The sequence below is a fragment of the Malus domestica genome, chromosome 15, assembly GCF_042453785.1.
Source record: "Malus domestica chromosome 15, GDT2T_hap1".
NCBI classification, from domain to species: Eukaryota; Viridiplantae; Streptophyta; class Magnoliopsida; order Rosales; family Rosaceae; genus Malus; species Malus domestica.
The window spans coordinates 4,461,269-4,522,216 of record NC_091675.1 but is presented as its reverse complement, the minus strand read 5'-3'; the positions used below and the strand labels follow the sequence as shown (position 1 = coordinate 4,522,216).

The 60,948-nt window shown below is 38.2% G+C and overlaps 8 protein-coding genes and 3 non-coding genes across 18 annotated transcripts; 8 read left to right on the top strand and 3 right to left on the bottom strand.

Moving 5' to 3' along the window:
* Nucleotides 1-454: 454 nt before the first annotated feature.
* TRNAD-GUC (transfer RNA aspartic acid (anticodon GUC)) lies at nt 455-526 on the bottom strand. The gene has a single exon. It is a non-coding gene; the product is annotated as a tRNA-Asp (tRNA).
* Nucleotides 527-583: 57 nt separating this feature from the next.
* Nucleotides 584-4,753, top strand: LOC114821634 (uncharacterized). Of its 3 annotated transcripts, none has more exons than XM_029094583.2 (12): nt 584-809; nt 914-1,109; nt 1,206-1,280; nt 1,389-1,495; nt 1,859-1,919; nt 2,082-2,141; nt 2,233-2,307; nt 2,584-2,736; nt 2,869-2,923; nt 3,413-3,529; nt 4,013-4,242; nt 4,399-4,753. In XM_029094583.2, exons 1-12 carry the CDS (start codon nt 778-780, stop codon nt 4,420-4,422), a joined length of 1,185 nt encoding a protein of 394 aa, XP_028950416.1. In that variant the 5' UTR covers nt 584-777; the 3' UTR covers nt 4,423-4,753. The 3 variants fall into 3 exon arrangements, with proteins under 3 accessions (XP_028950416.1, XP_070670508.1, XP_028950417.1); XM_070814407.1 differs by having other exon boundaries at nt 2,082-2,145; nt 2,237-2,307; XM_029094584.2 differs by lacking the exon at nt 2,233-2,307.
* A 4,794-nt stretch (nt 4,754-9,547) lies between these two features.
* Nucleotides 9,548-9,958, top strand: LOC103455868 (basic leucine zipper 4). The gene has a single exon (XM_008395480.4). The coding sequence runs from the start codon at nt 9,548-9,550 to the stop codon at nt 9,956-9,958; it is 411 nt and encodes a 136-aa protein (XP_008393702.3).
* An 8,513-nt stretch (nt 9,959-18,471) lies between these two features.
* Nucleotides 18,472-23,486, top strand: LOC103455866 (kinesin-like protein KIN-7N). The gene is made up of 18 exons (XM_008395477.4): nt 18,472-18,726; nt 18,830-18,919; nt 19,002-19,120; nt 19,211-19,324; nt 19,402-19,483; nt 19,591-19,658; nt 19,750-19,812; nt 19,954-20,096; nt 20,170-20,272; nt 20,369-20,449; nt 20,565-20,633; nt 20,721-20,780; nt 20,886-21,038; nt 21,167-21,463; nt 21,628-21,711; nt 21,828-21,986; nt 22,066-22,338; nt 22,911-23,486. The coding sequence occupies exons 1-18, from the start codon at nt 18,582-18,584 to the stop codon at nt 23,346-23,348; spliced, it is 2,541 nt and encodes an 846-aa protein (XP_008393699.2). The 5' UTR covers nt 18,472-18,581; the 3' UTR covers nt 23,349-23,486.
* Nucleotides 23,487-23,910: 424 nt separating this feature from the next.
* LOC103455867 (CST complex subunit STN1-like) lies at nt 23,911-24,300 on the top strand. Its single transcript, XM_008395479.4, has one exon. It carries the CDS (start codon nt 23,911-23,913, stop codon nt 24,298-24,300), a length of 390 nt encoding a protein of 129 aa, XP_008393701.1.
* A 387-nt stretch (nt 24,301-24,687) lies between these two features.
* LOC103400121 (pre-mRNA-processing protein 40A-like) lies at nt 24,688-45,002 on the bottom strand. Of its 5 annotated transcripts, none has more exons than XM_070814404.1 (30): nt 44,766-45,002; nt 44,352-44,410; nt 43,983-44,045; nt 43,568-43,885; nt 43,284-43,475; nt 42,884-42,957; nt 42,595-42,664; nt 40,991-41,043; nt 40,813-40,870; nt 40,366-40,733; nt 40,188-40,260; nt 39,922-40,020; nt 39,720-39,788; nt 39,563-39,640; nt 39,288-39,374; nt 39,156-39,190; nt 38,937-39,042; nt 38,200-38,280; nt 38,005-38,097; nt 37,851-37,904; nt 37,666-37,782; nt 37,441-37,539; nt 36,619-36,666; nt 36,444-36,536; nt 35,709-35,816; nt 35,566-35,630; nt 35,358-35,460; nt 34,886-35,188; nt 34,634-34,791; nt 24,688-24,723 (listed from the first exon to the last, which is right to left on the bottom strand). In XM_070814404.1, exons 2-29 carry the CDS (start codon nt 44,382-44,384, stop codon nt 34,660-34,662), a joined length of 3,072 nt encoding a protein of 1,023 aa, XP_070670505.1. In that variant the 5' UTR covers nt 44,385-44,410; nt 44,766-45,002; the 3' UTR covers nt 24,688-24,723; nt 34,634-34,659. The 5 variants fall into 5 exon arrangements, with proteins under 5 accessions (XP_070670505.1, XP_070670506.1, XP_070670507.1 ...); XM_070814405.1 differs by lacking the exon at nt 24,688-24,723 and adding an exon at nt 34,052-34,426; XM_070814406.1 differs by lacking the exon at nt 24,688-24,723 and having other exon boundaries at nt 34,052-34,791; nt 43,568-43,721; nt 43,807-43,885; nt 44,766-44,954.
* On the top strand, nt 25,657-27,524 carry LOC139192490 (probable polygalacturonase At3g15720). Its single transcript, XM_070814653.1, has 2 exons — nt 25,657-26,441; nt 26,549-27,524. The coding sequence occupies exons 1-2, from the start codon at nt 25,657-25,659 to the stop codon at nt 27,522-27,524; spliced, it is 1,761 nt and encodes a 586-aa protein (XP_070670754.1).
* Nucleotides 31,377-33,624, top strand: LOC103400122 (uncharacterized). 2 transcript variants are annotated; one of them, XM_008338804.4, is made up of 3 exons: nt 31,377-32,087; nt 32,236-32,353; nt 32,607-33,624. In XM_008338804.4, exons 1-3 carry the CDS (start codon nt 31,587-31,589, stop codon nt 33,119-33,121), a joined length of 1,134 nt encoding a protein of 377 aa, XP_008337026.2. In that variant the 5' UTR covers nt 31,377-31,586; the 3' UTR covers nt 33,122-33,624. The 2 variants fall into 2 exon arrangements, with proteins under 2 accessions (XP_008337026.2, XP_017178189.2); XM_017322700.3 differs by having other exon boundaries at nt 31,397-32,087; nt 32,242-32,353.
* Nucleotides 45,003-54,562: 9,560 nt separating the features above from the next.
* LOC114821901 (small nucleolar RNA snoR8a) lies at nt 54,563-54,653 on the top strand. Its single transcript, XR_003769738.1, has one exon. It is a non-coding gene; the product is annotated as a small nucleolar RNA snoR8a (small nucleolar RNA).
* Nucleotides 54,654-55,267: 614 nt separating this feature from the next.
* LOC114821878 (small nucleolar RNA R24) lies at nt 55,268-55,362 on the top strand. The gene has a single exon (XR_003769715.1). It is a non-coding gene; the product is annotated as a small nucleolar RNA R24 (small nucleolar RNA).
* Nucleotides 55,363-56,227: 865 nt separating this feature from the next.
* Nucleotides 56,228-59,539, bottom strand: LOC103400120 (growth-regulating factor 1-like). Its single transcript, XM_029094732.2, has 4 exons — nt 58,945-59,539; nt 58,196-58,429; nt 57,590-57,947; nt 56,228-57,172 (listed from the first exon to the last, which is right to left on the bottom strand). The coding sequence occupies exons 1-4, from the start codon at nt 59,282-59,284 to the stop codon at nt 56,365-56,367; spliced, it is 1,740 nt and encodes a 579-aa protein (XP_028950565.1). The 5' UTR covers nt 59,285-59,539; the 3' UTR covers nt 56,228-56,364.
* Nucleotides 59,540-60,948: the final 1,409 nt, after the last annotated feature.

The window sequence follows — 60,948 nt, the reverse complement described above, 5'->3', positions numbered from 1 at the left end:
CCAATTCTTGAACATTTAAGTAAACAACTTCAACAGGAATCTGATTTTGACTCATTTTCATTCCAATTCCTCATCAACTCAATTCCTCCTCAATCAAATTCCTCTTATTTTGATTACGATTACGTAAACAAGCCATTAAAGGATCGGTGTGTCCAGTAACTGTATTGTTTAAAAAAAAAAAAATCGAAACTGAATTGAAAAATATTCAAACCGACCAAATAAAAAAATTTGAACTGAACAAAATATTCGATTTAGTTTTGATTTTGGCAAAAAATCGAATCAATTGAAACTGAACCCGTCCCTAATGGCAAACATATTATCGGTGTTGGGTCACTAAACCCTTAAAAAAAAGTCTCTACTGGATTGGAACTTTCTGGCCCAAAGTTAATCAGTCGAATTCAAAACAAGCAGGCCCAAAATAAATGTATGGAGAAATTGAAAAATAAAAACTAAACGCCGTTGCCGGGGATCGAACCCGGGTCACCCGCGTGACAGGCGGGAATACTTACCACTATACTACAACGACTTGTTGGTAGTAGACCACGTCAAGTGATATAAACCAAGTTTAAACTACGGGAAACTTGAAATTACTCCAAAGTCCAAAGTGACGCGAGTCATCCCTGTCAGACCGTTTGGTGGAAAAATTACAGAGAGCGGCAGCAGGTCACCGAGTGAACTCACCATAACTCGTGACCTTCATAACCACTACCTCCTACCTTCCTTCTACCAATTTCTTCAATCATCCCTCAGAAAACCAAAGCAATACTACCAATCGAAATGCTCGGTCATGGAGAAGAAACCCCCTCCAGGTAAACCCACGTCTTCAATTTTGCTATTTTCTGTTTGTTTCTCGGGAAAATTGGTTGCGTAAAATTTCCCCGAGCTAAATTTTTGTTCTTTTTCTTCTGGGTAGATTTGAATTGCTGAGTATGGTGAAGAAGCACTCGAACTTGTTGGGGAAAACAGTGATAGTCGCGGACGAGGACGACACTTCCGATGTCGAATTGGACCACAGATTCTGGCACGATATGTTGGATTTGTACTTCGTACGCGGTAAAGATTCCAGAGGACGTCAGGACGATGATCTCGTCTTCTTCGTCAGAAAATTGGTACCCTTTTATTTATATGTTTCTATTTTTTTGCTTAAATTATAAAAAAAAATTATAGCTTCATTTGTTTGAATTAATGCATTTTTTTGGGGGCAGAGCTATTATGGGTATGGATTTAATGACGGCAAGGAAGGTGTTTCTCCGTACTTTGTACGCAGGTGGGCACATAAGGTAAAAAAATGGGCTTCGAAATCGCCTTTTCGGGTTTTTGTTTTGTCGAAATTTTAAGAGATTCTAGATGTACTGTAGCTCATAAGTGTGTTTACTTTTATCAAACAGTTGGATGACTTGATTGGGGAAAGTAATGTGGATGTGGATTGGAGGCGTTCGTTTTACTTGAACTTGATTGCTCACACTTCATTCACTGTAACAGTGGCTATTTGCAGGTAACTAGCTCTTGTCTTTCATGGGCATAATGCTTCGGTTCTATAAGTTTCGCACATCTCTTTTTCTTATCAAACACGTTTCTGTGTTGTTAGTTAAGTATTGGAGATAGAGTTCAGATGTGTAGTGAATCTAGTGATCAGGATTGTTTATATGTTGCTGCATTGTCTTGTTATGTTTTCTCTGATTGGAGTTTCACTGGATCAACTTTTCATTACCCCGGTTCAGTTATCCCAAAAGCTTAGAAAAAAGGACCAATGATTTTACTTATGTTTTGTAGATTTGTAGTCAAATATCCTTATATGCTTTTAATTTTTCACCAGAGCTTTGCGATGGTAAAAGTTAAATTAAGTGTTGATTTTCAGTCATCAGGACCTTCGGAATCATCAAGCTGAGCAAGGTATACCATTATCTCCAATATATAAGGTATGCACAACCTAAAATTATTGTGTTGAAGTATGTCTTACAATCTTCTTCTTTCTGTATTTTATTATGGAAAAATTGCAATACAGTCTGCATACTGTGGATATCTCTGGGTGCAGTCTATGTTTTCCATACAACATCATACGACTTGTGGCACCTCTGCAGGTTGTAAAGACTGTTTATGCATCTCCAAGCCGTGTCGATTTTCAGTTGGACTCGAAAAAGGCAAGTTTAGGTACTTTCTGATAAACGTGATATCACTGAATCATGTTATTGCTTCCACTTAATTCTAACACTATCGATGACATTTATCTAGGAAGTGGAGACAACACCTGCTTATCCAGATATTTGTTTTGCAATCGATGACTTTGACTCCACTTTTGATGCTGTGGTAAAAGATGTGATGAGATCATTTACAAACGACCTTCCATTGTTATTTTGAAAATGTTCTTGCCCCACAACAGTTAAATGTGTAATCATGCTTTTTATCGTCACTTTTCTGTTATTAGTTTGAAGAACCTGCTTGTTTTGAGACTGATGATTTTCGTATTTTTTTCAATTTCACATCTTTCAGACTTTAACCAACTTTTTATGCTAGTCTTTCAGTTTGCTTTCTGGCATATGTACAATTTACAATGCTGTGAGAAATGATTTTATGTTTTTCCAGGTCTTGACTGAAACAGACCATTGCTACTGTGTAATTCTCAATGCACACGATGGGGCAGCATTTCCTAGGGTAAGGGAGGTGGATGAATGCAGTTCTAGTGATAGTTCCTCTTTGAGGATTGAGACAAATTCTGCAAAGACGAAAAATACTAAGGTTTCTTTCTAAATCTCTGTTTCACATGCCATAACTACTATTAGAGATGAGGTATAAATGAATGTCTCACGCATGTCGTTGCTTCAAGGAATACTCTGTAAACACACTGATTTTCTGGTGTTGTGACTGCAGCTGACTCTTTTTTCAGGATTCGTTAGCTATCAAATGGTCCGAGATGCATATGATGGTAAGATTTACTAGAGATATTAACTTTATGTTGCTGTTTGCTTTTATTTCTCGGTGAAAATCTTTTGAAATGAATTTATATTTGTCTGTTGTACCATTAGATACGGTTTCCATTTTCCCTTCAACAGTTGGATGGCTTTGTATGTTTTCTGGTTTAAGTTGGATGGAGTATAAAGTGTCTTTCACTGGTTATACATGAAGAATTTTTGAAATGTGTTGACTTTAGATGTGATGTGCAAAAGTATTGTTCATTTGGATAAACTCGCTAAATTCATGCTGTTTCATTTAGACCTTTTTTTTTATCGACTTTTATCTTATAAATCAGTTTGATTCAAAGCTAGTCCATTAGGACCGGGTTCCACCCAAACAATCACTATATAGTTTGAACAATGCATTGGGAATGACATTTATTTATCTCTCAGCGGCCTACTAGGGGATTTGATTGCATCATATTGGTTTAGTCACTCATCTCTTTGTCTCTGTTCCACAGCTGGCAAGTCTCGATTTGGGAATCTGCTTGGTCATTCCCCTGGCAAAACAGACAAACTTTACATGAAAGGTCCCGGAGGACGTGGGGAAGTTGAAGTAGCTGTTTCTGGTGTTGCAGGTGAGGAGTTCTTACTCTATAATTTAGTGACGGTATAAAGTTTGCACTTGATTTCTTGTTTGATGTTCCAGAGGAAATGTTGCTCTGAAGCATAAAATTATTATGACCTTTATGGGATAAAAGAAATTAAACTTCATTGACACGATCGGGTGGATGTGTACTTTTTCTCTAAATTATGTCCAGTCACAATAGTTTAGATGCAGATTGATTATCATGTGGCCCGCATGTAATTACAAATTTGAAGGGTCTAAAGAAAATTATTCCTGACAAATTAGGATGAGTTGCTGAGCTAATTTTCTTCACTGTGCTATTAGGAAATTCATATGAATATGATTTACCATTATCTTTCCTGCAAAGTTCATCTAGCTTCATGTGAGGTTGTTGCTCCTGCGTGCTTTTGTGATGAAGGTGCTATTTTCAAATAATTGATCCTATGATGTAAGGGTTTGTGTCAAATACTGAAAGTAGATGTTATGTTATCAGATCAAAGCCAACAAGATCTGGGTCCTTTTTCACCTGTTATATCCAAGACAGGATTCGGGATTGGCTCCATTGTTCGCAAAGCAGCTTCTGTTGCATCTGTGGCTGCGAAGAATGCCTATGCAGCTGCTTCTTCTACCCATAGTTTTGATGATGAGATGGTACCTCTCAAATGTTGCTTAATGTCCATTTCATTACCCTGGGAACAGATTGCACATGATCTTCTCTTTAAGGTGAGTTTGTTGTGCCCGGTTCCTATAGAATACTTTTGGTTAATTGTAACTTGTGGAAATAAGTTTTAAAACAAAACTTCAAAAAACCCGCAGTTGATCACTCCTTCCACACTTCAAAGAGTACTAAAATTTAGTTCTCTCGTTTGTGAAACGCAGGGTACTCCTCCAGTGACATTGTAAGCATCATTTATACTTCTCACTGGCTTCGAATATCATATACGAGTCTATAAACTGGCAACAGGAAAACATGAGACAAGCAGAGATGTTCGATCGACTGCTATAAACGTAAAGATTGTAAGTCATTTGTACATGGAGCCTCATCTTGCTGTTCGTGTACACATCTAGTGGTGCCGGCCAAGGGCCGTTTGTAAATTGTATTGTAAAACATTTCTTTTCTTCTTTACAAAACAAAGCAGCATCTTCACTATCAATGTACTTTTCCAGGTTCAGTGAACAATAAGCTCTAGCTATATAATATTTATTGGAGAGTGGAAGCACTTTTTATACACAATTTCGTTAATGGCTAGAGTGATTTGTGATCATGAGCTAGTCTAGTCCTAGCACCCTAGGGGATTTCGACTTTGTAGCTTTTAAGGTTCTATTCTTTTAGGCCGGTTTAGATGAGGGATTTTAATGTAGCCGCCAGCCGGTTCTAAATACTGCAATATTCTTCGGCTATAGCATACGCGTTTTGAACAATGGCGGATCCATAAATCTGTCTTCCTGGTGAGATCAAACTCATGCGCCACTATGTCCAGTTGCCCTTAGCTCCCGACACTTTTAGACAATGGTGGATGCATGCATTTATCTTCCAAGGAAAAATGAAGCTCACACGCCACTTTGTCTAATCAAGGCACTTCCTCAGCCTCTTGAGATATTTTGTTAAACATTTTGCTCTCATGACAATATACTTGCAAACAACATCAAAGGAACATTCGACAGTTTATGCATTGGCCCTATTGTTGATCCGTTAGTGTTCTTGCGTATCATATCAAAACGTATTAGGATAGCCAAATTGGGGATTTATAATGTATTGTTTTCATCGGGCAATATATACACTGGTCCTATAAAATGTTATCCAAAGAGACTTGTAAGATAAGCCTTTGAAGCTAGCCAAAATGGTGAGTGGATAGAGAAATGAAATTAGCTAGCCTAACTAGGTCAGGTTCGATTCCTTCCAATGTAACCGAAAAAGGGATAATTAAATAGAGTGATTTCATCTCTTTAGCTTTCAAATCAATCTGGTTAACTTTAGACCATATTATGTACGAAATATATAACAATCAAGAGAAAGACAAACCAGGCCAAAATTTTATATTAAACACTGTTAAAAAAAAAAATGAGGGAATCGATTAGGAAAACTGTGCAGCAGCACAGCACATGAACCCTACTTTGGATTTACCAAATTTGATGCGGCACACTAAAGGGGAGACAAAAACCTGATCAGTAATTAAGCTTTAATAATCAATAGGGTAAATTACATTTTATCCTCTCAGGTTTGGGGTCAATTTCAATTCCTTACAACATCTTTAAAACATTTCAATTTCATACGTTTACTTATCATTTTATTTCAATTTTATACATCCCTTAGAAAATCCGTTAAGTGATTACGTGGTAAATATGAGATCCACATTTGTGCTGACGTGGCTGCCAAAAATGTGCTACGTGACAAAAATATTAATTTTTTATGCATTTAAAATATAATAATATTTACCCTATTAAAAAAAAAAAACCCCATCCCACCCCACCCTCACCTCCCTCCTCCGGAGACCGCTGCCACGCCCAAAAATCCCACCTCCGCCACACCCAAAAAATCCCACCCGAGCCACCCCCTCTGTCCAAGCTCCTACGTTTTCTGTGGGAGCGGAGACCGTCGACGAGCGTCTCTACGAATCGATCGGCGATAGGAAGAGGAAGAAGAAGAGAGATGAGTGCATGAGATTAGGGTTAGGGTTTGAGGACTCATCTCCTAGAGAGAGTGAGAAGCAATTAGAAATGGCGAGTGAGGAGAGGACTGAGAAGGGGATTTTTGGGAAGGGAGGTGGGTCTCGGGTGGGTGGGGTGAAGATTTCTGGGTTTGTTTGCTGGGGTGGGGGTTGCGGGCAGGTGGGTTTGAGTTTTTTTTTTGGGTAAATATCAGTTTACTACCCTCAAGTTTCATGGTTTTCAACATTTGGTACATGAAGTTTTTTTCGTCCCAGAGTCATACCTAAAGTGTTAATTTTGGGACAGTCTCATACATCCGTTAGTCAAACTGTTAACTCTTCCGTTAACTGATGACGTAGCGCCCATGTGGATGATGACTGAGCGTCACGTGTCATTAAAAAATTTTAAAATATTAAATTAATTATTTAATTAATTATTATAAAAAAATTTTAAAAAAAACCCAGAACGTCTTCGTCTTCCTCACCCAACACCCTTCCATCCCTTCCACCCCTTACCCGCCAACACCCATCCCCTTCCCTGATACCCACCCTTACCACCAAGCCTTTTCTCCTTCCCCAAAAACCCAGCCCATTCCCTTCCCCTAAAAACCCGGGTGCCGCGATGGGGTTTGATGACTGTCCAGATTGGCATCGGAGACTGTGGAGGTTCCGACGATACTTGGGATCTTCCCCAATTCCTCGATCCTGGAGCTCTGAGTTTGCCTCGTACTCACTTGCCGTGCCAAATTTTCCTCCACAGGCTTCTCCTCCGCAACTTCAATCTTCAAAACCCTAGCTCTGAGCGGTCGGCCCCTCCCTCGTTTCCCTACGACCTCAATTTCCACAACATTCGCTCTCTCCACCTCCGTTATCCCCTCGCTCTCATTCACAACCCTACCTCTTCTTCCCCGACTCTCCGAAACCAGCACAACAGTAGCTTCCGTTGCGGTCACCGCACACCTAGGGTTCTGTCTCAGCCGGCTCTCTTCGTAGCCGGCGATCCTCACCTCGACGAAAGTGTACTCATCAATTTTGATTTCGTCGCCGTCGGTGAGATCCACGAGCGTATTTAGGGGGTCGAGGTACCCATTTGCCTGATTCAGATTCGATGGAGAGGTGCTTGGAGGAAATGCCGGAGTCTTTAATTGGGAGGTTGTTGCCTTGAACAACGCAGCAAATTCGGACCTTGGATCAGGGTACGAATTTTAGGGTTTCACCCTTCCGCGGACCTTGAACCATAACCAGTTTGAGAGCTGAAGGCTCCATTTTTGGCAAAGAAGAAATGAGGGAAAAAGTTTTTGAGTTTTGAAATGCTTTTTAGAGTGAAGGAAGAGATCGTGAGCTCGAGGTCCCAACCATAGGCATTGAGGATCTCCACGGATAACGACCATCTCTGCACGCAGATTAGGGCTTTCCCTAGGACTGGAGGGGGTGGAGTGGTGGAGGGTAGGGAAGACGAAGGCGTTCTGGTTCTTTTATTTTATTTTATTTTATTTTAATATTTAATTAATTTTTTAATGACACGTGGCACCCAGTCATTGTCCACATGGGCACCACGTCATCAGTTAATGGAAGAGTTAACAGTTTGATTAACGGATGTATGAGACTGTCCCAAAATTAACACTTTAGGTATGACTCTGGGATGAAAAAAACTTTATGTACCAAATGTTGAAAACCATAAAACTTGAGGGTAGTAAACTGATATTTACCCTTTTTTTTCTATTTATTTTTATTTTTTTAATAAGGTAAATTATTATAATATTTTAAATAAATAAATAAAATTTGCCACGTGGCACAAATGTGGTTGCCATGTCAACTCTTAACAGATTAATGGATAAAAAATGTAACGGATGTATTATATTGAAATAAAATAGTACGTGAGGTATGAAAGTGAAATGTTTTGAAAATATTGTATAAGGTTGTAATACACCTCAAACTTGAGATGGTAAAATGTAATTTACCCTAATTAATATTTCATTAGATTGTATTTTTACTGGTTAATTAAAGCTTCAAACGCAGAAGAGAACGTGTGCATGTTAGCATCCACTTATATTTTGGTCTGGATTTACTAATGAGAGCCGAACCCCTTTCCAAAACGTCCACTGAGAAAAAGTCCAGGAATGCTAACTAAGAAAACTGCCTTGATTCCTTTCCACGAAATCTTAATTTGTATGCGAGTATTTTATTCGAAACGCCATGTTCTAGGAACAAAGAATAATATGACAAACGAGGTATACTTTTTCTGGTACAGGGGGTAATATTAATGGAGAATGAGGAATTTGAACACAGAACTTGCTTTTAACTACTGGAGCTCAACTCTTTTCAAATGAAATATTCTCAAAAGGCTTACTAATGCATCTCACGGTGAGCTGGGAATTATATATATGCACTGGTTATTATCTGGTTATGACGCTAAATAACAATCAATCTTGTTAATAAAACCTATCTTTATACTCAATTTAATTTTCTTTCTTTGATCACATTTATTGACTCGATTTTAGATGTAGAATCGCCATTTGAAGCATAAACTTTAGGATTCGTCTTAGGTTGATTAATCACTTCAGGCGCAAAATCTGACACTAACCATGTAAAAGCGAAGCTCACAAAAGCAGCTTATACACCCTAGATGGTCAATTTTGTGACTGTTAAAAAATGAGATCAAATTAAATTAAAGAAAAAAATATATCATAATTGTGAACGTTCATCCTTTTAAATACATAAGACCCTGTCTATACATATGCATTTATCATGAGTTCGACCGAAGATCTTGATTTTTACAATATAATATCAATCTTGGATAATTTGACTGTATATTTTTCAGAATTTTTCCAAACACAGGTATGTATATTGATTATTGAGAGAATCAGATCATCACCTTCTCAACTGCGTATTCCATACGCCTTGTGCGAAATTTGTCGGCTAAACTTTCAGATAATCTGTTGTTTGTTTATACATTTTTGTTTGATTCTTCGTGATTAAGCTAAAGCTAATCTTCTGTTGGAGCCCACCATCCCTCTCTCCTTAACAAAGCAGAAACCCTACCACCACACATCACCATTTCCATTCCCATTCCCCCTTTACACAAAAGTTGTGCACGTAATGGCACTACACCAACCCAAAAATACATTTAAAAATTTTTATAAACCAAAAATAAAAAGAAACCCTAGTCCTTTGTTCAACACATACTTTTCTTGGACAAAATTACCCTCACTGCTCCAAAACTTTTGCATAGGGTGGACCCCATTTGTCTCTTTTCATTCGACTATAAAAACTCAGCCCCTCTTCTTCGTTCCTTCCCTTTTCTCCTCCTTCCCTCCCTTCCCTTCACTCAAATGATGATGAGTTCTTCAGCCATGTTCATCAACCATGAACCGGCCCACATGGGCCACTTCGAGTGCCCGGTTCAAGAAACCGAGCTCACAACAGCCGAGATTCAAGAGCTACTGTCTTTGCTTCAAGCAGGGAACTCGGCCTCCCCAAGCTCAGAGGGGTCGAACCGGGAGGTCTATACAGTTGACGAGAGAAAGCGTAGACGGACGATGTCAAATCGCGAGTCAGCCCGGCGGTCCAGGTGGAGAAAGAAGAGGCATTTAGAGGACATGACGAACGAGGTGGAACGGTTGAAAATAGAGAACCTGGAGATGAAGAACCGGTTGGGGGTGGTTGCTCAAAAGTGTCACGTAACATGGAGAGAAAATGACCGCTTGACATCCGAGTCCTTAGCTCTATGTGCGAGACTTTCGGATTTATACCGGATTTTGATTGCCATGCAGATGCAGTACTCACAATAATTATTAAAGTAACAAAATGATGATCAATAAGCTCTAATGAAGATTAATTAGAGCAAGGTTAAAGAGTGGTATGGTTTTGTGGGGTACATTAGGCTGCATGCATGCTCAGCGTGTCACTGAAAATGATAGTTAAATAATCTTTTAGGTTTTGCTTTTACTTTTGGGTTCCCGTTGTCGATCGGGGAAAACTTTCTTTTTAGTAGCTTTGTACGTATTGAGGACTAGCACGTAACCATGCATGTCTACATGTGAAAGAGATGCATGAAATGAGTGCATGTAAGTTTTTTTCTGTCAATATTTATAGGCATTTTAGCTTCATTACCATGCATGCTCGATCACGCTTGTCGCTTCGTGAACTTGAGGCTCTTGTTTTGCACCTTTTTTTTTTTTTTTTAAGGATTGGTAGCAGGTAGCTCTGCATGTTTGTTTCAAGTTGTTGGTCTATGTAAAGATTCGCTTTTTGTTCTTGCATGTTGAAGACCTCTTTTTTTCTTTCTTCATTTTCGTAATTTAATTCATCTAATGACGTTCTCTGCTACTTTAAATTTGATGCTAGCTAGCTAAGATATAGTTTGGTTATTCATCTCCACGTCATATGAGGGGCATGTTGAGAGTATGAATTTCACATCGAAGGAATAAGGAACTTCAACTTTTGAGTAAATTTTAGCAATGGTTCCTTAACTTTAACTCAATTGGAGAAATGATCCCTCAACTAAATATTCATTACCATTGGTCCCTCAATTCATCAAAACGTGCAGCTATGGTCTCTCAACTAAAAATCCATTACCATTGGTTCCTCAACTTTAATCCAACTGGAGAAATGATCCCTGAACTTTAACCCGATTGAATCAATGACCCCTCAACTTTAACCCAATTGTAGCAATGGTCATTCCATCATAACTTATTTTGACAAAATTCTAACGAAGTTGACGAAAAAGACCATAGCTACACGTTTTGATGAGTTGGGGGACCCAATTGTAGCAATAGTTCTCCCAACATAACTTATTTTGACAAAATTCTAGCGAAGTTGACGAAAAAGACCATAGCTACACATTTTGATGAATTGAGGGACCAATGGTAATGTATTTTTAGTTGAAGGACCATTGCTCCAATTGATTAAAATTGAGGGATCATTGCTACAATTTACTCTCAACTTTTAATTATGTATCAGAACATGTTGGTTCACGCATGAAGCCCAATAACCATACGTGCAGGGCCGTCTTTGAGATTTTAGGAGCCGTGTGCACAATTAATAAAAGGGCCCCTATTTAAGATAGCTTTTTAAAAAGGTAGGACAATGTATTGACGCTAGAAAGTAAAAAGAGCTACAAACATAACATTTACTAAATAATAAAAAACAGTTCAATCTTAAATAACCAAACAAGAAAAAAAAAACTTCAAAAACTCTAAATTTAAAGTTTCACTTGAATATATAACATTATTATATAATAAATTGAAAAAAAAAAACCTTTTTTAAGGTATTATTATTGCCATTAAAAGTATCTCATTATACTCCAAATTTTTATATTTAGAAATGAACAAAAATTAAAGCTTATAAGAAATGTACGATGAGATTTTAAAGTGCTTACAAAAATAATTTTTAAATATAAAACATTATTACATATAAATATTAGGTGATAAAATTTTTAGGGGTCCCTTCAAATTTGAGACCTTGTAGGACTGCATCTTTCGCTCTCCCTCAACCCCCTCTGCATCCGTGCTTCATGTTACTAAATTCTTATTGTCCACCTGTTTGAAACGCCGACTTTTTTCACAAATCTGCTGGAAATGCGATTAACAATTATTCATGGTACATCTTGTCGTGATTCGTGAACAACCCTAAAAAAACCACCACCTAAAGAGAATTGGACCCATAACAAATGATGATTAACTACTTACTGTAGCTGTCTTCCAATCTAATGAGCAATTTGTCTATGGATTAAATTGTTACTGCTTCAAGTGGTATTTGTTGATGCACAAAACCGGAGGTCTTGGAACAACATAAATCCGACTGTGAATCTGCATGAAATGTAAATAACACAAGATGTATCGTGATTCACCCTAAGGTTTGGGCTACGTCCATACTGATTATGTATTTATTTGAGGGAGAGAGAACTCTGAGAGTGAGAGCTTTGAGAGGGGGGTGAGAGGGCCTAGGAATTCACCTCTCTTAATTGTGTGGGTGATGAATCCTTTTATAGAATAAGGGCTCTTCACTTATTACATATTTGCCCATTCCTTTATCACATAATTACATTTAAGTTCCCTGAGTATTTGTACGAGGTCTAAATAGGGATGCCCTAAGTATGGTATAAACAATGTTATTAATATACGTACTCATCTACGTCTTTTAACTGAAAACTGTACGAGAAAAATTAAAGTTGGTATCTAGATTATGCAACATAGGACACATGGACTTACCAAATGGAATGCTACAAATAAAGGAGGAAAAAAGAAGAAGCACCAACTCATGAATAAACGTTCAACAATATATGGGTCTCTTCTGCCTAGCTTAGGGGAGAATATTATAGTTCAAATCCATCAATCTCACACGTACGTATACCGCAAAATAACCCTAACATATGAGGGATACACTTGTAATTAAGAGACTATTTGGTTCCTTATCAACTGTTATACTTAGGAGTGCAAGTTAGATAGAAAATACCGATTTTGAGCCAAATATTTGTAACTTTGATGCATCAAAATCAAAATTTCAAAGTTTAGAAAAAAGAAATTGGATTCGATGTGGTATGTATCTTGAATTCGGTAATATATATAATTATATATTGTATTATACTATAATATACCTTATAATTCCGACCCATCATAACCATAACCAACTATCATGCACACACATGTAAGGTCCAAGCCCTAATACATTAAATTATGTTATTAGTACTATGTTTGGGTTCAATATTTTTCTATTAGGGTGATTAAGAATGAATAATTAAACTCTGATCTTATTCTTTACAGCTAAGCTAGGTCGAGCATTTTAGATGTAATACTAGGTTTGGACTAGAACCAACCACCACATCTAATTAAGATTCAGTCTTCTCCAAATAATTATAATTATGATGTTCTCTTGGTACATATATATTGTGTGTGGTATATATCATGTATATATGTGTGCTATATATATTAGGCTCGCCAACTTTAGAGAGATGTCCATTCGAAGGAAAAGCAGTGCAACGCTGTACTTTATTTGGAAAAATCGGAGGAGGAATAGTATGGAAGATTCTCAAATCTCCATACACATGCATTTCTTTCCATATATTATAATCTCACATTTTGCTTTGCTTTAGTTAGCGCATGATGACTTACTACTTTAACTTTTTCCCATTACTTGTTGGCAAAGCGGCAACTACGTACCTCAGCTGCCTAATTGATGCGATCGACATGCTGATGTTTCTGTGGTTAGTTTTGTTTTGCAAACAAGAGGCTCTGACTTTTCTAGCCTGCCAGTGGATATCCGTTAAACGTTAGTGCTCATCCGTTAACTAGTTAGTAATTTAAGATAGTGCTATTTAGTTGTCTAGATTTGTTCCAAAGTAAATTTTATAATCTGAATTGTTCATTTTTTAGATTTCATACATAAATTACCAATGCAAGAATTCATTGAAAATAGAATCATTTAGCCCTTTGATTATCATCCAATGCATTTAAGTATTCATCGACAATATTACGTTTGTCTATTTATCAAGTCAAAGTTAGATAACTAAACACGGGTTTTGATTTGAGTGAACTTTCCATTGTTGATCTTCAAATGTTAATTGGTTCAAATTATGATAAATATTGTGAAGTGAACCTGTACAAAGTGGTAATCACCGCATTGAGTTATTAGCTGATTATTATCACATGCATGAGCACGATCATGTGCAATTCATCACATATTCCATAAAAAACATAAATATCATTCAGACAAAGAAAATACATTAATAGTTCTAACCTAATATGGAATTCCGAAGCCATTCGAAATGGGAAATGTAGTCAAGAGAGTTAGGTAGCTACCATGGAAATAGCCATATGTATTTATAGTTGATGGATAAAGAAAAGGTGCATGGACAAAATATTTGTCTACCTTACAAGGCAAGCAATTAATCTTGAAGTGGATGGGCCTCTTTCAATCCAGATGCAGGCAGTGGGTTTGAAATTTTGGATTTGTAGCCCCCATCAGATCACCAAAGCACGTATCATTCCGGAGATAAAATAAAAAAGCAAAATAAAGAAAAGGAAAAAGAAACCCCCTAGCTAGGTCGACCATTATTCAACTACAGAAAAGCAAAGGAGATAATTAACGCTCTCCAATGCACATACGTTAGTCCTTCAAACTTCGGAAAATGGTGGAAGAGCACAGTAGAATCCTTCAAACTCAGGGAAATGGTGGAAGAGCACTGTATCTACTGTCTCTGTTGTGTCTCTTCCTGGATACTTTTTCTTGACAATGTTCTTAGTTGTTAACAACTTAATTAACACATGCATAAGTAGCTGGTAATAATTAAAACAAAAGTACCGAGAAAAGTTGGTGAAAGTAAATTTCTTTTTGACTTGTTATGCAAAGTACGCGTCGTGCATGCATACATTTTTGGATTTGTAGGTCATGGTTTGGATAATCATGTAAATCTCACACCTGAAAAAGGAAACTAGATTATATCCCATATATGTTCAATCTCTTCTTCCTTCTTTCTTCCTTCTTTCTTCCTTCTTCTCTTTTGCAGTCAGCCTTACAATTTCTTATGGCAAAGAAATGTTTATGACGGTGGGCACAAAAAAAAAGAGTTTTTATTAATAATAGCCAAAATTTAACACTCAATTTCATAAATGTCACATTTTATAAAATCTTTCAAATATAACAGAAAACTTACTTAAATAGACCTAAATACCCTCAAAATTAAAACCAAATAAAAATTAGTGGCAAAACTCTCACCCCACAACTTTATATACGAGCAGCAACATTGCTGAACTTCCCAATCATTTTCATGTTTAAAAATTTAAAACTTTCTGCACATGGATTAATATTTTTAGCCCCATTGTTGAGAGCAGCATTTTCGCACACCCTCACTCCATTACTTAGTTTTGATTGGTTTGTGAGATCCGGTACAATTTTGAACTTGCTAATAGGGGTTATAGATTAATTAGAATTGCGGGGAAGAGAAGCATGAATTTAATTGGAATGCTCCTCTTGTGAAAACTGTTAGGGCCCGTTTGTTTGACCTTCTTAAGTTTCACTGGACTAGACTCACTTACTAGTCCAGTGTTTGGTGAAAGCGGGACAACGTTTAATGGTACTAAGTCGGACTCGTGCCGACTAAGTCCTTCACTGCGTGGTCTTAGCGAGGCCCCTCAAAACGTTTGGGATTGCTAATCCCGTCTCCGAACTTGCGTTGTGTGCAAGAGTGTTGTCTACAAGCATGCCTCTCTGCAACTCCATTTGCCTCCATGCCCAAATCTTAAACCCAGATTTGAAACCCAGCCCACCCATGCCCATATCCGAAACAAAAAAGCAAAACGAAAACAACAATCTCAGTAAAAATTCTTCCCTCTTCCCAGAAAATTCCGAGGAGTGAGAAATAGAGGCAGCAAAGTCCATGGCGATGGGTATCGAGAGGACGAAGCCTCTGCATAATTTCAGCTTTCCGTGGGATGTGAAGTGGGTGATGTTGCTTGCCAGGGAGAGATGAAGTGCAGAGGCAAGAGGCAAAGAAGATGAAGTGAAGAGGTAGATGATTTGCAATAAAAAACGAAGTGACAAAATGGGAGAAAAGGTGAATGGGGAGGGAGAGGCGGAGAAAACAATGAATGAAGACATAGGGGAGGATTCTAGAAAAACAGGGAAAAAGAAAGTAATAATAAAATATTAATTGATATATTAAATTAAAAATAAAATATTAATAAATATATATTAAATAATATAATATTATAGTCCTGCTTCTTAGTCTGACACTGCACCAAACGCTTCACTAAGTCAGTCCAGCTTAGTCTAGTCTAAGCCAATCCAGCTTAGTCCCTGAAGCTAGTCCAGTCCGAGACAGTCCGGTGCAACAAACGCACCCTTATGGTTTTAAATCCTTGTCATCCAACAAATTTAAGGAAAATTCGTAAGCACAGTTGGATTGGAATTTGGTTTCAATGAGTTAGAATCCTCAACTAACATCACGTCTGCTAAACTGATTGTACAAATTAGGGGTGGGCACGGGCCGGACCGGGGATAGCACATTCCTATATAGGAACCAGACCTAACCCGGCCTGGTTGAAACGGGCCGATTCGGGCGGGGTCCACGGGTTCTTGGTTTTTTTTTTTTTTTTTTTTTTTGCGAAACTGCCACCGTTGCCTTCAAATCCGTTAGGGACTTACAGTCCGCCATGCAGCACTTCCTCATCTCCCAAACCACCAACGCCGAGAAGCTCAAGATTCCGAGTCGGAGGATGAGTCGCAACTTGCAACCGATTCGGAGGATGAGTCGCAAGTAACAACCGAGTCGGTGCACCACATCTCTTGGGTCGCAATGTCTGATTTGAAATCCCACCCACATCTTCAACGTCGATGGTGTCTCCGGCCGCCCCAACGTCGATTGGTGTGAATCCCATAAGGTCGAGACCATCCGGACCAACATGGAATGGGAGGATTTGACGGTGAGGTCATCAAGCAGAACGAGAACGTGGCGGTCGGTGGGGTGGTCTGGCGAGAATGAGTGGGCCAGAAATGGGAGGGGTAGGGTTAAGAAGGCGAGGACGCCGACGAGCTTCGACATGGTTGGTTGGGTTTGGGGAAGGACTCCAGTGACAAAGTCGAGCTCGATGGACGACGAATGAGAGACGACTGAGAGTTAGAGTCGAGGGACAGACGGTGTGGAGTGGGCTTTGAGAGAGACTCGATCAGATTCAGAGATACTAGGGTAAAAACCAACAATCATGATTGGAAGGTATGTTTATTTTCAATCTGGGCTGTCCATTTCAATTACAAATGGGTTGGTCCGGGGCCCCGTTTTTATATACATATGGAACCGCCCCGACCCTAAAATGTCATTGCCCCGGCCCGCCCTGCCCCGTTTCCCCTATTAAAAAACAGGACCCGCCCCGTACCCGCCCCGAACTGCTAATACCCGCCCCTACCCGCGGGCCCAGGGCCCGTTTGCCCACCTCTAGTACAAATAATATTTTGTCATGATGATATTATATCAACAGGAAAGATTGAGTTTGAGTTTCAGACATGACCAACAAATTTTCAAGTTGGTACTCAATTAGTTGACAGTTGGACAACACCCGCAACTGCTCCACGACATTTACCAACTGTCTTCGTGGCCTTGCACTGTGAACGACAATGTAGAGGAGATGTATTCAAGTGCTTTGGATTTTATGTGTAAATAAGATTTGGGATTTTGAGGGTATTTAGGTCTATTTACATGAGTTTTTTGCTATATTTGAAAGTTTTTATAAAATGTGACATTTATGAAATAAGGTGTCAAATTTTGGCTATTATTGATAAATACTCCAAAAAAAGGACACATTTATGTAGACTTATCCAAGGTTACCACACTTTAGATAGATTAATTAGAGTAATGTTAAGTAAATCAACTTTTTAAATCAAATTTGCTAGCCATATAATACGTCACAAATAGAAAATAAGCACGTTAATCAACACTTAAATAATAATATAATCATCAACAACTATGTCATATGATTTACAAAATTTGGTTTAAAAATTTGATCTCCGCAACATTACTTGATTAATTAAGAGTGAAATGATAATGCAAATAATGGTTGATAATATTTATTTTTGGATTTGAGATTTCGAGTTTAGTACTTCTTCGCCTAATATCGCTTGTAAGATAAGTAAGGGAAAAAAGGCTACTAATTTGAGCTGTCTTAACTTTCATTTCCATCTATCTTTTCAATCTTAAAAAGATAAAGTAGACATAAGCTTTCATTTCAATCTTCCTTCCATGAGTATAATATAATTTTAGTTGTCCTGTTAAAAAAAAAAAAAGTGTTGAATATACCAATATTCAAGCTTGCTCTTATCGAGCCGAACATAAAATTGACTTATTTTAAAACTTGGACAAGTCAAACACGAGCTAAACCCAATGCAAACTCGAGTTATTTCGAGCTGATTTAAATACTTGGGTATGGAATAGAGTAGCCACTAACAAAACGTGGAAGACCCACAAAAGGCCAACCTTTGGGCATCAATTCTTTTTATTGGACTTGGGCTTCAAACTAGAGAGAGCAAAGTAGTATAGGCTCTTTAGCATGGATCTCGCTAGAAAAACAATTAAGAAACTAATGAAAAACGTTTGAAAACTTTGAGTTTTAACGATAAGGACACAATCAATGGTAAAGTGAATAGTATCATGATTGATTTTTTTAATATAAAAATATGATTTTTCGTTAAAATGAATAATACCGAAAGCTTTTCGTTAAAGTTCCAAAACAATTACTATTATTTCGGGACGTTATCCAACCGTTGAAATCTGGACTGAAAAATATGAATAAATGGTATTTTCGTAAACTGAACGAAATTCAAATCCTGCTCCCCTCCAAAAAGCAAAGAGCATTTGGCCGCCTGCGGAAGTTGAACTCCATCAGTCCCTCAAACTCTCGGAGAGAAACAACATCGACGGCTCTAATGGAGAAGATCTGCGTTGCGGTTCGAGTGAGGCCTCCGGTAGCTCACGATTCCTCCACCGGAACTATCTGGAAGGTCGACGACAACCGCATTTCGCTCCACAAGCCCCACGGCACGCCGATCTCCGGTATCTCCTACGCTTTCGGTAAGCAAGCACATGAGACTTAGCATTGTGATTCTGATTTCGTTTGGTTTGGTTTGGTTTCAGTGAGATTTGATTGCGAGAAATGCACTTTTATTATTTGCAGATCATGTGTTCGATGAAGATTGTACGAATTCTAGGGTTTATGAGCTGCTCACCAAGGACATTATTCATGCCGTAGTCGAAGGATTTAATGGTATGTGAAAAAATTGAATCTTTATTTGCTCCATTTCGATAGTGTTTTGCGTTTAATTTGATGTTTGTGTTGACGTTTGTAGGAACTGCGTTTGCTTATGGACAGACTAGCAGTGGGAAGACTTTCACCATGAATGGTTCCAAAACAGATCCAGGTATCATTCATCGAGCCGTTAGAGATGTTTTTGACAGAATCCAGATGGTAATGACCCATATGTGCTTTCTTAATTTGAAATTTGTTGCTCGCTGTATTGAATTACTGTGTTGAATTGGTTGCTATTTATGTTTCTAGATGTCACACCGGGAGTTTCTGATTCGAGTATCCTACATGGAATTGTACAATGAGGAAATTAACGACCTTTTTGCAGTAGAGAATCAGAAATTGCAGATTCATGAGAGTTTGGAGGTTGGCTACTGACCCTTTTGACAAATTTAGTTAGCTTCTTTTAAGTGAACTGAATTAACTGATTTTTTCGTGTTCAGCGTGGCATATTTGTTGCTGGCCTCAGGGAGGAAATTGTCAGTAATGCTGAACAGGTGTTGAAGCTCATTGAATCTGGAGAAGGTTTGCACTTTGAAACCAAAACTTGAAGAACACGGTTTTCTGTTCTTGTGTGCTCCTTCAGTTGAATGTTTGTCATTAACCTGTCTCTGGCAAAATGTTTCTTACAGTTAATAGGCACTTTGGAGAAACAAACATGAATGCTCGGAGTAGTAGATCTCACACAATATTCAGAATGGTATGTCAATATTATACTTTTCTATCTACAGCTTCAATTAAATATTGGATGTACCCCCCTAACTAGTGGTACCTGTATCCTATGAGTTTAGGTAATTGAAAGCCATGCGAAGGACACTAGTTCAAGTGCTGATGCTATTCGTGTCTCTGTCTTGGTTCGTATTCTTTCAGCCATTCTCTATCAAAGTTGACAGAACAGTTCCAGATGATTTGTTCTCTTATGCTTTACAATATCCGAATTATTTACTTCCCGACCCTGTGAGTGTTTGTCTTTAAATTTTAATTTATGGGTGCAGAATTTGGTAGATTTAGCTGGTTCTGAAAGAATTGCTAAAACTGGAGCTGGCGGAGTACGTCTGAAGGAAGGAAAGTACATAAACAAGAGCTTAATGATTCTTGGTAATGTAATTAACAAACTTAGTGATGGCGCAAAAAACAGGTACTTATTTTGTTTTTAGTAAATCATTCTTGCTGAATGTAAACAATTTTTTCTAATGATAACTTCTGTACAGGGGTCACATCCCTTATCGTGATAGTAAGCTTACCCGTATACTTCAACCTGCCCTTGGAGGCAATGCCAAAACTTCAATTATATGCACTATAGCACCAGAAGAGGTACCCTATAATTTGCTCTTATGGTAATATAATTTAGTTTTGCAGCATAATTAATGTATATATATTATAACTATAATATGTTATCGAGGCATTTAGGTACACATTGAGGAAACAAAGGGAACCCTTCAATTTGCTAGCAGAGCTAAGTGCATCACTAATTGTGCTCAAGTGAATGAGGTATGTTTCTTCTTGAGTAGTATGTTTAACACTTTGTTGTGCTAATTAGTTTAGGACTATAGCATCTCATACAGGAAACTTTTAAGCGCATCATTAATGGTCAAATCTATCGCAGATTTTGACAGACGCAGCCTTACTGAAGCGGCAAAAACAAGAGATAGAAGATCTTCGTATGAAACTTCAGGTACAAATCATCTCATATTATTTTGCACAAAAAGATTAGAAACACACTCTCATAAATGTCATGTCTTGAAATACACAAAATTATCAGGGATCACATGCCGGGGTGCTGGAGCAAGAAATATTGAAGTTAAGAAATGACTTACTACAGGTATGGCGTTTTCCTCACCAACTTTTCGTACCTACCAACTTAGCTTCTAACTTGTGTATATTTATTTCCATTTTGTCAACTTCTGCTAACCTTTCTATGGTTCAGTATGAACTAGAGCGTGAGAAGCTGGAAATGGAACTGGAAGAGCAGCGGAAATCACATAAACAACAGGAACAATGCATCAGGGATCAACAGATGAAAACTGACAATCTCAGTGGTCTTTCTACTATTTCAGACTTCGAAAGAAGTTCTAGTCAGGTATAACTCTTAAGCTTTGTTATATGTTGTCTAAATGCGGAGTCATACATATTGTATCTTTCATGTTTCATTTTGTTTGTAGTGCATGTCTGTGTCTGAGGTTCTGATATCCTTAAATCTATGTATAGGCACAGGATTCTGGGACACACAGCCTTAAGGAAGACAGTAGTGACAGCAGTAGTAAATCTCAAGGAGATATCTTCAGTACCCCATCAAATTTCAAGGCAGCTACCCATTCCTTCATTGTCAAGCGTTCAAATTACTCACCATTGCCCAGTTTTAGCCCTCTTCCAGATGCTTTTAGCAATGTGGTTGATGAAGACACATGGTTGAAAATGAACAAAGGTTTCATAGCTGACCTTGATTCCCTTCAAATGACTCCTGCAAGAAAAGTTCAATCCTTTCCGCCAAGTGACGAAGTTCCTGTGAGTCTAATCTTCATCTATTTTTCTTCCACTTTCCTGATTTTCTTTGTTTTTCTATTTATTCCATCAGGAAAGTGAGAAGCTATTATCCTCGTCCTATTTTCTCGTGCTGCATTTTGCTTAATTTCTATGTTGTTTTCACTTATCTCATCAAATTTTTCCAGGGCTCAACTGAGAACTACAAGCAGGATGTCCAGAATTTGAAGAGACAACTAGAACTTGCCGTTGGAGAGAGAGATGATCTCAAGGTTAGTTTATCGCATAACTGTTCTTGGAAATTGTAGAATCCTACTTTTGAGTGAAAATGGATAAATTATACTTCTGGCTACATTTATGGATTTCTGTCTTTTTATTATCTGTGTAGAGGAAACATGCTGAACAAGCTGCACTGAACGATCAATTAGTTCGGGATATATCTGAACTACAAAAAGAAGCAAAGCTTATTCGAGAAATCCCTCATAGGCTTTCTGAATGTGCAGCAACTTGCAAAGACTTTTATGTGGATGTGTTATCAAAGACTCAGGTAATTGCTGTTTTCAAATCGGGCACTCGAAAGTTCATTTGGTGTTATTGATTTTGTAACAGTATAGTTATCCGGACAGAGCTTTATATCTGATGAAAAATCTTCGGTGGCAACATTGCTGTCAAGCATAAGTGAAATTGGCACAAACATCTTTACAACTCTCGAAACCCATTTCTCAGAGGCATTTGATGATGGCCAAAGATCATTCTTTGCGAGTAGTTCTCTAATCCAAGAACAGCACAAAGTGCTCTCTGAGAGGTTGAACAGCGCTGTTAAATTATTGGTATCATCAGAGCCATCAAGTGTTGAGAATGAACAAGTGAGGAATTCGCCATGCAGCAGTAAATACAAGGTAGCTGCCTGGTCACAACTAAAAAGATGTTTTCCATTAGTTATAATTTTATTCTCTGCCTTGCTGTTGAAGATTTCTTACACGTTTCCAAACAATGTTGATGCATAAAGTATTAGGATTCAAGAATAGGATCAACTGCTTCTAATGTAGCAAAAAAAAAAAAAAACACTTTTAAGAAGCCATCTATACATAGGAATGAATCAAGCTGCTATAATCACTTATATATGTGTTCTTTTCCGAGTTTTTCTTGCAATTTACTTATATGTGCAGTGTGCGCTCTGACATGCTAAGTTTTAGTTGTACCCACCAAAATCATGAAAGAAGCAAATTTAGTTAGGATTGAGAAAAAGGAGAGATAAACATGGACAAAACTTTTTATTTTGCTAATGGGGCGATAAACAGGCAATAAAACGCGTGTTGGTGTCCCTTTAGTGCTCACTTAATGTTTGTTTAGTGAAAAAAAAAGTTGTGTTTTATTGAAGATTTGTGAAAAGTTCTGTCTAGGTATATTTCCCGGACACGAGAGCAATTTAGCGTGGTTTTGTTATAAGTTATAGTTTTTGTGATAAAAGGACTACGCAAGGGGAGGAGAAACTGCCGGTTGGGAGGAAAAACTCAGCAATGAGCTCAACACTATCAAGGAAAGATACCGCGGCCTGGAGGAAGAGCTGGATTCGAATAACCAGCTTCTGGAGAAATCCAAGCAAAGATACGATGCCTTGGAAGCTGAATTTCGGCTTTTGAAAGAAGAAAGAGATTCCTTGCACAAAAAGGTATCTGAATCATCTCAAACACTTGCTCTGGTTACCGACCAAAAGGAAAATGTTGTGAAGGATCTGAATCATGAGTTGTTGAGAAGGAAAGATCTTGAAGAACAAATCAAACAGTTCCGTGTTGTTTTTGGTTGTCGGAAGACATCGCTCATGTCTTTCCATAGTGAGTTTAAGTCGAAACTCGAGAGTTTGAGGGCCAAAAATCCAGATTCAGTACCCAAATTTGTTGGATGTTGAAGATTATAGAGTGACGATTATTAATATTTACGTAGGTTGTAATGTTTGTTTCTTTCCTATTCAGAATGGTTCTTTCAAACTCTTGTGATTATGCATCAATGTGGATTAGTATAATGATTTTTGTGTTGATTGGATTCATTTTCTTGATCTGTTTTCAGTTACAGTTTTGAAATATAATAACTTCCTTCTATACTCCACTTTTAGGATGAGAGTTTGGTTAAACTACATAACATGGCAACGATAATTGGGTATTAAATTCATCACTTAATATGAGTCGAACTTGAGATATCCTATGGGATATCATTAGACTGTACTGCTAGTGAGATAGTCAGAGGTTGAAATGCCTTTATGAGTCTTTTTGACCTCCGAAAAAGTAAATTGCCGTAACTTTTCCCTCCCTCAATAGCTTGTGGAAAATTAAAAAAAAAAATGATAGCGCTAGGTATATCAACTTTGCAAACCATGTAACATGTCATTAATATAAAATAAATACATTAGTCGATATTTAATTAATAATCCCCCCAATTCACACTTTTTCTCAAATTTCTCATCCTCCTAACTGATGGAGCATCCGCTATACAACACCCACGTAAAACTCTTGGCCTTCGACCTCAACTCTCTCACCCAAACCTCATTTTCATCGGGTTCAATCTCCTTCTCCTGCAACGGCGCTCTCCTATCACGCGCAGAGGCCGTCGGCACTGTCACGTCTCGCGACCTCAAACCCAACAAGTTCCTCAGGTTCACCATAGACGACGGCACCGGCTGCATCAGCTGCATTCTCTGGCTCAACCAGCACTCCTCCCCCTACTTCTCCCGCCGCAGCCCGCCAGATGTTCGACTTATTGCCCAAACCGCATTGCGCTTCGCTGCGGAGATTAAGCTCGGCGTGGTGGCCAGAGTGCGGAGGAAGATCCCTAGCTACATGGGCGTTACGCAGAAGATGTCGTGATCGACAGGGACCCAATGTTTGGAGATCTTGCATTGGTTGGATTGCATAAACTTGGCGCGAAAAGTTTACGACTTCGTTCCTCATTCAAAATAAATATTTAATTTGGTGTAACTGGTTTTGGATTTTTGTTTGTATAATTATTTAAATTGTTTTCAATTGGTGTCGCACCTTCCTAAACAATTTTGGTTTCCTTCCAGTAACATTTGCTTCCAAATTACAGTAGGAAAAATAAGTTAAAATTCTTACGGAATTAGGCAAGTTGGCTAGATCAGTACTCTTCTCCTCTGGAAGCTTGAATCCGTTCTTCAGATGAGCTTCAGGGCCAATAGGAATTTCCTTCGTGTATAACCATGAGATATGCTAACCAAAATATCTTGGTTATATTCGGCATGTTTAGACCCTGATACGCCACAAAAATCACACCTCCTATGAAGATACATCAGCAGGGATTACTTAATTTCCCCATCTTCACCAAGCTCCCCATCTTCAAGATCGTGCTACCATAAAACAACAGGAAAATAATCATACATTTTCCATTCATTAATAGCTTAAGGGAATTATTGGCCAAATATATTACGAAATAAGTTCACGTACTTTTCTTGATCTTCTGCGGTCACTACTATGTCTGCGTTTCTTAGACTCCTCTTTCTCCTCCTTATCAGAACCTACATCATCGACGGAACTTTGATGCCGCTTCCGGTGCTTTCTATCTTTGTCTTTCTCCCTCTTCTGATCTTCTTTATGCCATGTGTATCAGTTATGTCTACATTTTCACTATCTGTTTCATCCTTCTTAGGTCGTTTCTTTCCCCTTTCTTTTTCACGTTCTCTTTCCTTCTCCTTTCTATCTTTATCCTTCCGCTTCTCTTTCTCCTCTCTTCCTTTCTCTTTTTTGGCCTGCAAAGTATCAGAATCAGTACGAAATTCCCAATTCAAGATCAGTTCATAAATGATAACAATGAATTACATGCCACTCCTATAAAAAATTATACAGGCTCGAATTTTGAGATGATTCAGATACCTTTTTGTGCAAGGAATCTCTTTCTTCTTTCAAAAGCCGAAACTCAGCTCAAATAAATAGAATTTAATTTGGTGGAATTGGTTTTTGTTGTAGTTTTATTTAGAGGTAAATCCAAGTAGATATAGGAATGTATCCTATATTCCTAAAGGGAAAGGTTTTTGCCTATCCTACTACTATAAATAAAGACACAATGACACACTTCACAATTAAATCATTCTCTCTACTCTCTAATTGTGGTCGGACCTCTCTCTCTAATTCTCTAGATTAGTTCAATCAAATAGGCCTACAATAGTTTTGGATTTTTGTTTGTATAATTATTTGAATTGTTTGCAAACAATGTCGATCACCAACACACTCGTTTGCATTTTAGTTTTCTTTCTCGCTTCATCGTTGTTTATTGGCATCGGACAAGGCCACAAAATATTAGACGTAACCAAATACGGTGCTATGGGAGATGGACGGGCAGACGACTCCCAAGCTTTTTTTAAAGCGTGGAAAGATTTATGTGAAGGAAATAATGACGCTACGGATGACATACCGATACTTATTGTGCCGGAGGGGAAAACGTACTTATTGCAACGTATAAAGTTTGAAGGTCCATGCAACTCGAAGAGCGTTCACGTTCAGATTCTAGGGAATTTATTGGCTCCTGTGCGTGGTGCATGGAAAGAATGCGATTCGGGGGACTGGCTAAGTTTTTCAAACATTGAAAACCTAATGCTCGACGGCTCAGGAAAAATCGACGGCCAAGGGGCTGCGTGGTGGAGCACCAGCCAGTACAATGCGAGATCGCGCAAACTCTTGGCAAATAACGACTGCAAACCAAATAAGGCATTGCAGTTCCACAACTGTCAAAACCTTAAGCTCAGCGGACTGACTTTTCTGAACAGCCCGCAAGCGCATATTGGTATAAATAGTTGTGACAATGCAGATGTCTCAGATTTGAACATACATGCGCCGGAAGACAGTCCAAACACTGATGGTATTGACATCTCTTCCTCGACCCATGTCACCATTCGCAACTCGTTTATCGGAACAGGCGATGATTGTATCGCCATTGGCGACGGGTGTTCCTTTCTCTACATCACCAACATTGCGTGCGGACCAGGCCATGGAATTAGGTATGTCTCCATTCCCTTCTTTTCCATTAATTGTTAAATAAATATAATCAAATGCTAATCTTCATTAGTATTCAGATTCTCATAGATTAATTCTCTTTTGCAAACAGCGTTGGAAGCTTAGGAGAAGATGGAGCTAGTAATAAAGTGGACAACATATACGTGAAAGATTGTAGTTTTACTGGAACTACAAACGGAGCGAGAATAAAAACGTGGCAGGGCGGCTCCGGGTATGCGAGGAACATCACGTTTGAGAGGATCAAACTTGACAGAGCCAAATACCCTATCATTATTGATCAGTACTATTGCAATGGGGAACACAATTGCAAAAGTCAGTCGTCGGCCGTGGTGGTGGCGGATGTGACGTACAACGATTTTGAAGGCACTTCTGCGACGGATGAGGCGATTAAACTCAACTGTGATAAAGTTTCTGGTGGCTGTCATAATATTTTGATGGATAAAATTAATATAGTGCCAGCGGTCGGGGATATGAAGATTTTTGCATCTTGTAACAATGCCGACGGAACTTATGTCGGCACTACGGTGCCCGACGTGGCTTGTCTAAAGAGTTCAACAACGGAGCCTACGACCCCAACAACACCATCTTCACCAAAAACTAGCGCTCCGCCGGTACAAATCCTACCATTGCCATCGCCACCACCTATACCGGTAATGCCGCTGCCGTCGCCGTCACCTGTACCGGTAATGCCATTGCCGTCGCCGTCACCTGTACCGGTAATGCCACTGCCATCGCCGTCACCTGTACCAATCATTCCTCCGCCAGCGCGACCACCGGTATCAGTCATACCAACGCCATCGCTGCCATCAATCACCCCACCACCAGAAGATATCAAGCCACCGCCAGTGCCGATCACACCACCACCGCAACCAATCACGCCACCACAGTCAACTGCACCACCTGTGCCACGGGGACTAGACATCACAGGGGGGGCAGGGGAGGCAGGCGAGCTAGATCCTTCGTACTTCCCAAGTGGAGCTCCTGGCAGTGCTAATCTACCTATAAGCTACTACCTATTTTGCCCACTGATGGTGGTCCTTACTGCAACAACTATAATTTTTAATTAATTTTTTGTAACAAATATTTTTTAACTCTAGTAACACGAAAAACGATTTACTTGTAAATGTAGAACGAATCATAAATTTTGTAAATGTATTAAATACGAACTAATACTATGTATATTTGGTCGTAGTTTTTTTTTTTATTTGGTCGTAGTTCCTTGCCATATAACCGCAGTTCTTAAGTACAACGAACCACAGAAAACTATTAATCACAAAAATGAAACTTGTAAAACAAAACTAATTCTGAGCGCTCATTCTTTGGAAGTTCTGCAAGTAAGAATTGTCAGAATCAGCTCAAAATTTTAAGCAATTGATCTTATTATTTTCCTTTGTTGTATAAAGATGAGGCCAAATTGTTGGTGATATTCTTGAGTATGGGCTTTCGTACTACGTCACAGTGTCACACTCATTTGTCCAAAACACAAACAAGAGAGCCTCATGCATTCAAGTCTCTCACACACGTCCATTTTCGTGGAGCTACTACAATGCACGACTCTTGTGTAGCCTTAGATGAACGAATAATGTGACAAGGAAGCCCCAACTAAGAATAAATGTACAAATACATGTCAGAGAATCGAAGGATAGAGAGTCTACATCAGAAGCCATATCACCACAAGTACTTGAATCCCAAACCCAGAGTTGCTTTGCAAATACATCTTTCTTTTGAAATGAGAATATACACACAACAAAATATTCACACAAAAGCACGAAAAGCAGCCAAAATTTTGACACCAAAAGTTAGCTACTAGCTAGGCAAAACAAAAGAGAGGATGGGACAAGCAAATGATTTTGTTAAGTGCAACTTTGTAATTGTAAACTACATATCTCTTAGGTTGTTATAATAGGTTGAAAAGTTTGAGTTTAATAATAATATGATTCTCACAGCTGTTAAACTCACACTAGTATCAAAACAGTGTTATAACAAGTAGCTCGTTTCGTATATACAAGGGATTTCACAAAATCCATTGTAGAAAGATTAGGAGAACGTCGCATTTGGTTAAATGAGATGGTATATTGGCCGACAATCAAAAAAATACTAGAGAAATTATCCACTTAATCTATATTTTGTAAATCATATAACGTGGTTGTTAATGATTGAATTATTAATTAAGTATTGATTAATGTATTTATTTCCTATTGATGACATATCACATGATTTGCAAATGTAACCTAAAAAGTTGGCTCGTCTAACATTATTCTTTCCTAGATATTACTTTTCTTTGTTAATCTCCAAAATTTCTATGTCGATGATACCTCAATTTTTTTTCAGGACACCATTTGTAATACATTTTTTTTCTGAAACTTCGTCGTCGTTGATGATACTTTTCGCGCGATCCCCAAATTTCCACGTTGATGATGTAAAACAAGACAAGGATAGAAACTATAAGATGTCACATACTCACATGACGTGTGCTTAAATTATGCTCACACATATGCATGTCAAGACAATATATCAAATATGCTATATCTTGTGATGCACGCAATTACAATACATAACAAAAGCAATATTATAAAATATTCTCTTATTGGTTACATGACATGTTATATTATGTTGTCAAAATTTCAATCCTTAACCGTGATTGGACACAATAGCAGAGCCATGAATTATTTGGTGGATGGGCTAAGCTAAACTTATTATTGCGAAATCAAATGTTTAAATTTTATTTTTGTTACCTACATAAAGTTGTATACTAAAGAGAAAACATATATCATCAAGCTTCAACTAAATTTAACAAAAAAAACATTTAAAGTTGCAATTTGCAATAAAGAGAAAACATATATCATAAATCTTATTCAACTTAACAAATAAAAAGAAGAAAAAGTACTTATTCAAGTTGTGCCCTTTGATCCTTAATAGAATTGAAATCCTTTGTTATTTCTTCTGAATCAACATTTTTGGCAATTTTTTTAATGTAGACAATCATTGAATATGCTAGAAACTCACTATCTATCTTGTTGCGAAGTCTTGTTTTAATAAGATTCATTGCTAAAAAAACTCGTTTAGTACTTGATGTAGAAATGGGAAGAGTCAATACAAGTCAAATTGACCTATCAATCAAATAATACCTTTAGGACCTCTTCATTAGATGCAGAAGGTGTATCACTCTCTAATTTGTCATCATTATCTCTTTTTCTAAAAAATGAATTGATAATTCTTAACCTCTTCATTGGACAAACGTTTGGACCTAACAAATTCAACAACAATAACACAATTGTATATGATAAATTATATCTAACAAAGCTATCAGGAAAATAATATTATAATTAAAAATTGAAATTTCAAGTATGAATTCTTAAAATTCAAACAATAAACAAATAAACAAGATCAAGAATTAAGAATAAAGTGGTAAAAAACTTTACAATTGACAAGAAAATCAGTAAACGTTCACACGTACTTCAGAGGCTATTGTGCGTGTACTTATTGGGTGGGTCATAACAATTAAAAATAGAAAAAATAGCCCAAACAACTAGTATTTGTAAGGTTAAAGAACTAAAACTCTCCCTATACTAGAGCCCACCTCAGCCTTGTTAGTGGCTCTGCTGTTGATTGAACATACGATTATGACATGTTTACTTATTTGAAGGTGTGAAAGTGAAAATCACAAAAGTCAATTTTCATTCTAATTAAACATATCATTATTTGAATTTGGATTAACAAAATAACAATATGACGTGTGATACCGTCATGATATGTTCAAAATCATTAGTTTTTTGTTTGTTTTTGGACACTGAATCATTAGTTTGAACGATTGAAAAGATAACTTTTTGCTTTAATATATGATTCAGATAGTTTGTCAAACTCGTACACAAACTAAAATATGACCAACCCCCCAACCCAAATCGCTCGCATAAAAGCAAAAAGTCATTTTAGAAGAACAAAAACTAAGGTGAATTTCCCACTTACCCTAGCAACTGACCACCTTCCTCAACCACCACCGCCTCCGCGAAGTGAACCAAACCCACGGCCATGGCCACCATTCCCCTTTCCCACCCACCCACATCTAAAAACTAAGGTAAATTTCCCACTTACCCTAGCAACTAACCACCTTCCTCAACCACCACCGCCTCCGCGAAGTGAACCAAACCCATGGACATGGCCACCATTCCCATTTCCCACCCACCCACAAAGTTGGTACAATAACTTTTAGAGAATTTTAACGAAAAGCTCACGGTACTATTCACTTTAACAAAAAACCACATTTTTACACTAAAAAATTAATTCTGGTACTATTCACTTTACCCTTTATTTTGTCCTTATCGTTAAAACTCAAAGTTTTCAAACCATTTTCATTAGTTTTCCTTAACTTCTTTTATGCCATGCAGAAACAAATTACACTCCCAATTTGCCTCTTGTGACACGACCAACCATAACATTTTATGGCCACAAATCACAACAAAAATATGGGACCATTCATACCGGAAAAATCCATATAAGACGGATATTGAATACAACACAACATTGGAATTTATTATTTACCAAAATACAGGTAAGGGTTAATACACAACTTTTTGGTCGGGAAATTAGTTAAAATGATTGTTTTTTAAATTCCGGTTGGTTCTTGAAATGATTCATTTTTCAGTATGCCGTTTATATTTGATTTTGATCAGTTCAACCATTGAGATTTTGTTTCTAATCATTTTAGCCAATACTTTCTTTTAAAATACTATTTTATTTTTACTCTTCAAATTGATGTGGATGAAAAATTGCAGTAAGAAATCAAGTGCAAAGGGGGGCGGACATACCAACTTCAGTTAGAAACACACCTAAGACCTAACTTGCAACAAGGCAATACCTAAAACTCTTAGGTCAATAACCTCAACCAGTTATACATACAACCTCTCTCTCTCTCTCTCTCTCTCTCTCTCACACACACACACACACAAAATAAATACCAACCTTCCTTCTCTGTTCTGCTTCTGTTCAGTCCCAAAGCTGATGGATATGATTTGTCGTCCTCAATTAACTCACCTTCAGAACCTCACCACCGTCTCTCATTTGCCAGCTTTTCTACTTTGCACCCCAACTCTTTTTTTATCTCAACCCCTCCCTAACCATAGAATTCTCCAATGGCTTCCACCCCCAAGCCAGTAAAACTTGCAGATCTCCTCCAAGAGCAGCAAGAACCCTTCGTCCTAGAGGTTTACCTATCCGAAAGGGGTTACCTGAGAAAAAGCTCGAGTACAAACAGAAATTCGAGGAGTAGGAATAGCAATTCGGGCAAGAAACTTACCAGATCATCCAGTTGGGGCAATCTCAGCTGCCCTAAGATACTGAGATGTCTGTATAAAAAGCTTGTTTCAAGACATAGTGAGACAACAAGCATTAAGGGTTGTGAAAAGAGAGAGGGGGAGTCCAATGCCGGCACCAACACGCGGAGAAGTAGCCGGGAAAGCGGGGAATCGGATAGATTTTCATCTGCTAGTAGTAAGACGCAGTATGATTTGTGCACCGAGGGCGAAAAAGAATCAACAGATGAAGCCCCTGTTTCGTTGCGAAATGATCATGATGCCTCAGTTGCAGCAGACGCTTCTCAAGTTTCGGAATCCTGCAATATGAAAGAGAGAAAGGTGGAAACACCACTTTCGATATATTCCTTTTCATGTTATCGATACATTTTCGACAATATTGATGATAGTTTGGTAGCAGACCAATTTCCGATTTCTACAAAAATGTTCATTTGATTTGCTTGCTAACAAAGCCAACAGGCTGTTACAGTTACAGATAGAACGGCTCAACGGACAGTCATCGGAGATTCACCGTAAGCAACAAAACCCCGATTCGGTACCAGAAGATAAACCTCCCCATGCAAATGCAAGTTTACCTCTTCATAACAGTTAGTCCCTCTCTCTCTCTCTCTCTCTCTCTCTCTCTCTCTCTCTCTCTCTCTCTCTCTCTCTCTCTCTCTCTCTCTCTCTCTCTCTCTCTCGGCATACACGAGTTAAGCCAGTTGGTCAGGACGGTGCACTTAACTCCTCTACCCAATTTCGAATTCTCCTCACCATTAATTAGAGTAGTTTAAAATATCGTCTTAATTATGAGAATTTTTAAGGAATTTTATACTAGTCAATTTTCTTGTGGCTAAACAGAGTATGAACTGCAAACTCCATGTCCATCCACTTATAGCTTCAACAAGATTACAGAAGACTCAATATTATCATCTTCTCTCTGGGAACTACTTTTCCACCCACCATTTGAGAACCCAACAGCTTCTGGAGTTTCAGAAATGCTAGAGCCTGCCCGGTCTAGCATCAATCCATCCCCTCATTTCGCAAAATCGAAGAGGGTGTGGCAGCAGACAAGGCTGCTCCTGTTTGATTGCGTGAGGGAGATGATGGAAAATCATGCGAAGAAATTGAAAGAGCAGCAGCAGCATAACTGCGACCGATTTCTTGGAGCCGAAGAGATTGGGAAGCTGGTTTATGAGAAGTTGGGGAGTTGGGGGGATAAACAGGCTGGGCACCAAGGCAACGTCAACTTTTTGTTGGAGTGGGACTTGTTGGCTTCGGCTGAAGAATGGGGTGATAATTACCAAGAGAGAAGGGAAATTGGGTCGGAAATTGGAGACGCCATTTTACAAGACATCATCAAAGACATATTCTGAAGACTAAAATATTATTTGGTATGAGATACCCAAGTTAGTTGAGCTAATTGAATTCTAGACAGAGCAACCTCATCCCATGAAGACTACCATACACTCCCGGTACGCCATGGTGACATCCCAGACCGCCCACATGGCATCACCTTATTGGTCCAACGTGTCATACTGGTGTACCAGCAGTGCAAGGAAGCCTATACGAGGACTTCCAAGGCGCTGCTGTGACTTGTGCTAATGATACAATATCATGAAAGTTACTCTCCTACTTTTGACGGCTCTCACAACCACTCGTGTCCCGTCATCTTAATGTCTCCCATTGTCGTCGATAGTTCTGGGTAGCACACTTTATTTAGATTACTGCTTTGCTCCTCGTAGTTAAAGAAGTCATTAATTCATAACTACAAAACACAAACTAGCACATAAAAGTTTTGACATGTGTTAAACTATGATTTACCTGTAACGAGGAAATGATTGTTACATAAAAAACATATATTTTTCTTCCGGATTTATTGAGTATTGGTAAGCAACACTCGCCTCCTAGCATGTCATCTTTGCCAAAAGTAAACTTGTTGGCAGGCTGCCTGATTAAGACAGCTCTTACACCGACATAACTACATGGTGACACATCCGAACAAAATACGAGTTTTGTGCTTTTAAGATATGTGCTCTACATATGATATGACATTGCCGGACACAGACACCCCCTTATCTAGTTTTTTCCCTTCACCAGAGAAGTTTTATAAATTCTTAAATCCGTAACTAAACAAAACGAAAGGAGAGAGAGAAATAATACAAGAAGCCAATATAAATGCGCACACAGACACAGCACAACCATTTGGAAGGTGAATTTATTTTTCGCCCGGACCAAAAAGAGAAGAAAACCAAACAGCACGCACAACATGGACAGCAGGATGAAGCAATAAGCATTTAAACAAGTAGAATTAACCTGCCTCATCTCTTCTCTTTGCATTTAATGCTTAAATCATATGGTCCCAATAAGCTTTCCACTATCACCTCAGAGATAAGATCACAATCCTGTTATGCATATCTACTTGTTGCAATATCATGTTCAGTTGTCTTGCAATTATCGGACTCGACAAAACTCAGAAATACTGCATAGAAACTAGTCAATCCGGTGGTCGGAGAGCTTAATCTTACCACATCTGATCAATTTCACTACTCGCCCTCCACCCACCGCTGAATAATACACAGCATTCACTTGAAAATTAACTCTGAAGAATGTTGCATTTTATATTTCGGTCATCCGCAACTTTGTTTTGGTCCACTATCCAGTCACCTTCAGACGACCGCCTTGGTATAGAAATCAAAAAATTCTTTTCAAACATTATGCAAAAGAACTACCACTGGACTCTGGACATATTAATTCTTCATTCAGAATTAACAACAGCAACATGTCATCTATCAGATTTCCGTCGTGTATGACCATGAGATATGCTAAACAAAATAATCTTGGTTATATTCGGCATGTTTAGACCCTGATATGCCACAAAAAATCACCTCCTATGAAGATACATCAGCAGGGCTTACTTAATTTCCCCATCTTCACCAAGCTCCCCATCTTCAAGATCGTCATGCCCACCAATTCGACGGGAACCATCCCGATGCTCTCTCCTATGCCTTCTATGCCGACTTTCACTGTCAGATTCAGGTGTATGCTACCATAAAACAACAGGAAAATAATCATACATTTTCCATTCATTAATAGCTTAAAGGTATTGGCCAAATATATTACGAAATAAGTTCACGTACTTTTCTTGATCTTTTGCGGTCACTACTATGTCTGTGTTTCTTAGACTCCTCTTTCTCCTCCTTATCAGAACCTACATCATCGACAGAACTTTGATGCCGCTTCCGGTGCTTTCTATCTTTGTCTTTCTCCCTCTTCTTATCTTCTTTATGCCCATGAGTATCAGTTATGTCTACATTTTCACTATCTGTTTCATCCTTCTTAGATCGTTCCCTTCCCTTTTCTTTTTCACGTTCTCTTTCCTTCTCCTTTCTTTCTTTATCCTTCCGCTTCTCTTTCTCCTCTCTTTCTCTCTCTTTTTTGGCCTGCAAAAGTATCAGAATCAGTAAGAAATTCCCAATTCAAGATATCAGTTCATAAATGATAACAATGAATTACATGCCACTCCTACAAAAAATTACACAGGCTCAAATTTTGAGATATTGTCTTTTAAAAATGACACCAACAGATTATAGATGACAATAAGATTCACACCTTTTCCTCCTCACGCTTGCGTTCCTTCTCTTTAGCCCTCTCCTGTAAGTTTGTAATGTATTCCTCAAAAATTTCCCTACTAACGCTATCTTCCCCAATTGATCTGAAAATAAAATTAAGAAATAATTTTCAGACCAAAAACTAAAAAATTCAGACAACAAAGGCATGTTAAATGTTTTTTTTATAATAAAGTTCTCATTAGAAAAACCTGTATTCTTGGGTTTCTTCAAAAAGCTGTTTGCTATCTTCCCAATTAGAAGAAGCCGTTATCTCCTACAAAGCACATAACATAGAAGGTCAATACAATCTCTAGCATCACACATCATCCTCTTCCACAGAAGTTCACTGTACCTTGATTGTGTGCAAAAGTTTATTGAAATCATCAGCAAGTCGTTGACGCTTCTTTGCCTCTTTCTCCTCCTTCTCCTTGGCTCTCTCTAATAATTCCTCGTACACAAGCTTCAAAAGGAGTAAAAGTATTAGCAGACTCAAACACACAAATTATCCACAGGTAAATACAAACAGTCACATCAGTTGTTGCTGATTTAGAAACCAAAAAACAGTTGATCCTTGCATCCGTGAATTGACTGTTACAGATGATGGCATAATCGTGTAAACTTAAATCAAATGAAGATAAGTGCTTACAGTTTAATTATTTACTGGCAGTCATTTTCAAATTTCAATTCAGCTTTAATAAGTAAAGAAGCACAAAGAAAAAAAAATGATATTATTTAATGTCTTGGCCAGATAAACTGAACCATTAAGGCTTCTTACTACAATGATACACCAGGTTATAAGTTGCTAGGGTCAAAATAGCAAAGTTTCAAACCAAGTAGATACAAGAAACACTGATACTGCTACAACCAAGTAAATTGTACGAATCTCAGTGAACAAAGAGCCACTTCAACATATGTTGATTACACACAAACTAACTTTATTTGCTTAATCGGGGCTGGGAATATGCCAACAATGAGTAAAAAACACAATCAACTCATATTCTACATACCTTTATATTTCAAGCATACAAATGATAGGGGAAAAATATCAGTTTTAAGCTAGCAACAGACTGAAAATACAGGGGTTTACCTTGAAGTTAATGTCTGATATTGGTGGAGAACCAATTTCTTCCAGAATAGGAACCTTAAACTCTTCAAACGCCAATGTGGATGCCATGGCAACCTGGGTAAAGAAATGAATGATATTTGAAATGTTTCCCAAAATGCCACAAGTTTATAAGATTATACAGTTATAAACATCATACCTTCCCTGACTTCATTGCATCCTTTATCCTAGCTTTATCGTCATGATACTGTCCACAAGAAAAAATAATGTCATGCATAAAGTCATCTGAATTGCAGGTTCAAAGTTGTGTAATGCAATCAAACTCTAAAACTGATATTGTATTTTAGCTGTAGAAGTAAGAGCATTAAACCCACAATCATCTGGTAATGTGGGAGAGTACCGTGATAATATCTATTGCTATGCAAGGCTCTTAATTTTCCGATGTGGGATTCTATTCTCAACAACACCTCACGTGTGACATGAATGCCGTGACAGAGCCAAAACACATGGAGCTTTAGAATATTGGGTGGTGAGGAGCACATGCGATCATTAGCATAACATATGAATTGCCATCTCTGATACTCTATATGTAAGAGCATCCAGTCCAAACTGTTGAGAGTGAGTCCCAACATCACGAAATTAAGGGACCTTGCATGTGGTAATAAAATGTTGGGACTCCTCATATAGTGAAACCTCAACTTCCTCTATAGTATCCCAGTAGGTTAGCCCACATGTTAAGCTCAACAACCGGCATGCTCCCACATCACCCAATATGTGTTGTCCACATGTTAGGATTCCATGACCCCACAAGTGAGCTATGTGTTGATAACTTGGAAAGTGTGAATCCCATATCAGAGAATTAAGGGACCATGCATGTGTTTACAAGAAGTTGGGCTATTCCCCATATTGCCAATTGGTTTTATGAAGAACCTCAACTTCCTTCAATTACATCTCGATGTATCAACATTAACTAACAATACAAAATCATTAATGGACTGAGGCATGAGATGTTAAGCATCACCTGTTTCTCTAATTCTTCAAAAACATCATCAAACAATTCTTTTGGTGTTGAACCAGAGGTGTTCAATGCAACAGCTTCATAAGGAGGCAAGTCTTTAACCTACAACCCAAAGACAGCACTTATGAAACGAATTTCTGATGCAGAAGAAAATCATCAATTGTCTTTGAATTTACTATGCAACTGTTCTAGACATATTATCTCTGCTACAATTTTAAGGTCGAGCACCTTCAAACAGTAATCACGCCAGAGAGTTTTAGCTGTAAGAGTGCCATCGGCAACATGTTCTTCCATCAGCTTGCGGAACTCATCGCGGTTTTTCCTTTCTACCCGCCTCAATTGTTCCTTGAAGTTAGAGACAAATATAAGAACATAAACTTGAAAAGGAAAATATAATTTATACGGGATTATACCTTCTGTAACTTCTTTTGCTCCTCTTCCACCTTCTCGAGGTCACGAATATAGTCCTGCACCAAAAATGCCGTCATATAATTCTACTAAATTAACATAACCAATCATTTTACACACACAGAACACGCCTGATTGACAATAGATTATGTGACTTACCTGGAAAATGAGCAACCTGGCAAGCTTTTCAAGGCGCAAGCATCTCTCATCATCCTCCAAGCGATCTTGAACTTTCCGCCACTGACTGTTCACCTGCAAATGACGATGACCATGCAAATGGGTTATAGATACAAGGAATCACAAAAACAAAAATATAATATTAATTATGTGCACGTTCATTTTACAAAGACTTACCTTGATAAAGTCACAAGATTCCAGAAATTTCCGGTACTCTACTATATTCTGCTTATGGTCTTCAGCTGCCTTTTCTTTTTCCTGCAATTAAACATTGCAACCTATGCAGTAAGAACAGACATCCTTTGTGACATACGAGTACCTATTTTTTTATCCACAAACTTCAAAAGAGAATGGCAATGGAATACCGACACATATGGCAACCAAATGCATCTCAGTATTAGTTTTTCATAGTTCTGCTTGAGACTTAAAAAACTTAAAATTGTGCACTTCGCTATGTGGTGATATTCCCTATCATCTATGAACTGTCAATGTCTACTTAGGTGCCACATTTAGTGACAGAACATTTTGGAGTACACCAAAAGGACAATGAAAATGAAAGGAAACCATTTAGGGCAACATTTAACAATGAGAAATTGCCTAAATCCTAAAAGAAGCCACAAATTGAAGGGATATGGAACGAGCATAAAACCGGACTAAGGATTATAGTATGTGTATGTGAGGCAGCCAGCTGCCAGCCTATAATCGAATACTACGTGCCTAATTTCTGGTATTTCAACATAATTCACACATAAAGCAAGTAGTTCTGATTCTCCATTCTCTTTATTGGTTACCAAAAATCTTTCGTTATGAATTTAAAATCTGGAGTCAAATATTAAGCCCAAATGTACAACATGACATCTACATCTGGTGGATTGAATAAGTCAGAAAATGTGAAATAAAACGCAAACTGTTACCTTCCTTTCGAGTTCTACAATGTAGCTCTCATAAAGATCTTCCTGGTCTCTACCTCTTTCTACAGCCTTGAATCGTCCATCATTTTCAAACATACTCACAGCTTTGCTGATCAGGTAAATGCATCAGTTAGAACATCTAAAACATTTTGTGTTGTAAAAAATACACATACAAAGAGTAAAATAATAGCAAACTATTCATGATGCAGGGAGAGACTAAACCTCCATTTAGTTGCTGATGTAAGTTCCTTGGACTCCTTTAAAAAAAAACAAAACATGGTCTTTTAGATAAGAGGTAATATAAAGTTGTAAAGAAAAAATGCAATAACCAATTATGACTTGTAATCAACATACTTCCAACATTTTTGTGAATTCTTCCCGAGCTTTTTTCTGCCTCACGCGCCTCTCTTCATTCTCCAGTTTTTTCCTTTGACCCAAGTACTACAATTCAACACATATGTTTTAGGTTTAAACAGGATACGAAATATTCTTGATGAACATCTTGAATATTAAGCAGAGGGAAAGTCATTAAGCATCAAGAATTCTAATTAGATTAAAGTAGTCTTCCATGTAACAAAAGAACGACACACTCACTCTAAAGCGAGTTAAGACGTTAACCAAAAGTTTACCTCATTAAATGCTTGCTTCCTCTCACCTAGAGTTCTTAATGCGCCATATCTTTTGTCAGTAATGATCTCCCTCATTGTCTGATACAACATACCATAGAATATAAGAAGACTCCTCAACAATATAAGACAGTGAAAAAAAGAATGGAAGTGAAGCCACCTGCTCCCAAGTCCAATCGGACTGAACATTTGCAGATTCCAGAAGTGATTTGAATGCAGTTTTTGCCTCCTAAAAGAGAAAAAAAATTATCAGATTATTTTAGACGAAAGAAGAAAAAGACAGGCACAAAAATGAAAATAAATAAATAAAGGCACAAAAATGAAACAAAATTGAACAAAGAAACAAAACCTAAACTTTGTACCTGCTTATTGGCATACACCAATGGTTCGTCATCAAATGTTTTCTCCTCTGAAGGAGTCACATTGACTTTTCCAGCAACTGCCATACCTCTTTTGGCTTCCTGCCATAGAGAAATCTCAGAAAAGACGATTAAGCATCTGGTCTCGTTAATTGCTTTAAACCACAATTGAAACAGGCAAAAGAACTGCTCTGAAATAAGACTTGCTACGGCAGTGTCTAGAAAAGGTGAAATTAATGTGCATGTTTCCATTAAGAAAAAAACCTTACCTCAATATCTTGAGTCAAAGTTCCATCAGCTGAACTTGAAATATCTTGAGATGCTACAGTTTCATAAGTACTCCTGTAATTTTTCAAGACACATAAGACCAATTTGGACTCGAAGATTATATAAACCACAGAAGGATCAACAGAGCATAGAAAATAAAGCACCCAAAAACATCCATACAGTGAATTTGTAGTGGTATTGACCGAAGTAGGAGGAACTCCGGAACTCCCTGAAACAGAAGCGGGCAGTGGACTCACAGTAACTGCAGAAGGTTGACTGCCAACGGCACCAGTTATGGAAGGCTGTGCACCAGAAGCAACTGATGATCCAGTAGGTGTGATAGCAGAAGGATTAGAAAAGGAAGACACAGGTGTAACTGCAACAGGGCTCGAGACCATCACAGGTAGGGCTGAAGAAGTGCTGGGGCCAACTGAACTAGCTCCCATAGGTGTTTCAGCTGAAGCAACAGCAGGAGGGGTATGAGAAGTCAAATTCAATTCTGAATGTGTTCCTTGGATTAGTTCTCTTTGAGCCTGTTCACGAGCCAACTGGAAGCATGTACTTCACAGTGTAAGGACATTACAAAAAAATAAAGAAGGGAGAGAAAGAATAAACAGGATGAGAAACCTTCAACTCCTCTGGAATTGTCCACTTAGACTCCCTTGTAACCTTGTTGTAATAATACCTGAATCAGCCACTCAAACTAACAGTGAACAATGGCCCCAAAAAAAAATCATTGACATGCATATTGAGAAAACAAAATCAGGAATTAGGGGATTAAACAGAATGATAAGAATACACGCACTTTTTCCCATCTGCAGATGTATACTCCTTCCAAACAGTTGATGCATCAGCCCTCTATTACAGCGAGAAAAATTATTAGGTGAAAGATTATCTCAATCAAGCCATTCCTGAAAGAATACTAAAAGTCTAGCATAATCAATAAAAAAGAATAGGTTCACTAGAAAAAGAAACAACCGTAAATAAGTTCGTACAAAAGCTCCCCCCCTCCCCCCAAAAGATCAACCTGAGATCGATACATGTATGTAAATGAAGATGCCTGACCTCCCGTGGCGAATTACACACCCAACAGGTATAGGAAGCAAATAAATGAAGCTAACCAAATGCATATAACAGGTGAAAAATGAAAACAAAAAGTACTACAACAAAGCAGCAGTGATAAACTGTTATATCCTCTGGTTCCTTTACTTCTATAGAAAAGCAGCAGGAGAGAACTCATAGTTTATTAACACCAGCAGAGTACAAATTACAGTACCCACTAGAAGTTCTACATATCCTTGCGATTCTTCCATTAGCACTGTTAGGCCTTTCCTTGCATATGGTGAAACCATGACAGGATATAACTAAAATCTACATATAATGAAAAGCTGGGACACATGCAAATATTAATCACAGACATAATAATTGTTGAAGTAAAAAACCCAATCCCAGTGATGTATCATTTCATACCTCTGACAATAGCACAAGAGTTCCTGTTGAAAAAGCCTTTATAAACCATAGACAACAAAAATGTCATATACAACTAACAAGTGCATGCAGGGATACCTTTTTAAGAAAAAGGTTAAAAATAATACTGTCCAATATTATAACTCTCATACTAACAAAAAAATTAAGTTAAAAAAAATACCATAGAACAAGTACCACAGCCACAAGAAAACCTGTGACAAGCAGCATCAATGTGGGAGTTTGGGTGCGCATATGTGTCTGACTCTCTGACTGGCGTGCACATGAGTATACATGCATATGTTAATCTACTAATGCAACTGTGTATGCAAGAAAGACGAAAAGAAGGGTTGGCTGTGTGCCTGTGCGTTTTATAATTCATTTTCTAAAAACCATAAAAACTAACAAGAATATCAAACATAGCCTTAGAGGGAAAGAAGATAAGAAACAAATAGAAATTGGAAACACTTCGCTAAGAAGATACTCAAACAAAACCAACCCACAGAGGAGAGAAAAATAAATAGGCAAAAAGTACACTCATCTCCACCAAGGATAATGGATGATATGGGTAATGGCATCAATTACTGCTTGGCATTCATTAACCACATCCAACTACAAGATAAATATGAAGTAAATAGCAATTATTGCCTGCCTTGTGAAATGAAACCTCGTCTTCAAAGTGAGCTTATAGAGCAGTTGTAAAATTTCTCCAGACTTGCCATGACATCTACAAACCAGTTAAAGCACATGCAAATAAAAGAATAATTCGCATAAACCAATTTAAGCATAGTTACAACCTAAATTTTTCAAACATCCATAAATGGCAATAAATTTTCTGGGCAAAATTGCAAATACAAAAAACATTCCAAAGGCATGTTCAACAGGTCATTGGAGATTATATATAAAAGTTCTAGCCACTGGTAACCAATCAGCAATATGACTCACCTCCATCGGTGTCATCAATTCTAAAGGCTTCTCCCAATTAGATTGTCTTGTCCTTCTGTTGAAATAATATCTGGAAGAAAAAAAAAAGAATCCATCACAAAATAGAAATAAAACAAGTAAGAATGCATAAGGTCAGGAAGAACTTCAAAATAAATAATAAACCAGAGTAAGTCTCACAAATATCGAACCACAGTGTTTCTCATTGAAAAATAAATAAAGAACCACTTTAATAACGCATCATATTTCACCAACCTAGAAGGAGAAAAAGCAGACAAAATTACAATTTTACCTTCTTCCATCAACCGCCAAATGCTCTTGCCAATCCGAAGAAGATTGCTGTGCTTGGCTAGAAACATTTACAGCCTGAAAATTAGGAGAGTAAAAATTACAACACAAAGAAGAAAATCCATTCATTTTTCATTGACACTGAAGATAATGGTTTGCATGATTCAGTGTCGCATCAGCATCTAAGTGTGCTTACTGTTTCATGGGGCTGTATGGAATCGCAAAAACATGACAAATGTAATTTTAAAATGACAATTTAGATGAAATAATCAGAAATTCACTCAGATGACATATCTTTTGGGTTCTGGGGTAGTACCAAAAGGAGATATTGAAACAATGACCTTAACCTAACATTTAATGGCTTAAAGGTAACTAAATTGAATTTTAATAAATAAAGCACTTACAGAATCTGTGGAAGGAGTGCTTGAAGATTGTTGGCTAGACTGCTGTACTGGAAAAGGAACTGCTACACCCTGATTACCAGAGGACACCCAAGGCTGTCCTGTAGCAGATACAACATGTGCTTGCATTTGAGACATCGGCTGAAACTGTGAATTGACATTATTTTGTGGCTGGGCATACGTAGGCGGAGTGAACTGAACAATTCAGATGCACATAAATATTTTAAAAATATGCTGAATCAAATCGAGGAAAACACATATATACAGATAACACTGTGAGAACTTACCACATATGAGGAAGAATAAGGCATTCCAGGCATTTGGTTATTAAAAGGTGGGACAGGTTGCTGAGACTGTGATGGGATAGATGTAATAGGCCTCGTTTGCATGTATTGCATAGGCAACGCCTGTGACGAGTGAGGATGACCAGGCTGACTTGGCCTGAGAGGATACGGTTGCATTGGTTGAGAATATTGTAATTGCTGACTTTGACTAGCAGGCATCCCAACATTTGGAGAAGGAATACCTTGTCCCACAGGCTGAAATTGTTGGGGAGCTGGTGAAATAAATTGCTGTCCTTGCTGTGTTGGAACCACTGGTCGGTACTGCATTGAAGGGATTTGTACATACACCACTTATTAATAGTCCGCCAGGAAGTAGAGAATACAAAAGGCACCAAAGATGGACAGGAAAGGAATTTACTTGAAGAGGAGATGAACCAAAACTCTGAGGACCCATGGGAGCAACTGGGGGAAGCCGAAATGGCTAATCCAGATAGATAGGAGAGACCAAAGAAAAAAACAGATTCAAAACAGGTGAAAATTACATAAACAAGATTACTAAAACACATATCCTTATGCACTTGAAATGAATAAGGTATTCGGCCCCTTAACAACAACGATGAAATACGAAGTTATTTGTCCCCAAGCAAGCCAACATGAACATGGAACATCCTTAAAATAATTTCACTATCTAAACAATAAACTATAATCAAAAGTGAATTGCAAAACAGGACAAGAAATAAATTCATATGATTGACTGCTTAACCATAACAAGGTTAAAATTCGGCACCTGCGCAGCTGAGGATTGAGGGTTATTCGCCATTGCAGCGCATACACAATGGGACCCAACTGCAAAAATAAAAAAACGTAATCAAATCTTGCGAATTAAGTGAACAAGATGGAGCTAGTACATGCCCAAAAAAACAGTAAAATGTGACTGCAAATGCATTAAAACAGGTAAAGCACGCTGAATTAATCAATGCAACTTAAGCTCGCCTATTCACTGTTCTATCTCGTGTCCCCATATCTACGTCCGCATTTGCAAATACGAATTCGACTATAACAGTACATCAAATTCAATTGGTCTCTGCAATTAAAACCTAGGGCAAAACGTAGAGGAAAGGAAGGGAAAGAACACGAAGAAGAAAGGGATGGGCAATCGTTCGGAATTTTCAGAGCAAGGAGGAGGAGAAGAAACACTTACAGAAGGAGAGTGAGGGGGGGAGGCAATCGGCGGTGCGAGAACTTGCTTCCGTCGACGATCGGAGGAGCGAGAGGACCTCTGCGACAGTGGGTTCACCACCACTCACAGGTGCTAGGGTTTAGAAATCGGAGGATTTTTGCTAGCAGAGAGAGCTGAAGAAATCGGAGTCTCGGCGAGGGTTGTAATTTCGGGTATCGACATTTACCGACCACCGAAAATAACCCTGACTTTCGCGGGATTTACACGCAGTCACAGTTAATCGTTTACAATTACTGGTGTGTTGGACCGTTGATGTTCGGGTCACTTGGGCGGGTCGGAGTTGACCACCACCACCCGTATTTTTTTTCCTTTCCATTGAAAACGGAGCAGATACGGGATCCTTCGGGTCAACTCGGGCCTGGCCTCTCATAGCCCGCACTGCTTAACCGGCTAAACAAAGCTGCTCCAATTTAAATTCACTCACTAAAATTTGTACAAATTTTTAAAAAAGTTATTGTTATCACGTTAAGATCATGTCAAAATTCTATATGGACTGTTTTCACAAAGCAAATGTGATTTTTTAGTTCCGAAGAAAATGTCAAAATCCTACAAAGATTGACATTCTCCACTTTGCTATCAAATTTGAAAGCTACGCTAAAATATGCTTTTGTTTTACTTTCGTGCTGGGCCCATATATTTTTTTTACTTTTCCTCACTTATCCATTATTTTATTTATTAAATTCTAACCCACTTTATTTTACAAGTAACCAAAAAATATATATATAATTTGACATCTCAATTGAATTAAGAGACTTTTACAAAATATTATTTTACCGCATCAACTATAAAAATGAAATTTAACATTTTAATTTGAGATCTGCTCTAGGTGGTACAAATCCCACGTTGGTCGTGAGGAAAATGAAAAGTGGCATATATGTGTAAATGTCGTCTTCTTTAGTAAGGCAACATGAACATGTCAAAAATGAAAAGAAATAGCCAGATATTGTATAAAAGTTGGTTGGCTCAATAAGTACTTTCCAATTGAGCAAACAAAAAGAAGAAGAAAAAGATAAGACAACAAACAAAATATTACAAGATTAAACAATCCAAATTACATACACCAAACTGAAAAACCAGTCAAAGTGATCTGCCTTTATGATATGGAAGCCGAGAAACCCTAACCAAACTACCATCCCTCACACTACTCGAACTCTTGCACAACAAGTCACCAAACCCAAACCACCTCCCAAATCCAGATCTAACACCATACTTTTGTGACAAGGACAACGTCTTGCTCTTGTCCTTGGGGTCGGGCTTGGTGCACTCTTGGAAGGCCACTAGAAAAGGGTCATCCCGGAGAGCCTTCGAGGAGGAGCTTCGCGAAAGCGGCTGCTGAAACGTGCAGGGAGGAAGAGGGAGCTGAAAGTCGTGTAAAAAAAGTTTGGGGGAAGACCGATAAGGGCAAGGTGGCGGAGGCAAGTAGTACTTCCTTTCTGTGTGCGTCTGTTTGTGTGAGAGTTTGGAGACGCCGGGTTTGTTTTCCCATGCGAAGGGCACGTTGCCTGGGGAGCATTCGACCTTGTTGCTCATACTTTTGGTTTGGCTTCTAGATTTTGGTGTGAAAATATGAAGAGGATGTGAAGTGTGAAGGAGAATATATATATATGGGAGGATGAGAGAGTTTGTTATTGCTTTTAAGGGTTTTTGTGGCGGCAATAGATCAATAGGGCCAAATGAAGAAAACGTGAGGGGATCTGGGTTCAGTCACAAGTTGGTGATGCCCGCAAGTTATGTGTTTGCACTTTCATATGACAAAACGCATTAAAATATACTAAAAATATGTGTTTGTTTGGCCAAATGGAAAACTAAATGTTGAAGGTAACCTAAACATATGCTAGCTCGAGTTTGTAGCTCAAATCATTAAGAACGTATAATATTGTATTTGATAACTGTTGCCGTGAGTAGTATTTAAAAAGGGCATGTAATTATATTGTAAATTTTAGAATCCTTTATTAGGAAGGTTAGGTGTGTGTCTTTTTTGTTTTCCTTATAGAACAAGGATTGTATCTTGTATATATAGTCTATTTTGCAATACAATGAAATTAAGCCGTAAGATTCAATTTGGCATCAGAGCCAACTGTAACCCTAGAACTCCCACCGTGCCGCTGCTACCGTGAAATCAAAAAAAAAGGAAAAAAAAGGTCCGGCAGTCTGTGGTCTGTGCCGCATCCCTGCAGCAAGCCTAGACTGATGCCCGTGTATTGTTGTGCTGAAATATCCCCGTGTGTGTGGTCTTGCCGTGTGTGCATTGTGCAGTGTCGTGCTGCTTTGTGTTTAGCAGCACCGTGTGTGTGGAGTGCAATTGCAAGGCCATGAAGTATTTGCTGTGCTTAAGCAATTAAAGGAATATTTTATCTAAAAGTAGGGAAAGTCTTGTAATTGCTGCTGCTTGTGTTTTAGTGCAATTAAAGGAGTATTTGAGTGCAATTGCTGCTGCTTGTGTTTTTTTGCAGTGTGGAAAGTCGTGTACAATTGATGTGGTTCTGCAATTGACCCTGTGAGTGTGTTTTTTTGCTGCTGCCTTAGGTTGCAGCGTGAGATATTGAGTTATCAACTAGTTGATTGGTTACTTATCGTGCAAGAGGATTGTATCTTTGTTTGTGTCGCAGTTGTCGTGTATTGGTGTGATTTTGTGTATCATTGTCTCGTAAGTTGTTACAATGACGAATGCAGGTTGGATTCTAGACTCGGGTGCAACCGATCATATGACTTTTGATAAGAATTTATTTACTAGTATGACAACCAGTTCACGGAAGTGTATTGCAACTGCTACCGGAACAATAGCACCGGTTTTGGGGGCTGGCACTGTGAACCTCACGCCAGCCCTTCCCCTCTATCACTGCCTGCTTGTTCCCTCGTTGTCTCATAATTTGTTATCTATTCCTCAAGTTACTGAGCAATTAGACTGTGTTGTACTTATGTATCCATTGTTTTGTTTGCTTCAGGATATTCAGACCAAGGAGATAATTGGGCGTGGCACTAAGAGAGAGGGGTTATATTATGTGGAAGACGTCGTTCCTGGCAGAGCTAATGCAGTCCGAGCATCTCGTACCAATAATTTACATGAAGTTTGGTTATTGCATCGTCGGTTAGGACATGCTTCGTTTGGGTATTTGAGGCGTATGTTGCCTAGTTTATTTCATGAAATAAAAGAATCAGATTTACATTGTGAGGTATGTATTCTCGCGAAAAGTCATCGCGTTTCATTTCCTCCTAGTATGAATAAAAGATTGTTTCCTTTTGAACTTGTGCACTCTGATGTCTGGGGTCCCTCTCCTGTTAGTACTTTGTCTGGAATTAAATGGTTTGTTACCTTCGTTGATGATTGCACTCGTATGACTTGGATTTATGTGATGAAGAATAAAAGTGATGTGGGTATGGTGTTTCGATCATTCTCTCAAATGGTTGCAACACAATATTCCTCTGTTATTAAGGTTCTCCGCTCTGATAATGGAGGTGAGTATATTGGTTCCGAGTTGTCCGGCTTTCTTCAGGATCAAGGAATTCTACATGAGACTACTTGCCCTCATACCCCACAACAAAATGGGGTTGCTGAAAGAAAGAACCGTCATATCCTAGAAACTGCTCGTGCCTTGCTCATTGGTGCATCTGTACCTAAACGGTTCTGGCCTGAAGCTGTCACCTATGCCGTGTATGTGATTAACCGTATGCCATCCCGGGTTGTGGATTTTCGTACACCTCTCCAAGTATTGACAGAATTTGTTCCAGTAGTGTCAACTAATACTCTTTCTCCTCGTGTATTTGGGTGTGTAGCCTATGTTCATATTCACAAGATTCATCGTAGTAAGCTCGATCCATGTGCTCACCGGTGTGTTTTTCTGGGTTTTGCTCCTCAACAGAAAGGGTATAAGTGCTACCACCTTGAAACTCGTCATATGTATGTAACTATGGATGTTACCTTTTCCGAATCTGAGTTCTTGTATGCTTCGACTCCATCACCTTCCGATCACCCGGGGGAGAATACGAGTGGTGATCTTGGGTGGTTGGAAATATGTAGCTCAGAGGGAGTATTTATTGACAACAAAAGTTGTGAAAGCTCTCGGCAAGACACTGCCGAGAATGGAGACAGTGACTCTCGACAAGACACTGCCGAGAATGTGAGTATCATTCAGCCAAGTAGCACTGAACCAGCTGAGTCTTCTCGGCAACATGCTGCCGAGTGTGATGGAGAGTGTCAACAGGAAGCTGCCGAACCAGTTTCACCGCTCCAGCAACCATTAGTTACCGAACCCGCAACCCCCTCTCTCTTAAGCTCAATAGTGCCACCCAATATGTCTTCTCTGAGTATTCATGAGGTAAGTACTACTGATACTCATGTAACTAATCCAGATAATGTTATGAGTACATATAAGTTGCCTCCAAGGCAAAATCGTGGTGTTCCTCCTGACAGGTTTTCTCCTGAAGGAAAATTGAAGTATCCAATAGCTAATTATGTGTCATGCTCAAACCTTGCACCAGAACGTCAAGCCTGGGTATACAATGTGGAAGCAATCCAAGCACCAACCCGAGTTGAAGAGGCCTTGAAGGATCCTAAATGGGTTGCTGCAATGGATGAGGAAATGATGGCACTACATAAGAATGATACATGGGAGGTAACGGAGCTACCTAAAGGAAAGAAACCAGTTGGGTGTAGATGGGTCTTTACGATCAAATACAAGGCAGACGGATCAGTAGACAGATATAAAGCAAGGTTAGTAGCAAAAGGTTATACTCAAACTTATGGTGTTGATTATCAGGAGACTTTTTCTCCAGTAGCGAAGATGAATACAGTACGAGTTCTGATTTCTTTAGCTGCAAATTTGAATTGGCCACTAAAACAGTTTGATGTGAAAAATGCTTTTCTTCATGGGCACTTGGAAGAAGAGGTATACATGGATTTTCCTCCAGGGTACGATGCTGGAGGGAAAACCGGAGTATGTAGGTTGCGAAAGTCACTCTACGGACTTAAGCAATCACCTCGTGCGTGGTTTGGTAGATTCACCCAAGTTATGAGGCGGATTGGGTATTATCAAAGTCACTCGGATCATACATTATTTGTGAAACGAAGAAGTGGTAAAGTGACAGCCTTAATTATTTATGTAGATGATATGATAATAACAGGTGATGATTCAGATGAAATGGTCAAACTGGAGAAGAACCTTTCTGCCGAGTTTGAGATGAAGAGTTTAGGTGACTTGAAGTATTTCCTTGGTGTGGAAGTTGCTCGTTCGTCCAGAGGTATTTTCTTGTCTCAACGGAAATATGTTCTGGATTTATTGAAGGAAACAGGGATGCTTGGGTGTAAACCCGTGGATACTCCCATTGTGGAGAAACATTACTTGGGAATTTATCCGGATCAAGAACCAGTGGATAAAGGCAGATATCAGAGACTGGTAGGAAGACTAATTTACTTAGCACATACCCGTCCGGATATAGCCTATGCAGTAAGTGTGGTGAGTCAGTTTATGCACTCGCCAAGTGTGGATCATATGGCAGCTGTTATGCGGATTTTAGCTTATTTGAAGTCGGCTCCAAGAAAAGGAATTTTGTATAAAAATTCCGGTCATCTGAGGATTGAAGGATTTACTGATGATGATTGGGCAGGTGATGTAACTGATAGAAGATCTACTTCTGGATACTTTACGTTTGTTGGTGGAAATCTGGTTACTTGGAGGAGCAAAAAGCAAAACGTGGTGTCAAGATCGTCAGCTGAGTCCGAATTCAGAGGAATGGCACATGGAATATGTGAAGTCCTTTGGTTACGTAAGTTACTTGATGGTCTAGGTTTCAAAGTAAAGGAGGCGACAAGTTTGTATTGTGATAATAAATCTGCACGGGAGATTGCAGAGAACCCGGTACAACATGACAGAACAAAGCATGTGGAGGTTGATCGTCATTTTATTAAGGAGAAGTTGGAGAAGAACATTGTTTCAATACCATTTGTGAACTCCGAAGAGCAACTTGCGGATATCCTCACTCATGCTGTGTGTAGTAGATCTTTTGGTGACTCACTTGTCAAGTTGGGCATGTGTGATATCTATGCTCCAACTTGAGGGGGAGTGTTGCCGTGAGTAGTATTTAAAAAGGGCATGTAATTATATTGTAAATTTTAGAATCCTTTATTAGGAAGGTTAGGTGTGTGTCTTTTTTGTTTTCCTTATAGAACAAGGATTGTATCTTGTATATATAGTCTATTTTGCAATACAATGAAATTAAGCCGTAAGATTCAATTATAACTTGTATTTGAATTCATCAATATTATTTGTAAACAACTCCTTGATGCTATTTATAAATAACTGATTAAGAGCATTGTCATGTATCCACGCACCCGAGGTTGTAGCTTCGACCTCTTCCCAATTTGACTTGCATCAAACAAAAACTTCAAAACCTTTTAGGAACACCCCCAAAGAAGAAACAGAAATTCGTTTTAGTTGGAGAAAAGTGCCTAAAATTTTATTTCTTTATTTTCTTATATTCTTTTAGCATAATATAATAATCTGACTTAATTGCATAGAGAACGTAATAAACTTTCCAACAATTAGTTCATAAAATTCAAATATCATGAACAACAATTGTTAAATATAAAAACTTAAAAACTTAAGCTTACCAAGAGAGAAGCTTACAAAAATATTATCCTTTCATATCCGACTAGTGCAATCGAATCTTTAGATGTACAAAAACAAAACAAAAAACAAAAAACCAAGAACTTGACTGAGTTTTAAAAAAGCACATCAATAGTTTTTTTTCATTGTTTATTAACGAGAAAAAGTCATCGCTCATACAAATATTTCGAATATATAGATAATTTAGAATCTAATTTATTAGATAATAGATCATTTTTATTTATTTATATACATATACTATATATATATATATAATATAGCATATTTTCATTTTCAAATTCTCATCATAGTGGATTTGTATTATCCAAAACAAAGATGGACAAACCAGACCTATCAAATTAAAATTCACAAAAATAATTTATGTCCAAACTTTTTTTTTTATTATTCTCCTATAGTTATCAGTGAAAAATCAAATAAAAGCAAAAAACAAGGAATATGAGATAGAAAAATATGACTGAGGCATCATGGGCCTAGCTGCGATTTTGAAACGTTGCTGGGAAATGAAGTTGAAGGAGCCACAAGACAAGCATGGATGTGTGACTGAATTTGTATTTATCTTCCTGCTCTTGCATCTCTCAAAAGAAAATCTTCTTGCTCTTGCAAAAAGACAACCACAAGAGACTTATGTCACAATTAAAAACCAAAGTTGAAAAATTCTCTTTTCTCATGCCAAATGACAATGCGACACACCAACGAGCCTCCATGTAGTTTTTTTCCAACAAAAAAATATAAAAGATCCGGCAAGGTAGGTTAAGTCGTATTTGTATGCTAATCTATTAAACATTTAATTAATCTTTTACTTTTACTAACCGATTAAGTGAGCAAGAAACACTCAAAGAATCAAACTATAAAAAATACTGATGCATGCGTATTGTAACAAGAGTCAGGATTCAATTTTATTATATTTCATTCGAAACGGTGGTTTAAGGGGTTTGACTCAAACAATTGGCCTTTCCATCATTGCCGATAAATTTTTCAGTATGGTCATAACACGGATGGTATACCATTTGTACTTGTACAATTAGATGGACATTTAAAGAAAGAAAAAAATTCCATCACTTGTATAAATACATATGGTTAATGGACCATATTCCAAACATACCGAAAAATATCTCATCATTGCTGTCTTTGAACTGATGAGATTGTAATTCAAAATTCAAACGAGACTTGAAAGTTTGTACACGAGAGAAATTACACGAAAAAACAATCTTATTGAATTAAAAAAATGAGCGACTAACAAATATTATTCCCACAATGATAAAAATCAATGCCAGGGGACTTTTATGGAATGTGGAAAAGAAACAAAAACACTTACCAAACTACTTGAAAAACTACACAGATAGACCACATCTATATAGGAAGGAAAAACAACTTAAATCTTGTAATGTCGACTATAGAGTAAATATTTAACCAATCGAGTCATATGCCCCTTTAACAGTCAAACGCTTTAGATAACGCGAAAAGAAGAAAACGACAAACAATACACACCAAATAGAGGGGTTATTAAAACCATCATAATTAGGTATTGCCATCTAAACATAGTAAACGAAAACCTTTCTCCATCTATGTATTTATAAAAAATTGAGGCTTTTTAACTACCTGCATGAAAAACTAAACCTGGTCTTAGTTTTCTTCCCAGCGTACTTCTTACCCGTGCATTTCACCAAAGCTGCCAGAAACGGATCTTCCTCCTTCTTAACACCGACAACGATTAATCGGAACGAGTTTAACCTAAACGAAGGCTGGATTGAGCATAAAGGAAGACGGCTCTGCCGATCAACCACCACGAACCCAGCACTGCCACCACTTAGGGACGATAAACGAGGACGAGGTGTCAGCTTTAACTGCTCCATGCTCAAATGATCTAATAGTACTCTACGATCGCGATGATCGCCATGATGTACAGTCGTTGCAGCCTTGGGCATCCCGGGCTTCATCTCCCATATAAAGGGTACATTAGCCCGGGAGTGCCGTGACAATACGACCTCATTGTCACTTCCTCTCCTCCGGTGCATGGTGTTTGATCGATAGTGTAATGGTGGAAACTAATGCAATGATCGAGGTTAATGGTTTAGGATTATGTGCTAATTGTGGCCTTTAAATTGGTAGTTTAATTTTGCTTTTGTTTGATAGGTTTAACTAATTAAAATTGTAGCCATGCGCCAAATGAATATCGGGAAAAGATGGCGAGCCCCTTTCCAGTTCACGTCATTGTTCAATAGCGTAAAAGAGTTGTGAGGAGTTTTTTTTTTTTTTTTTTTTGGCTTATATAGCTGAGGGGAATACTTCTTGAAACAAGCACATAACATAGGGCTTGTTTGAATGTGCTTTTAAAATAACTGAAAGCAATTTTGGTGAAAATATTTTTTGGAATCAATCCTTAGTAAAAATGGTAAATCCTAGAAAAACACTTAAGGTGCTTCCTTGAAGAAGCACATCACTGGTACTACTTGCAGAAATCACTTAAAGTGCTTTTGAAACCCAAAAACATTTTCTCTAAAAGCACTTTTAACTATTTTAAAAGCACATCCAAATGAGCCCATAGTTATTAAACTGTCAAAAAGCACTTTAAATACTTATTTCAACATAAAGTATTAACTTCTTTTTTTATCAAATACGATCAGAAACGCATTTGGTAATCTAAAAGCGCTTTTAATTATACTAAAATTTCTTACAAACAAGTCCCCATGCCAATTCTGGCTCTCGCGTTTGACCTTCAGAAGGGGCTCCGTATCTTCATTTGGGTTTGGCCCAACCGTTCCCTTCTATTAAGGCCCAATTTTTCACCCACCCAATAAGTACGACAACACCTTCACCGGCGTTTTGATCTCAATTAACGTGGCGCGCCGCGCGCTAGGGTTTGAGTGCTTTCTTCCCTCACCAATAATATCCCTATAAAAATACGAACTTGGTGAGCAAATCAGCAATCGCAGCCGCGGCTCAGTTTCCTCTCAGTTTTCAGAACCCAAATTTTGTATAACCATTTTTTCCTAAACGTTTTCAAAATTTGCAAATGTTTTCGAATCTATGAATTGTTTTCTGTTGATTCGTTTGAAATCTATGAATTGCTTTCTGTTGATTCATTTGATGCATGTGGAGTTGTTTTTGGATTGAGTTTTTGAAAAAATGGGGTGCTTGGTTGCGGTGATTATAAAAATTCCTCGTTCTGAATTTGCCATAGCCATGGCTTGACAGACACCTATACACCCATAGAATATGAGCAACCATTCATTCTCCCATTAACTTCAATTTTTTTTTTTTTTTTTTGTATTTTTTGTATATTGGCTGTGATTTTCTCATTCGTGTTCTGCAATTTTTGGTACCGTTTCGGGAAGCAGCTTAAGAAATACTCTAGCGCTCCTTCTCAAGCCGCTCCCCGGCAACGGTGCCAAAAATTGCGCAACCATAACTTTTTTGAAGATCCAGCCTTTTCGGTTTAGCGTTTAGGGTTTAAGGTTTATAAAGGTTTATAGGAAATATAATTAGAGGAGTTGGTTATTGTATATCCACAGAGCATTTTTGCTAATAGTGTTTTCTGTGATTGGACACACTCCTAAATTGGATCTAGGTGGTGTTTAAAGCCCTAATTGACCCGAAAAAAAAATCCAGAATTTGGGGTTACGCACACCTCCACATTAGCTTCAACTCATAAAAACACTAATATTTTTTTTCAGTGTACTGAGAACGCGACCCAATATAAATGTTATAATACAATACAGTTTCCGTACAGTTGCCCTATCGTCTCGTTTTTGTATGGAGGAATGAAATCCCCTAAGAAGGGATCGGTAAAATGCAAGATGGTGAATTGAATTGGATGAGTAGAGTTGTGATTTTTGAAAGAGAGCAGTGATGAGCAGCTAACACGTAAGAAAACATCCCGATTTGTTTGGGATTTTTCAATGAAATACAATTGTTACGCTTGGCTTCTGAGCACTCAAATTTAGCCTAATGATATGTTCTTTCGTGCATTTTTAAGTCCGAAAGGCAACAACTTCCTGGATCTTCTGGCCCTATTTAGGCATCATCCCCCATACATGGTGTTCTACAACCGTGCATAGACCGGTGTTTTTGGGTAAACAGTTTACGGGTCTGGTCACTGCGACCCCAAAGTTAGGAGGATATTTTGCCCGAGTTCCGAGTTTCTTCGGATTGTGGAAGACGAGGAAGATGGATTAAAGGACATGTTCAAGTGATATATATATATATATATATATGGTGACATTGAAGGATACCAAGTTATGTATTTTGTTTATTGCTTTCTGTTCTGTTTAGATTGTGGATTCCGAACCTAATTAGATCTGAACAAAAATTAAAAAATTGTTCCAGTATCCATTTGAAAAGATAAAACAGAAATGAAGAACTTGATTAGTTTCTGAGAGCATCTTGTACTTCATTAAAAACTAGATTAAAATTCAATAATTATTAACTGATAACAGTTAACGGGGTTCCCATTTGATCTGGGAACCTCTTTGACAGAAAAAAATTGTAGTCAGTTTGATAACGATCGAGGGATATCCAACAGAACCGAAGAAAGTATACGGAAAGAACAGTTCACGATCAACTTAAGGAAAAAAAAAATGCATAAAACCAAGTCATTCTTTCCATTGGCATGCGAGTGAGATCGGAACCAAGGCCATTGGCAGAAACTCAACCAACAGGAAAAGCCGAGGAGCGAAGCAGTGGCTTTCTTGAGCGGTGGAATGGATCGAACCCTTGACGTATCTTAATTCTAACTCATTTACGCTCCAATGTATATCGACCAAAGGAGCCTTATTTCCAAAAGTAGTAAGGAAACCAACAAGCACAAAGGAACACACACTGAAATTTAAGAACACAAGAAAATCAGAAGAGACTAATCAGAAAGAAAAAAAAAACTCCTGAGTACTATTTTGCTTGGTAGTACAGATAAAAACTCATTCTTTTTCTTTTTCCTTGACCTACAAGGCAGGCAAGGAGGAAGAGTTGAACATATTGGACCCAAGGAGGTCGTTGCAAAGGCTAAACCCTTCATGGCTTCTATTATTATTCTCTGCTCTTGGACTGCTCCCTGCACTGCTATTCGACCGAGACCCAAAAGCCGCCTTCTGTAGGACACCAGTCGGAGATGACCCTAAAGATGAAGGGCTATTGTTATTGTTGTCCCAACTTCCCCCAGTCATCAGATTAAGGACTGAAGAGTTGTTCCTGTACTCTACTGCATTGTTGTTACTGTTGGGATTGTGCAGGACTTCCCCTAGAGGACCGCCAGGTGAAGTCTCCCAAGCGATTGGAATCCAATTCGCTTGCTTCATGTTGTTTTGTTCATTGAGGGTAAGGCTGCTGTCTATTCCCAATCCCGTTGGGGCCGGAGACTCTAGTTCCCTAGAGAGACGGAGCGGTGAGAGCGTGAGCTTCTCACTGCTTGTGGATGAAGCTATGGGGATCGAAATTGATAATTGGGTTCTGTCTGATTGCATGCCGAGTTGGTTAGGCCATGAAACAGGTTGGCGGTCGGATTGAGTTTTAGGCCAATCGTCGATGAAGTGGCGAAGGGAATGCTGTTGTGAATTTGTTTCTGCAGGGTATGACCTTTTCTGTGAAGGATTTAGGAGGGAGTCAGTGGGGACAAGCCCGAACTCCGTTCTCGAGGATTCTTCGTATCCGATTTGCTGTTTCTGAGTGGAGAATGGGTTTTCTTTCGACAGCATGGTGAGGCCTGGTGTGTGTTGAATTCTCCCACCCGCATTCTCTTTGTTAATGAACATCCTGCAAAGAGAAATCAACAAGATACAGAAACAAACCCGTAAGAACCACCGATACGAATCAGACGATTAACATTGGATCTGAGTAGATTCTAGTAACTTCAGCTAGTAAAAGAGCAGTGACCAACAACGCTGATAAAAAGATGGATGTAAAAGATGCTGTGATTTCTATTAGATTGTACAAGTAACGGAAATGATTTCTGCACTCTCGTTTTTCCTTGTTCACTTCTCTTCTTGTTTTTCCATGGTTCTTTTTTTATTTATACAATCGATGAGCTATTTTAAAAGGTGAGGAGCGCAGGTGGGAGGGAAAAAGAGAGTGCGGAAATCATTTTTCTATAAGTAATGAAGTTGAGGAATAAATGCTGAAAAGATGAGAAATTTTAGGACCACCGGGTGAGTCTGAACTTTTTTATTTCACCTGTTCATCTGAGTGGCTGCTGCGGAAGAATTAGATGCAGCAGGCTGCTGTGAGCTCTTGAGCTGCTGGTTGGTGATAGCATGGCTGCTGCCACCACCACCAGCAGAAACGGAAACTACGGATGTTGATGACGAAGAAGCCAAAGGCTGCTTTGAGGCGGTGGTTCCGGTCTGGCCGGTCTGGCCTTCCACAGGCTTTCTTGAACGGTGGCGACCCCTGTTCATGTGCCGCTCACAATACTTTTGGTCAGGAACGGCATCTCTCCAGCACCGCCATTTCTTCCCGTCGGTCCTGCGACACCTTCCCGGCTCGGGATCAGTGTTGTTGGAGAATCCCAAATGGATAGAACCCCATCCCACTGCACATACACAACCCCACGAAAATCCAAAAAACTTAGAATGCAAGAAAGGCATGAAAAATCTAAAAGTCTGACATGCGTCCTAACATGTGTTCCAAACATCCTTTTTCTGCTCCAGTTTATTTCTATCCTTTGGATTAAATAAATCAAGCGAAATACAAGCCACATAAATAAGCAGAAACGTGCATAAGAGAAAAAAAATGAAGTGTGCGGAAATCATTTTCATTCGAGTAAAATGAAGAAATTACATGAATTGGGCCTGAGAAGTCCGTTCGGAAACGTCGAAAATCCTGCAGAATCAAGGGCCTTCTTGATAGGGACGAGTAGAGTGGATGGAATAGGCATATTGGCAGTGATGTATTTGTAGATCAAGGCCTGGTGTTCGAGCTCCATCCATTGAGATGGAGTGAAAGGTCCTTTGCCTCCTGCTATACTCCAATGCATGGCAGCACCTCCATTACTCAAACTCCCACTATTATGCCCTGAAACACAGCCAGAAATCAGAAACCCAAAAAAAACAAATTAAAAAAAAAACCCAAGAACCAATTTTGCAGAAATAGAAAATAAATTTAAAATAAAATCATGAAGTTCTTTTTTTATTATTATTATAAATTTTACCGGAAGAAGATAGAATAAAAAGGAAATTGGAACCAGTCGCTTATCTATTTTATTTCTCCTCCAATTGTTTGCCTTCTTGTTTTCACCAAAACTGGGTAGACAAAGATTTTTTAGTAAAGAAGAAAACAACTTGGCTTTTTCTAGTGCTTGACAAGACTCAAAAAAATTCCATGAAAAGACCTCCCACCAAAGTCCTCCTCCCGGGGAACCAACGCAAACAATGTTTTTTTCAGTAAAACATTTACCAAACCCCAAAAGCTCCATGCAGTTGCTCATATTTTAAAAAAAATCGAAGCGACGCAGTGCTTAAGGGGCTAGAAAGGCCGCTCTGATACTTACAAAACACAATCTTAATTAAACATGATTACTAATTAACTACCTGCAGAAGTTCTATTGTAAGCAGATACAGCTTGGTGAAAGTAAGGCATTGCGGCATTCTTTTCAACCAAGACAGCTTCTGGATTGGGAGAGTTAGAGAAGCTCAGTAACTGCTGCTGTTGCCTTGCTTTGGAAGATGAAAAATCATCAGTCTTGGCAAGTTTAGAGCTCCTCCAGTCCTCCTCGTCGGCAGATCTCCACTGCCTGTGGTACCCAGATCCGTACAACCACTTGTGCTTGGCCGCCTCCTGATCTGCCGATGAAGTAGCAGCAAGAGGAAAACCAGAATCTGAAGAACAACCACCCCCCAACCCACCAAAACCCACCACCCCAAAATCCATATAGAACACGAAAAACTCAGAGCGGTTTAAGAAAAATGCAGCATTTGGGTTTTCATTTGCCTACAGAAAGATGCAAGCTTTTGCCTTTAAGGGGTGGAGAGAGAGGGTGCATTTTAAGAGCTATCAGCAAGTTGATATTTTGAGGGAAAGATTAAATAATTGGAGAGAGAGAGAGAGAAAGAGAGAGAGGGAGAGATGCTTCTGTCATAACTTGATATATGGCAATGGCATCTCCACAACGACAAGTGTTGCGTTGGGATTCAATTAGTTGAGTAATATTTTTATTTGTTCATCTTAATAACTTGTTTGACTCGTATTCCATGTAAAAACATATTCGAGAATCGGTTATCTCCTTGAGCTTGTAAAATGTGGTGCATGTCTTTCTCCGTTTACAGTAAATAGATTTTTCAATGTATTTGAACCATAAAATAGTACACTATAGCATATGTGCTTGCGCACACTGAAAAAGTTTCTTCTCATTGTCTTTATCCTGTTTTTTTTCACAAATGTATAATAATTTATTTGGTTTTTTTTTTTTTTTTTTGTTCCTCAAGATGTTTATACACTCTGTAAAAATAACTGTCAAATCTCAATAAAATAGTTGCACCATGATGATGTTACTGTTTGTGCATACAATTTCAAAGATCCACTCTTTCAAACATTGATATTTTTTCAATTTAATTATATTTTTACTCATCAAATATGAGTTTTGTTACAAGATGTTAATTTGATGGGAAAAGGGATTATCTTCATATCTATTCCATCAAATCCTATCAATCAACAAATTTGGACCTTTAAAATTAGATCTAACGGTTAAAGTTATTATAATTTTAAAATGGGTCTCTTGTTTTTAGTCGTTTGATTAAATTTCGAAGGTCTGAATTTGTTGATTGGTAGGATTTGATAGAAATGATCCAGAGATGATTCCTTTCCAATTTGATGCTACTCAAAATGGAACATTTCATTAGATGTTGTAGACTTGTGGTTTATCTTGTGAACTTTCCAATGTTGTAGTTTACACTCTTCAACATTCTAAAGCTAAAGTTGGGTCTTGCCGCCTAATCTCATAATTTATTGAGCTCTTAATATCGACTCGTTACTGATTATTGACATGTTGTCTAAAAGAGAATAAATAACAATTTTAAACACCTTGTTGAGTGCATTGACAAGATGCATGATAAAATCGTCCAACTCACATATTATCTCCATAAAATTATTGGTAAATAAGTTGCAATTCAATTTGCATTCATCTTTACAAAAGGGATTATTTATTTCAACTCAACTTATTTGGCATGTTATCCTTATCTTCAAGGTTAGAATGGAGGGAATTGGATCCACTCTAGACCTTAACGTCCGAATATTAGGGATAAAAAAATTCTGAACCACATATTTGTGTGAAAAAAAAATCGCAATCGTTGGTTTGTAAGTAGATTCGCATAATGAATTAAGAGAACTATCGAATTCAATTTATGTAGCCCAAATTTATGAATTCTTAAATTCCAAATACTAAGATCCGGAGTAGATGGAATTCCAAAATGGAGATGCCTCTTAGTAGGTAAGGTACGTAATAACAGAAGCAAATCTCATGGATTTGTGGCTTGCAAAGGGGAAAAGCGGTTACGAGGGTTTTGGTTTTTTTGAGTCACAAAGCTAAATGGTGGAGA

Bases quoted from the DNA above. Each gene is read 5' to 3' on its own strand.
- LOC114821634 (XM_029094583.2), top strand. From the start codon at position 778: ATGCTCGGTCATGGAGAAGAAACCCCCTCCAG. The intron at 1,281-1,388 runs GTAAAAAAATGG...TTTATCAAACAG, and splicing joins TACGCAGGTGGGCACATAAG to TTGGATGACTTGATTGGGGA. The intron at 3,530-4,012 runs GTGAGGAGTTCT...TTATGTTATCAG, and splicing joins AGCTGTTTCTGGTGTTGCAG to ATCAAAGCCAACAAGATCTG.
- LOC103455868 (XM_008395480.4), top strand. From the start codon at position 9,548: ATGGGCCACTTCGAGTGCCCGGTTCAAGAAACCGAGCTCACAACAGCC.
- LOC103455866 (XM_008395477.4), top strand. From the start codon at position 18,582: ATGGAGAAGATCTGCGTTGCGGTTCGAGTGAGGCCTCCGGTAGCTCAC. The intron at 19,484-19,590 runs GTTTGCACTTTG...TGTTTCTTACAG, and splicing joins GCTCATTGAATCTGGAGAAG to TTAATAGGCACTTTGGAGAA. The intron at 21,039-21,166 runs GTATAACTCTTA...ATCTATGTATAG, and splicing joins TCGAAAGAAGTTCTAGTCAG to GCACAGGATTCTGGGACACA.
- LOC103455867 (XM_008395479.4), top strand. From the start codon at position 23,911: ATGGAGCATCCGCTATACAACACCCACGTAAAACTCTTGGCCTTCGAC.
- LOC139192490 (XM_070814653.1), top strand. From the start codon at position 25,657: ATGTCGATCACCAACACACTCGTTTGCATTTTAGTTTTCTTTCTCGCT. The intron at 26,442-26,548 runs GTATGTCTCCAT...TTTTGCAAACAG, and splicing joins GGACCAGGCCATGGAATTAG to CGTTGGAAGCTTAGGAGAAG.
- LOC103400122 (XM_008338804.4), top strand. From the start codon at position 31,587: ATGGCTTCCACCCCCAAGCCAGTAAAACTTGCAGATCTCCTCCAAGAG. The intron at 32,088-32,235 runs GTGGAAACACCA...AGGCTGTTACAG, and splicing joins GCAATATGAAAGAGAGAAAG to TTACAGATAGAACGGCTCAA. The intron at 32,354-32,606 runs GTTAGTCCCTCT...GTGGCTAAACAG, and splicing joins AAGTTTACCTCTTCATAACA to AGTATGAACTGCAAACTCCA.
- LOC103400121 (XM_070814404.1), bottom strand. From the start codon at position 44,384: ATGGCGAATAACCCTCAATCCTCAGCTGCGCAG. The intron at 42,665-42,883 runs GTAAAATTGTAA...TTTTTCTTCCAG, and splicing joins TTGGCGGTTGATGGAAGAAG to ATATTATTTCAACAGAAGGA. The intron at 39,375-39,562 runs GTAAACTTTTGG...GTTGAATTGTAG, and splicing joins GGAAGCAAGCATTTAATGAG to TACTTGGGTCAAAGGAAAAA.
- LOC103400120 (XM_029094732.2), bottom strand. From the start codon at position 59,284: ATGGATTTTGGGGTGGTGGGTTTTGGTGGGTTGGGGGGTGGTTGTTCT. The intron at 58,430-58,944 runs GTAGTTAATTAG...GCTGTGTTTCAG, and splicing joins TTACAATAGAACTTCTGCAG to GGCATAATAGTGGGAGTTTG. The intron at 57,948-58,195 runs GTAATTTCTTCA...GTGTATGTGCAG, and splicing joins ACTTCTCAGGCCCAATTCAT to TGGGATGGGGTTCTATCCAT.